At 39.2% G+C, this 72,089-nt stretch overlaps 5 protein-coding genes across 5 annotated transcripts; 3 read left to right on the plus strand and 2 right to left on the minus strand.

Annotated features, from left to right (window-relative positions):
• The first annotated feature begins 10,475 nt into the window (after positions 1-10,475).
• Positions 10,476-10,943, plus strand: LOC111914482 (uncharacterized). Its single transcript, XM_023910221.3, has one exon. The coding sequence runs from the start codon at positions 10,635-10,637 to the stop codon at positions 10,866-10,868; it is 234 nt and encodes a 77-aa protein (XP_023765989.1). The 5' UTR covers positions 10,476-10,634; the 3' UTR covers positions 10,869-10,943.
• A 10-nt stretch (positions 10,944-10,953) lies between these two features.
• LOC111914444 (F-box protein At5g07610) lies at positions 10,954-12,607 on the minus strand. Its single transcript, XM_052769256.1, has 2 exons — positions 12,003-12,607; positions 10,954-11,909 (listed from the first exon to the last, which is right to left on the minus strand). The coding sequence occupies exons 1-2, from the start codon at positions 12,349-12,351 to the stop codon at positions 11,041-11,043; spliced, it is 1,218 nt and encodes a 405-aa protein (XP_052625216.1). The 5' UTR covers positions 12,352-12,607; the 3' UTR covers positions 10,954-11,040.
• An 11,804-nt stretch (positions 12,608-24,411) lies between these two features.
• On the plus strand, positions 24,412-24,937 carry LOC111914484 (uncharacterized). The gene has a single exon (XM_023910223.3). It carries the CDS (start codon positions 24,538-24,540, stop codon positions 24,799-24,801), a length of 264 nt encoding a protein of 87 aa, XP_023765991.1. The 5' UTR covers positions 24,412-24,537; the 3' UTR covers positions 24,802-24,937.
• Positions 24,938-33,489: 8,552 nt separating this feature from the next.
• On the plus strand, positions 33,490-33,972 carry LOC111914483 (uncharacterized). Its single transcript, XM_023910222.3, has one exon. The coding sequence runs from the start codon at positions 33,592-33,594 to the stop codon at positions 33,853-33,855; it is 264 nt and encodes an 87-aa protein (XP_023765990.1). The 5' UTR covers positions 33,490-33,591; the 3' UTR covers positions 33,856-33,972.
• Positions 33,973-37,531: 3,559 nt separating this feature from the next.
• Positions 37,532-42,209, minus strand: LOC128132759 (uncharacterized). Its single transcript, XM_052769694.1, has 3 exons — positions 42,098-42,209; positions 41,698-42,032; positions 37,532-37,585 (listed from the first exon to the last, which is right to left on the minus strand). Exons 1-3 carry the CDS (start codon positions 42,207-42,209, stop codon positions 37,532-37,534), a joined length of 501 nt encoding a protein of 166 aa, XP_052625654.1.
• Positions 42,210-72,089: the final 29,880 nt, after the last annotated feature.

The following is a 72,089-nucleotide window of genomic DNA, read 5'->3' on the forward strand; positions in this document are numbered from 1 at the left end:
TACTTTACTATAATTTGACTAGGTACACTGCCTAAGTGGTATTAGTTAGTTAAATTTTGTTAGGTTTATAACTTAAAAACTAGTAGGTATATAATTAGCACATCATAGTACTAGGAATATCAATCCCACGTAAAATAAGATAATCTATCGTAGAAAGTCAATTTAGTGAGCATTTTAAATTCCAAATCCATTCCATGTAACTTTATAATCCTAATGTGGTTATGTTTAATGTTTATATACCAACTACGCATTTCATCTCATTCAACTATTCCATTCAACCATGCATTGCATATTTAAGGCTAAGCACCACAATAGCATTGTGCTTTAATTTCTCAACATGCCTAGACATTTACATGTGGAATCTATTTGATTTCCCAACTTTGTTTACTTATTAACACTCATTTTTACAAATTAAGATTATTTGAATCCATCAATGTCACTCTTCGCATTTTTAAGATTAAAACCGTTTAACTGCAAATTACATTGTTTCATCTGCACCTCATAACTTATCAAAAAAAAATATTACTAGGTACGTTTCTAAAGATAATAATGTCTCTGGAAGATTTGCTCCTCACTATGGACACTCCATTTGAGGAACATTGATTCAATCAATCTCTACTCAATCTCAACAATACTTATTCACTTCACAAAAACTTGGTCGTCTCCTCTCATCTTTTCTAGAACTCAAGTATTGGAGATTCAGGCACTTATGTTTTATCTTTTCATAGATTGCATGATTTCAGTCTATACAACAAGGAGCTTAATTCATATTTTGTAATTTTTACAAAATTAATGAGCACACACGTCTACCTTTCTATATTTTATTTTGCATAAACTTACACCTTATTTAATAATTTTCATTCAATGTTGTAGACATCATTCATCTAAATTTCATACAACTAATATTGGTCTGTCCTCTCAAATTTAGTTCTGTCATCTTAACAAGATTAAAAGAAAATCATACCTTTGTTAGGACACAATTTCATACAAACATTAGATCCTTCAAATGCAACCTAGGACAAGCGTTTAACAACAATAATTCACATAATTGCCTCCCACTATAGTCTTACCTCCCACTTTTATTCCCAATAAAATGACAAAGCTGGCAAAATGTTCTATCACCTTAAGGAAATTTCCCTCGTCCTTTAATGTCATGCCTCACGACCATCACCTTTTTTACTCAAGGCACTCCATACAGTCGTATTCATTCACAACATCCTTCCTACCAAAATATTACTAATATTGTTCCCCCGTGTATGACATATTTCTCAAAGAACCATTTTATGATCACATACGAAGCATCATATGTTTTCACTACCCTAAACTTTTTGCCCAACAAAAGAATAAACTCGATGCATGGTCTATATAATGTATGTTACTTGAATACTCCACTAAATACCATGGGTTTCAGTCTTTTTAACCATGCCACCGACAAAAAATCAATCTTTCCCATCATGTCACCTTCGACGAGATTTTTTTCCTTATTCAACAACTCTCCCCTACCCTTTGATATAGTCGTCCCACAACCAACCAAACACCCACCCTCCACATACACACACTTCACTCTCTTTGTGTAACGTCCCAAAAATACCGAGTAAAAATTTCATTTTTGGTAAGTCGGAAAACTCATTCATTAACCCAAATGACAATCAGAGTAAAAGTATTCTCAAAACATCATATTAAAATCATAAACAATCAATGTGGATTAAATCTCCAGTGGATGCAGTAAGATCAAGTCAGGTCCTTCCTTTAGAAACCAAAAATACCTGTAAACATTTTAAACATAAACCATAAGCAAAAAAGCTTAGTGAGTTCCCTAAAATACCACATGTCACACTAATCAGTAGGCCTAGCCTTAGGGTATATCCCAACCCATCATATAATCATGGGCCCAATCTTGGGGTTTATTTCAACCCAAACATACAATAATGGGCCCAACCTTGGGGTTTATTTCAACTCAAACATACAATAATGGGCCCATCCCTAGGGTGTATTTCAGCCCAATCATACATACAAGAGTCACAAAGACAACTAGCATTCTACATAACACAATCCATTGGGCCAACATTGGTACCTTCGACCTACAAGTACAATGAGAAGACTCACCAGAATTACTCAATAGAAGCTCAACAACTACCTCAACAGTAGAACAACCATCCCAAGCTTCCTAAAGCAAAACTGAGACCAATCCTTAATCAAATAGTCAGTTCTACCCAGGTTTGACCAAAAGTCAAACTAGTCAAAAAATCAACGGTCAAAGTCCACAAGGTCAATGGTCAACTTAGACACGGAAAACCCTCTCAGCATAAGTCACGACGTGAGCCATTCTTGGTCACGTCGTGAGAATACAGGAAAACCTCAAAAGTGGGATCCTTTCTTAGTCACGTCGTGATACCTCAAGTGTCACGTCATGACTTCAGTCTAAATCATCTCCGTAATGATTTGAGTCCTTAAACCATTAAGTCTCCAAACCCAACTTTTCTAGAAGCTTAAAAGGACTCCAAAGGTCCATAAAAATGTTTACTTTATGAATATGTTGTGTGATAACAAAACAAGTAAAGCACTTCAAACAAATATCAAAACTAACTTCGGTGAACTTGCGAAAATAAAACTTCTGAAAATGTAAATCAAGTGAACACAATATTTAATGTGGTTCGGTCAAGGTGACCTACATCTACGGGCGAATGAGATAGAAAGGATTTTATTAACTTCCAAGAATAATTACAATCACACACAAAGGTTACACCTCACTTGAGCTCTAAAAACAAAAAGAATCTCTCTTGCTTACTAACTGCTCCAAAGGATTGCTCTCAACGTCACACCGATTACTTTCTTGAAATTTCCGTGCACTCATAATGATGGAGATATGAGTATATTTATACTTGAGGGATCAGAACTAAAACCTAATGGGCCAAGCACATTGGCCCATAGGCCCATGAATGGTGACAACCAATCATATCTCGCCACGCAGCATCTTCTGGAACATTCATCCATGTCATACAACTCATGAGCATCAACAACACACATGATGAACCACTTTAACCATAGTGGAGCAACATGATGCACAGGTGGAGAATCATAGTAACTAATGGTCCAACATCCATCATGGTGGCACAACATGGTGTATGTATTGAGCATGATCATCTTCTAAGCATATGTGGATCAACATGACACAACAAAGGAATCAAGATGGAACATCATGTACCAAGATGGTCCATGATGATGCAACATCTCCTTCATGGCGCGACTTCCCTTGTCGATGGAGCAACGGCATCTTTATGACTCAATATTTCCTTGGCCAACATCTTTGCTTGGTTCAACTTCAGACACGATGGCGCAACATGTTATCATTTGGCACAACATCCCTAAGGATGGCGCACCTTCCTTCTACATGGTGCAACATGATGTTTCATGTTGCTCCATCTTACTCGAAGTGCTCCATGTTGCTCCAAGTTGCTCCAAGACGCTCCAATTTGCTCCAAACCTCCTTTTGGATGATCTGCTCCTTTGTCACTTGATATGTTCCTTTGTCTGATAATCCAAAGCCATCGCAGATGATCTGTTCCTTTATTACTTGCTCAACGAACCTCAAGTGCTCCAAATGAACTCAAAACGCTTCATCCAAGTGATCCATGTTGGACAAGACTTCATACCCCAACAATATCCTACTTGAAGACTTGAACAACTTCATCTGTCATTCAAAGTCTTCATCATTTTTCTCAAACTCTCTCCCTCTCTACGCGGACCTTAGTCCTTAAAATCTTGGAAGGGTAGCTAAAGCCATGCCTGACTTTAACTTTTATGTGGTAAACACCTTAGTACATTTATCTGTTGAGTTCTCCTTACTAAGAAATTTCTTCTGCTTAGTAGCCCCTTTGGTTCATTGTCGTGAACTCTCTGGTCATCCGCATCTTAAGCTCATTGATCTTCTGCGTGTTGTTACCAACAATCAACACATCATCAACATCTAATACAAGGATGATGTATGAGGAGCTTAAATTCTTCAATTAATAATCGTGATCAACCTCACTTCTTCTAAACTCACTCATCCTCATGAAGTTATCGAACTTTCCCATCTTCATCCATGGCTCTAATACCAGTTTGTTGGGTGACAACAAAACAAGTTAAGCACTTCAGACAAATATAAAAAACAAACTTCGGTGAACTTGCAAAAATAAAACTTCTGAAAAATAAAATCTAGTGAACAAAATATTTAACGTGGTTCGGTCAAGGTGACCTATGTCCATGGGGGAACGTGTGTGTGCGTGTGCGAGAGAGAGAGAGAGAGAGAGAGAGAGAGAAAGAAAGAAAGAAAGAAAGGGGGATTTTATTAATTTCCAAGAAAAATTACATTCATACACAAAGGTTACACCTCACTTGCGCTCTCAAAATAAAAGTTATCTCTCTTACTTACTAACTGCTCCAAAGGAGTGCTCTCAACCTCACAATGATTACTCTCTTGAATTTTATGTGCACTCACAATGATATAAGACTATTTATACTTGAGGGATCATAACAAAAACCCTAACAGGCCAAGCCCATTGGCCCATGAGTGGTGACAACCAATCAAATCCTACCCTGTAACATCTTTTGGAACATTCATCCATGTCACACAACCCATGATCATCAACAACACATATGATGGACCACCTTGACCATAGTGGAGCAACATCATGTATAGGTGGAGCATCATGATCACTAATGGTCCAACATCCATCATAGTGGCACAACATTGTGTATTTCTTGAGCATGATCATCTTCTAAGCATGCATGGATCAACATGAGACAACAAAGGAATCAAGATGGCGCATCATGTACCAAGATGGTCCATGATGGCGCAACATGTCCTTCATGGTGCGACTCCCCTTCTTGATGGAGCAACAACATCTTCATGGCTCAATATCTCCTTGGCTAAACATCTTCTATTGGCACAACTTCAGACATGATGTTGTATCATGTTATCATTTGGTGCAACATCCTTAAGGATGGCGTGACTTCCTTTTACATGGTGAAACATGATGTTCCATGTTGCTCCATGTTACTCCAAGTGCTCCAAGTTGCTCTAAGTTGCTCCAAGGCATTGCAAGTTGCTCCAAACCACTCCAAGTTGCTCCAAACCTCCTTTTAGAAGATCCATTCCTTTGTCTGATGATCTAAAGCCATCTGAGATGATCCGTTCCTTCGCCACTTACTTCATAAACCTCAGATGCTCCATTGAGTTCCAAGTGCTCCAAATGAACTCAAAATGCTTCTTCAAAGTGCTCCACTTGATTCTAAGTGATCTATGTGTCACAACTGGAAATTTTGTGTCATGTAATCTATACATTCAAGTTAATGTGAATCAAAAACTTAAGAGCATGTGTGATACCTACTATTATGACATCAAAAAATTCAATCAAATACATCATACAAGTGCTACAAATAGTCAACAAGCAATTGGAAACCCTATAAGTTCTTGTTTAAGTCCATTTTAGAATAGGACTTCCTTATTGGACTCAATGGACCAATAAGCTTCCAATTTGACTATCATGGGCTTAGAACCCTTAATTAGGCTCTAATTGGACCCACATTAATTTATTTCAACATTTTGGGCCATATTGGGCCTAGAATGAAATAAATTAAAAGTTTTGGACCATGATTAACCTAAACTAGCCCAACAAAGTGTAAAAATCTTTTCTTCCTTCCCAAATCTCGGCCCAAGGCAAGCCCATGAGAAAGGAGTTGACTTAATTCATGCCACCTCACTTATATCCCACATATCTCCATGCATGGACCAACATGCATCAAGGAATGTCAACTCAACCCTTTCTCTCCTCTTTCTTCTTGCTCTCAGCCAAACACAACACACACACACTCACAAAAATCTATTCTACTCTCTCTAAATCTTGAAGAACATCTCCTTCCCCCTTCTTCAAAAATTTCGAGAATCAAGAGCTTCTCAAGGAGGCTTTTCCCACAAAATCATCATCTAAGGTAAGTTGATGACTAATCCATGATCTAGCTACTTCATTCCATCAAAAATCTCTTCTAAATCTATTCCAACTTGTGATCATGCACCTTAGAAGTCACCAAACTCGAGATCTACCAAGGAAAGGTGCTAGGGCCGAAAATCACTTCATTTTTCTTCCATCTTCTCTCCAAAACCGAAACCACACCCAAGGTGAGCTTCATACTCCCTATTTTTCTGTTTTATAAGTTTTATGGGGGGGAATACAAGTGAAAGTGTAGATCTATATGTATTTTGTATGCCTTGTATGATTTTTATGCTCATATGTGTGTTTTTGTGTGTTTATAATGTTGGATCTAGCCATTAACCCCTAAAAATCGAGATATACTTTATGTTAAATGATATTAGCATCAAATATATTTCTACATACAAAGTGTTCCAAGAAAAATAGCTAAATGGCTTAATAACATTTTATTTGGGCTAAAAACTCAATTTTTGGACATAAAATGTTAAAAATATAAAGTTAAAGGGCCCAAAATGACATATCACGAATTCTGATGGATGAGGAGTGTCAAAACAGTTTCAATAAAATATTTTCTGGAAATATACTCATTTGGAGGATTAAAAATATAAATTTCAAGCTTAATGGGCTAAAAATGACAATTTCGGCCCAATAGGGCCCAATATGCGAAATTTTCTGTTTTGGAGGACCAAAACTGTGTTTTTCTGTAAAACAGTGGACTACTAGTGTTCCAAGTACTTTTCAAAGGTTTAAAATGCTTTTCAAATTTAAAAAGGACCAAAGTTGCAAAAAATTTCCAATTTGGGCCAAAATTGTAAAAACTGCGAAAAAGAGGGGTTATAACCGAGAAAACTGCATTTTCAGGGACTTAACTGTTTTCAATGAAAAATATGCTGAAAAATATTAATTTCAATAATTTTTGGTGTTAAAATGTCAAGAAAAATGATTTAAGGACCAAACCGGAAAGTTATTTAATTAGAGGGTTGAAAAAGTAAATTTTACAAACAATGAGGGGCTGAAAACAGAAAACTTTCAAGGCTAATTCAATACACGCAACTTGATCAAATATTGGCACCGCGACTACCGACGAAATACAATACACAACAATACCAAAAATCGTTGTTAAACGAATTGGTTCGGTCTCGAACCAATAAAAATCCGAAACTACTAACGCGTCGATAACTCGATTCATACAAGTAACATTTGGGAATTCAATACACACGTGAGAGTGCACAGACGTCTACGCACCATCTTTGGGCCCCAAAGTGTAAAATCTTGTTTGTTGGGCCTAGCTAGCCCAATGACCTGATCTTAAGGCCCGAAGACATCAACCTTACGAGTTGTTGGGTCTTACATGATCCAACACAGCGTAAAAGGACTTTCAATGGCTTGTATACTATTGGTCCCCAAGGGTCCTTTGGTATTGCTAGTAAAGTCGGTATTTTATGCGAGGCGGGTCAAGGACCCCTCGTACTCTTTTTTTTATCCCCAACCTGCTAATGGAGTTAGCGAGGTCTTCGTGCCCTCTTTCTCTTCGGATGTGGGATTACCTGAAGTCAGGGCGGTTGGATAACGTGATTAGTACGGACGACGCCTACGGGATCGTTAGTATAGTTATAAACAGGTCGTTTGTGTAACGTGTGTTTATAGCAACTTATCATGCGCAAAAATAATCCGACGTCGCCTGAAATTAATGACTTCACATGCTGCAATGGTTTCATTTTCAACTACATGGAATTCAAAGAATTAGGAAAACATCGGGTTTTCCTAGGGTTTTCAATACACATGGTTTTCAAAATGTACACAATTTTGATGAACATTTTCTTACAACTATAGAAACAAACAAGCATACTTATAGATCTTCACAAATGTTTTCAAAAGCTCTTTTCAGAAAATATCGGATTTTCTGGTGGTTTTCAAAATGATACAAAACATTGCTTTTCAAATACCGCTTATGAACTCACCAACATTTCACATGTTGACGTTTTTCAAAATACTTGTATTCTCAGGTAACCAGTGAATCAAAGGAAAGTGTACTCAGTGATGGCTTGCAGTTTACTTATTAATGAACCGAACAACTTACTTTTGGGAATGTAATGATTAAACAATGTACTTCATGTAAACTTTATCGGTTGTACTATATTAATGCATGGTGACGAATGTTGTTACGTTTCATATATATTCAATGTTATGGTATTCAATTAAGTCACGACAGCCCTCGGACGTTTCCGCCGTCTGGTTTGGGGGTGTGACACTATGTCGGATAAGACTTCATATCCCAACAGGACATGCATGCTTCATGTATGTCCTCAATACATTTTATGTCAAAAGGGGTAAGAAATGGGTCAAAATCCCATGCATGACATCAAAACTACTGGTGAGTCCAGATTTGAAACATACAATGCTCTTGGGACCTTAGAGCGCAATAAAGTTGCGAACTTTATTCCCAACTCTCACTTAAAACTCATTAAAATGGAGCAAAAAACTCATTAAAATGGAGCAAAACACCAAACACACTTAGATCCAAAGATGAAATGCAATAAAGCTTAGAAGTTTATAACTTACAAAGGTCTAGAAGATAGATAAAAGATGAGATCTTCAATTGTCAAGCTTCAAGGATCAATATTGCATGAAAGCATTGGTCTAAAACCATCAAAATAGATGAGAGATGAGAGGGGAGGCTCAAATCTTGAAAACGGAGGCTATGGTTTCTCTCAAGCGGTTCTAGATATGATGAAGGCTAAGAAAATACCCTAAACAACGAATCCTTACCTTTCAATATCTTGAAAAACCTAAAAATTTTGTGGGTTTAGGTTGCACAGTTCCCACCTCATGACAACCTGCTTCTGACCTGGTGAGGGCTCTCATGTCGTGACAAATTCCTGTCACCTCATGAGAACGATTTTTCATCCAATCTCACCCAAACTTCGAGCACACATAACTTCGTTTCAACTCTGTTTTAGGCGATCTTTATATGCACGAAAAAGTATTGACGACCCCCACAACCCTGTCTAATTCCATTTGACTTAAAACATACTAAACTAAAATTATTAATTCATGCAAGAAGTCAGAAGCATCACTTTTCCTATTTTACCCTTGGCTCCAAAATACAAATCAATGGCTTAGATCACTTAACTTGTTAAGATCGCTACTAGTCCAAGCATACTCAACAGAGATTCCATTTTCTAAAACTAATTGCTAATAGAAGGGATTACTCATTGTCTTATATGTTAGCATACAATTTCTTCTTTTACCGATGTGGGATTGGGTTTGCATCCCACCTGCGCCGCCCCTCAATAACAGTTCATCAGATCAAATCATTTTTCATATCGCCGATACTCCCGGGACACGCTCACCTGACATGGGCCATCATGAAGACTTTCAATACAAGGCTTGAAGATCAATTTCGTTGGACAGAGAATTACCACCTGCGTCGACCATATCATCGAGCTACGACCGTAGCTCTGATACTACTTGTTAGCATCGCTACTAGCCCAGCCATGCCAACATAGAAAAAACAACGAGATTTCATTTTCTAAAACCAATTGGTGATAGAAGAAATTATCCATTGCTTTATATGTTAGCATACAACTTCTTCTTTTACCGATGTGGTATTGGGTTTGCATACCAACAGTATCAACATCCGGTAGGGTCTAAATTTTATTTCCTTGAAGCTCAAGGCCTTCACACGAACAAATTATGGTCCAAAATCCCGAAATTAGAAAATTTTTGAAACAAGATTTTACACTTTGATTAGTCCACACTAGCCCCCACCACTCACTCTAAAACTAAGCCTCTTTTTATCACGGTCATCAAATTATAACAGATTGCTTAATTTTACATTTTTTTCTGAAATGGAAAACGATTTTGTGGAAACCCATCAAAATATTTCAATAATGACATTGAGTTCGGGCTCCCCAAGAGGATTTTCCTTACATGAACTATCAAAATTTTGTTTTATTTCAATATATTTTGTATTAAATTCTGGATAAAATCAAAGATGGATAACATTAATATCATCGGTACTATTTGCAACTATAGGCCGAAAAGTTGAAAGAAAAACCAATGTTCACTTTGGTAAAACCAGTGGCGTACACACGCCAACCAATTACATCGTAAATTTGATGTTTTTAAGAAAAAACAATAATCCAAAACAAAAATTTATGTTCATAACAGAAGACAACAAACAAAACATTATCTACTTACATCATACCCGTACCAAGCCTATCACCAACTTGCACACAATGAAAAACCACCAGCTTCTCCCACTGTACCTCGGCCTCCATAGCTCCAGTTTAAACCCATCTTTTAAAATTACCAAAATACCCCTCTCAAACTTAAAGGCAATCAATCAATCAATCATGTGTCCCCCATTCAAAAAGCAAATCATCTTCCGTACTAATGCAATCAACACCCTCCACTTAAATCCTCACGTATGGCCCAGGGGTATTATCGACAATTGACATAGAAAAAAAAGATATAAAACCTTCCAAAACAAAATCAGTTTTCCAATCCACACCCAGTTTTGCAAAAAACATGGTGCTCTTTTTTCCATCTCATGCAGCCTCTATTTATACTACAAACTTGAATTCCCAAATCCCAAATTATATCATCCAATTACATTTGAAACCCATTCGATTTCAAAGTTAACGAGAATCAAGAAACATGAGTTCAACAACCAGAGCATGGGTGGTGGCCGGAACAGTTGGATTGGTGGAGGCGATAAAAGATCAAGGCTTTTCACGGTGGAACTACACCATCAGAACCATCCACCACCAGAACAAACCCAACCTCCGATCATTTTCTCAGCCCAAGAACAAGAAATCATCTGATAAAGCAAGAGAGTCTGAAGAGTCTTTGAGAAAAGTCATGTACTTGAGTTGTTGGGGTCCTAATTAACTAAAATTCTAGTTTATGTTCCTTTAATTAGACTGTGTACATGATATATTATTATAGATTTACAACATTCTTGGAGATTAGTGCATCCATTAATAAAATACCAACAAATTACTTCAATAAATGCTCAAATTTTAACGTTTTTACATATACAGTATATTAAAAGTACAATACCTCAGACACCAGCGAGGGAAGGGATGAAATGAAAACAGCTTCCATTGATGAAACGACGATTCTCACGTGTAAAGTCAGAGAGCTGAAAGATGGTCTTTGGGAAGAAGCCTCCATGAACACACCTACGACTCTCAGTGGTGAAATCACGAAGCTGGGAGATTGTGTTTACCACGAACTTGTATTGTATAAGTTTCCCAGGAAGTTCGAGAACTATAAACGAATCCTCTTCTCTTCCTCCAAGAACAAGCGATTGCACCATAAAATGAAGCCCAAGGCGAGTCAGCATGCTTGGGTAAACCCTAATAACTTCTTCAAGGTCGACATGATACTTGATTGACCACTCGGAATAGTCTTTTTTAATCTCGTAAACATTCAACCTTCTGAACCTACAACAACGCACAACAAGAAGCATACCTTCACGAGATTCTGCTAAAAACTCATCGAGAATTGTGCCATAGACGGTGGTGTCAGGTGTATCTATGTCGATGTAATGAAGTTGCTCTGAATCTAGCTTCAGATATACGAGCCGATTCGGAAAGCTCATCCAGTGAATGGCGTTGTGTCCGTAAACACCTCGATCTAGATCTACCAAATCGTCTGTACTTTCGTTTGAGATCTTCCATTTGCCGGATTCTGATGAGTAAATCTCGATCATCATGACTCTGTACATGTAATTGCATACGACTTTGTAATGAGATGATTTTGATGAATCGAAAGCTAATGTCATACAGCAAATACCATCCGGATTGAAATTGTTTAGTTGTGGAAGCGTGGTAAATCGATTGGTTGTGGGATTGTAAACGTAATACTTTTGAAAATCGTTGGCGCAGAGGAGTAAACCATTGCAGGATTGTAAAATCTTAATAGAACCTGAGTCAAAACGGAGAGTCGTAAATGGAGGTCTGTTGACCAAATTCCCGAAATCCAATGGCACGTAATGATATTTATAGCGAGCGTCCCAACCTTCAAAAAAGAGACCAGAAGGGGGATCGGGGTTAGGGTTTCGGAGGAGACAGAAACTGGAGCTTTTTATGAACAAGTTCCACTGTTTCGATACGGACGTTAATTGTATGAGTGAAATCACCGGTAACCGGAGAAAAATTTCGGTTAAAAGATCTTCGCTACAAGCAATGAGATCAGCAGCAGATGAATTTGAAGATGAAGGACCGGAAGTTGAATTGGCTTTTACATTTCCTGTGTCTGTTGGCCTTATGAATGTTAGGATTCTGTCGTTGGTCTCAGTTTCCAAAGCCGTGGTAACCGTCTCCGGTGACATAGAAGTTTCCGGCGAACCTCCAACGAGGGGTTCCATGAGAATTGAGAAACGCACAAAAACGGAAGGGTGCAGAATTCTTTTGGCGCCTCTTTAATTGTGAAATTTGAACGCCTCATATTTAACTCAAATGGGGGGTTTAATTTCAAATTTACTTTTAAAGTTTTAATGCGTTAGATTGTGTTTCATCACAAAATAGTCCCCCTACTATTGCTTGATTAGCAGTTTCATCCCATGACCCAAGTTCAATAAATAAATGAGAAAACTGCATTTATGGTTTCTTACTTTTCACTTTGTACCAAAAATCTTTTAGCTTGCACTAATAATTTTTTTAGAGGTTTGATTGTAATTTTGGTCCCTAAAATTAACATATTTTAGCCGGTTAACCTAGTTAAAATAAATGAGAAAACGCACTAATTGTAGCCCACAATCAATTATCACTCCATTGGGGCTCAACCAATTCATCTGCACAATGACCTTGTTCTCTTGCATGAGAATATAAACTAAATCGATCGGGTACTGCTCGTTGAATAACTCCAAAGTGCATCCCCGATGAACCATCGTCACTCGTACAGAACGATCGTCGACAATGTCAACATCTAACAGATAATCAAACTCCCTCGGAACATCGACAAACCTCTTGCTAAGCGCGAAAGATACAATGGATCGGGTAGCCCCTGAATTAAACAAAATCAACACATGAATACCATTCACAATGAACAACCCTATACAACAACATAAATATATATACCCATAATTGAATCAGGTGTTGCACGAGCCTCCTCAGCTATCAGTTGAAATGCTTTGCTCCTAACGACTGGCGCCTCCTCCTTGCCCTGGCGACCATCGTTGATTCGCAGAGTCGTTGGTACAGGTGTTGCTACTGGTCCTACTGCTTCTAAACTCGGGCAATTGGCCTTCTTCTGGCATCGCTGATTGTAATGAAAGCAAATCAGATCAGATACCTAAGTGGTGGTGTTGGCAGTGCAATCCCTGCTGAAGTGACCCGTCCTGCTACACTTGAAGTAGCCAGAACCACCTGTCCTACAGACCCCATGCGTCTTTTTTCAAACTTGCCACATCGGCCCCGACCCTGTTGGCTCCTCGATCTCGAATCAAAAAAGTTGAGCCTCTTTCCCAAACTTTATGAAATCTGAACTGGATCCAACTTCCTCTTCTTCTCCATCTCTAGATCGATCTCCCTCTCTCTGGCTCTCGCCACCATATCATCCAGTGTCCTACAACTGGATATGCCCGCAGACTGTCTGATACCGCTCCTCAACATATCGTGATATCTCTCCTTCTTCATATACTCGTCCGCCACATATTAGGAAACCAATAAAGCCCTCTCGTGAAACATGGCGGTGATCTCCGCCACAGTCTCAGTAGTCTGGCGAAGGTCCTGAAACTCCCTCGCCAGCTGCTGGACCTCAATCACATGTGCGAACTCAGCTCGAAACCTTGTCACAAAATCCTCCCAAGTTATCGACTCAACCGCCTCGCTTCCCAAGGCGTCACCAAACTCTTCCCACTAATCACAAGCTTTGTCTTTCAGAAGATGGGATGCAAGTCTAACCTTCGACCCCTTAGAGCAACAGCTAGCACGGAAGGCATTCATGATATCTACTAACTAACACCTGCTCACAATAGGGTCCCTCTTCCTGAAAAAATTTGGCTCCCCACATGCCCAAAACTCTCGGAAAGTCAAAGAGCGACCTCGCACCATCGCCACGATCTCAAAATGAAAAGTGCCCAAGAGTTCATCCAGAATCTCCATGATACCCTCTTTGATCGTATTGAAGATCACATGAGTCTGCTCAAGAATATTGCGTGTAATCTCTAATGAAATGAATTCTCATATTTAATCATCCATGTGTTCGACTCCAAAGCCATAACCCAAACCATCACAGGCCCCCGTACCACCACCAGAACATCCTCAAGTGATCATCATGCTGAAAATAAACCATACTAACCATCAGGACACACTCAAAGAAACCCACATTCTACAAGCTCCTTGATATCATTGTGACTTCCTTGACTCAAGTACGATATCCTCTGCTTCCAGTTTTACGGGCCGAATACTACCTTCCACATCAATCCATACTTTCCTTAATGATCGTCATGAATCCACCAAGTTACTTTCCTATTAATCCAGAAAATCTCTCGCAAAGAAATGCTCATTGCATCAAAACAGCTCCTAGGTTTTCCTAGGGCTACCATCACACCACTCTTCGCCATCAGTTGCAAAAAGAACTCCCTCTAACATCATCTAACTAGCTCACGGACATAATTACATATTACCGACATCAGATAATTATTTAACTGAAAGGTCTCACAATACAACGGTTGGACTCAAACAAGAGATATGCAATAACCGTCTAAAATTATCTCCCAATAATATGTAACTTAACGTAATCACTTATCAATTAGTTGGCATTAATGGGAACTCATAAAAGCACAAAGCAAGTAGCATTATAGCTTTGAGTAATCTGAATCAAAGCATAGCCTAAATGGTCTATCCGATCTGAATCTAGCATGCAAGTCTACACGCTCATACAGTAGGCATATAAAGGCATCTCTCATAGTATTCTATCATGCAATCATGAGTAGATCCAATTCACAAATTCACAATTCAAAAGCATATCACATAAAACGTGCATGGGTATCTTGGGAAAACTTATTTGAGCTCGGTCGATTGCATGCACCACACCCCTTTCTTTATTAGAAATTAATAAAGCATTTTTTTATGGAAAATCTATCAAACCCTTAGTTTGAGTTCATACACACTTGAGTGTATGCCTGAATCCCTCAAACCAAAACTCTGATACTAATTTATAACCAAAAAAATTCACTTTTGTATTAATAAAACTATCAACCAATAATGTTTATAAAAACCATAAAGGAAATTAAAGTATGTAAACAATCATCCAGAAATACATCAAAGTCAAATAAGGCGGAAAATCATGGTGTGTACGATGCGATCATCCCGAGCTCTTCCCCTTCAAACCGGAAGTACATGAAACATAAACTATAAACAGTAAGCACAAAGCTTAGTGAGTTTTTCCCAAATTACCACATGTCATACATACAATGTGCCCTGTCTCACCTCCATCGGGCCCTGCCAGGCACATATCTGTCAGTAACATGCGATGGGCCCCACCTAACACAGTCATCAGGCCCTTCCTAGCATCGGACCCTGCCCAGTATGCATACAAACATATATAATACATGAAAGAGTCATATAAATGACTAGCATTCTAATAAACAAAGGGATGGCATTGGTTCCTTCGACCCGCCTAAACACTATGAAAAGACTCACCTCGATCAGCTGATACAAAAATAACGATTGTGTAACATCCCGACTCTCAAGTATGATATTTAATTATTTTATTTCTTTTTGACAGGGTAACTTGACGAGTTGAAAGCACCAACTCGCCGAGTAGAGGATATTAGGGCCACGAGATTTTAGAGTCTACTCGACGAGTCGGAGGACCCCGACTCGACGAGTAAGAGTTGAGTGAGAAAACCCTAATTTTTAGGGTTTGTGTCCTATTTAAAGGACCTTAAGCCCTCATTTCTACCACCCTTGTCACCCTAATACCCTGTGTGAAACCCTAATCGAGCTATAACCTTGTATGTGAGAAAGAAAGGATAATATTGTGAGTTTTAGTGCATTCTTGGAGGAACGTTGAAGAGCTTTGACGAGAATGAGCTTTTGGATATGGTGTTCATTAATTCCTAGCTTCTATTTGAAGGTAAAAAGTCACCACCTTGCTCGTTGTTTTGTTAGATCTTGTTTTTAGGGAATTTAGAGCCTTTTTCCCATCCTTCTTGGAGTTCTAGAGTGTTATTAGATTGTCATGGAGTTGAGACTCTAGATCTGGACATATTAAGGTCCAATGAGCCCAAAGATCCAAGCTCTATCAAGCTTTGGGCAAGTCTCCATGTATGAAACCCTTTATGGAGCTTGTTTTGGCTTTTTGAGCCATTGATGTCATGCATGAACGTAAAGCTTGCAACTTTACGTGATAAGTGAGCCTTAGAAGGTTAGAACCAGAGTATGAGACATCACTTCTGCCTAAAATCGTCTGAATGAGAAAAATGGAATGAAGGGACTCGACGAGTCGGTGAGCAGACTCGGCGAGTTGATTAGGGTTTCCCCGATGAGTCTGGATGCGTTGTAACTTGGCGAGTTAGTGTATGACATCCCCATTTTCTCAGCCAGAAAAGACTGATTTTGTTTATGCTTTATAAAAATCAGAGTACCTCTTTTAATAAAAATGTTACGGAATTTGTTCCCAGTAAAACATGATAAATACGTTATCATAGCATTGCCGAACAAAAAGTGTTTTTATTAATTTTAAAACATTTGGGATGTCATCATCAATACATAAACATAAACATAAACATAACTTACATTCATTATCACTAGTGATTTATATCTACTTAATCTCTCAGTGTAATGTGACTTAATATCAACACCTATGATATCAATAAGCTGAGTGGGTCGGGTTGGGAAACCTGGTGAGTACATAGGGTTTTCAACCCACAATAATATAATTATTATGTTTAAACAATCAAACAATCAACCCAATTCCCCATCCCCATTATCTTCTTTACTCTTAAGGATCTATCCTAAGAGTCATCTATCTGCATTCGTTTATTCCGAAGTCCCTTGCTTCCAGGGTTATAGGACTGGCACTAAATCCATAGCTGCCAATGCTCGTTCGTAAAACACTAATTCCATAGTTGCTATAGTTTATTCATCAGGTACTAAATCCATAGCTACCAGTGTTTATCTAATAGGTACTAAGTCCATAGCTACCAATTCCTAACATGTACTAAGTCCATAGCTACCAGTGTTTGTCCAATAGGCACTAAGTCCATAGCTGCCGATGTTATTTATTAGGCACTAAGTCTATAGTTGCCAATGTTTACTCACATCATCTTTTATCTGTCATCATTCATATACCCATGTCACACCCAGCATATTTGTATATATAAAATATGAATATAGTTTATAAAAACGTTCATCCAGCATAGACAACAAGTATTCAGATAATATGCACACATAGCACGTAGTTTAGATAAAATACTTCATATCTATATGTAAGATGAAAGTAACTATGCATTCACCTGGAAAAGGTGGTGACTCGACACTCGGACAGCACTTCGTTATCTCAAAATAATTTTCCCTCGACAAAACCTAGTATCAATACCACCAGGATTTAATCTAACGTTAACCGCGACTATTTAATAGTCTAGCTATTATTATTATTATATTAGCGTTAAACAACACTATATATAACTCATAATAATAGCTCAAATAATTATTTTAAGAACCTAATTAAAAATTGCGTAGGCGTAGCTCACTTACAACGGGTTTTAAAGAAAATCAGGTTTCGCTTGGAGCAGCGTTTCAAAACCGAAAGACCTTTTTTCTCAGGACTCCGGGAGCCTCGGGGCTTCCTTCGGGTGCTAGGGGGGTTCCCTAGGGTTTATGAGGGTTTAGGAACCTTAGAGAGAGAAACTAGTGAGAGAAAGAATGAGTTTTGGTGTGAAAATCTCGGCTGCCTTCGCACCTCTATTTATAGGTGCGAGGTGTCGCAGGTACGTGTTGCGTTCCCTTTGTCTACGTGGGGCATAGCTTCGGTCGTACCACACGTGTCGCGGAGCTGCTGGGGTGACGTGGACCTCCTCGGATAGCATGAAGGATACGAAGTACGCGTAGCGTTCCCTTCGGCCGCGTTGCGTTCTTCTTGTACGCGCTACATAGCGAGCCAGCTGTCACCCATCCGAAGCGAGTCCGTGGTCAGGAAGCAACGGCTGAGATGCGGCCACGTCATCACGATCGCATCAGGCTTCGCAAATTCGAGTGCAAATTTTAAAAATTCATAACTTTTGCGTACGAGCTCTGTTTTCGACGTTCTTTAAATCCACGTGAAGGCGGGAACGTACTCTACAACTTTCGTTTAGACTTTGTCGGCTAATTTTGATTCTATTTTAAAATTTCTATTATTAACATGCCGAAACAGGATTGGTCCGTTAAAAATTCATAACTTCTTCATCCGACGTCCGTTTTCGTCTGTCTTTTTATCGTTACGCTACAAATAACGAGATCTTCGATTCTCGTTTAGGTTGTGTCGGCTAAAAACCGCTCAATCTAATATTCGAACTTCGGGTTGTACACTACTAAGCCGAAACTTCGAAAAATCATAACTTCCTCATACGAACTCAGATTTGGGCGTTCTTTTTATGGATGCTCTCGGTTTAACAAATTCTACGACTTTCGTTTAGATCGCTATGGCTGTATAACGCTCCATCGTAAATTCACTATTCACGCTTCCTAGTGTCGTGTCGGTTCCGTCACGAAAACTTGGATGGGTCATCTCAGATTTCGGCGTTCTTTATATGTACAGAACCCTTGAGACATATTATACAACTTGGTTAAGATTATTTATTCTAAATAATCTTTTGCCGAAAAGTCGTTTTCGACCCCTATTATCTCTAAATTGACTAGCCCGGATCTGCGGGCGTTACATGGTGAGACAACTCGACGAGTTGAGTTTGACTTTTATGATAATTTTGAGAAAAAAGAAGGAAATCGACGAGACGCAATGATGCACTTGACGAGTTGGGTCAACATGGACTGTTGACTCGAGTGTTGACTTCTGTTGACTTTTAGGGTCTGATCAAGACTTGGATTATGGAGACAATGGAGGGGTAAAATGGTCTTTTACCCATTCCAAGAGTTAAAGAGAGGGAGAGAGAGAGCTTAACTGAATTTATTTAGAGTTGTGGTTATAAGTGTTAATTAGAGATGATTATGACATGTAGGCGGGGATTAGACTGTTCGAGGGGTACGAGGTTTACTTGCTTGCTTACAAGGTGAGTCTTCTCACTCTACTTACCATGAGTAGTAATTTTGTGTGACCGAAGGGTCTTGTATACTATTATTTAGTATTTGTGATATCTTGCATTATGTGTTTGTGGTTTATGTTGTGTATTATTTTGAGCATTATTGAGTTAGGACCGGAGGGTCCAACCCGAGTTGTGGGATCGGAGGGTCTCCACTGAGACACATTGACCGGAGAGTCTTCATTGAGATATAGCCATGAGAGGCTAATGAGATGTGTGTGGTATTTTGGGGAACTCACTAAGCTTTGTACTTACCGTGTTATGTGTTATGTGTTTCAGGTACTTCTCAGGATCACGGGAAAATGCCGACTTAATTGTACACACGAGATGGAGTTTATGTTTTTGAGGATCCTAGATTTTATCAAACAATTTATGAATTTGTGTTTTTGACTATTTGACCATTGTGGTTTTGGAAATGTGATATTGAGAATTATATGATTTTGAAAATGAAAAATTTGTTTGAAAATTTACGGTGTTACAGCTCGGGCTGTTGAACCCTAAAATCCCCACACTAAATCACAAATAATAAAACCCTAATTAGCAATTAGGCCATTAACCGAAACTGAGAGTCCAATCCTTATATAAAGATTAAAAGACCCTTTTTCCCTTCCTACCATAGGCCTAATAACCTATAGCCCAAGCCCAAGAGTCCTAAAGATCAAGAAATGGCCTAATAAGGGTTCTTGCGAGTACACCCTGTGTACCACTAGTTACGCCCCGCGTACAAGCAGTTACAACGAAGGAAATCGGGGCTCAGACGTGTTACGCTGAGCGTACACCTTGGTATGCCCCATTTACTCCTCCAAAAGCCAAAGCTCATTATTAAGCAGTTAATGATTAAGTCCAAATGCCCAAAACACAGATCTTGCTCAAGGGAAACATATTAAATGATAAAGTCCTCAACTTGATTCCTTTGCATGACTCAAAGAGACTCAAGTCCAAGATTTAACATCCTACTTCCATTAAATGATCATTAACTCATGTATGGTTGATCTCCAATCATCAAGATGCAAACTTTATGAGTTGTGAACCTTAGGAACATCAAAAGGATAACCCAAATCTTATGGAGTAACATTTACTCACAACAACTCACTCATGGGACCAAAATGTGCTCAAAACATAACTAGTCCAAGATCTAAGCATGGAATAGCCAAGGTCAAGACTTTATATCTCTACGAAGCTGAAAAAGATTCATAGACCCTGGATCTACAAGCTCCTACTTGATCAATGCTCCTTCCCAATCTTCTCCAAGATACCCCAAACACACACAATGACCAACTTTCTCTAGAAATGGGTTAAGGTTTCGAGATAGAGCTTAAAGAGGCAATGGAAGCTGGTAATGAGAGAACATTGGCGTATAAGGTTGCTTAAATAGGGCCTAAAACCTAAAAATTAAGGTTTAACCAATGACCACATACGCCCAACGTATGCACCCGACCTCCACATTTTCATTTAAAGCCATAAAGGAACAATTTTGCAAATAATTTTCATTCCAAAGGTCAAAATGTAAAATACTTTCAATCGCGTGTTATATTGTCGACCCAAATCCTTGCGACCAAATCCCAAGAATATATTGTTGGGTTGTCATACCAACAAATTAATATGGGGTAAATGGTTAAAAAGAAATTTTATTGGTCATTTCTATAAATGGTCAATATATTATGTTTTTATAGAAGTAAATATAAGATGTTTAATAAAATATATGTATTATAGAAGTAAATATAAGATGTTTACATAAAATATATGATTATTTTCGGTTATTGAACGAAACCAAATAAATAATACAAAAACTAAAAACTTAAGTTAAATTTTCATTAAAATATTATATATTGTAAAACTAGGTGTGAGACCCATGTATTACATGAGTTTAATTAAAAATAAATAAATATGAATATTAATAATTTGAAATTTTTGAATTTATAAGAAAAATAAGAAAAATTTTGAATTATTAAAATTAATGAGGTTTTAATGTATTGAATACATTACATATATAAACATTTTCTAATAAATACCTTACATATATACTACCTTACATATTAAATGTGGAATTTTAATTTAATAAAATAAAAAATACAATAAAATGACAAGTGGAAAATAGAAAATTTAAAAATTCTACAAAATATCATGTGTCCAAATGAATAAAAAGATGACATGTGCCAAAAAAAAATATTCATTTATTAGAGTAGATGGTAAATATGATGCACTTAATTTTAGTTAGTTTCTTTTTATTTAACTAATGATAATATTTTTTTTAAACAGAGAACATTTTCCTAAGTAAGAAGTTTTGGACACCCATCGAAAATATTTATTTGTTGTTAATTTTATAAAATTCAAATATTTTAAGGTTAAATAAAACAATCAAATGGTTAAACCAAACAAATTATAATTATAACAATTTTATAAATTTAAAGTTTTGTGTAATTATTAAAAACAATAAGAGTCTCATTTATGTGATAAAAAATATTTTTAAACTAAACAAAAATATGAACTATTATTAGTTTAGTCTTTATATAATAGGAAAATGACTTTGTAGCCAATAAATTATTAGTTATGTATATATTTAGTTATTTTATCTTTTTGTTCTTTTTTCTTACATGATTTTATATATTTTGGTTCAAGAAATATAATTGTTTAGTTATAGTTAATTTACATGTTCAATAAACATCATTAAACTTACATTTATCGTTCAAAAATACCATTAAACTCATAGTTTTGTATATGATTTATCATTAAACTAATTGTTGTATATATTTAAACACTTTCATTTTTTTCGACAATCATTGGTATATGATTATCTTCTCTAGACAACACATCTTAATATGAGTACACATAGATATCTATCTATGGAAAATAAAATTCATCATCAGTTGATCCAAGTGAGCCATAATGAAGTTTCACACTCACTCTTACTTATAACATGCTCGGTTGAAAAACAATATAGTTTTTCTTTCTTACTGTCGCTCATGCTTTTGTCAGAATCGCACATACAATGTTTCCAACCTTCACAGATTGAGATCCTTAGGAGAATTAGATTGAGATATCATGACTCTCTAGTTCAATCTCAACTGTGGGCCAACGAACCCAATCAGAACAAACTTGACACCGGAAAACATAACTTAATTGTTCTTTGTCAAATAATAAATGTGATGTTTGTTGCGTGAGGTGGACGATGGTAGTGGGAGTGGATGATGATGATCAAGGAAAATAATTGATATGTAGTTTAATAGTAATTTTTGTATAATATAGTTTAATAATAAATCATGTATAAAAACTTAGATTATATAATTTCCGATAATAATAATAAATGTTAAACAACTTAAATGCGTTTATTACCCTGTTTTATTCTTATAAAAATAACTAAATAGATATAAAATTAATAATTTATTACCCTGTTTTTAGTTATCGTTTTATATTGAAATGATAAATATTTTTGTAAGACAGTGTCATGGCTGACTCCAGAGTCCAATGGGGAATTTTAGCAGTCCAATTGGTCGAAAAAACCAGTAGTTTTTTTTTTCCAAGTGGTAGCCTCCTCCTGTTTTTATCCCTAAAACCAGGAGCTCTTTTACTCCTTGTACTCTTTCCTTCTAAGCTCTATTTAAACGCATCTTTACATATTTAAAATCATCGCAATCAAAAGTCTTTCGTACCACATCTTACAAGAAATAACCCATTTGATTTCAGCATCTACAAGTTTCCGAAAGCATGAGTTCAGGAAGCAAAGTATGGATGGTGGCCGGAACTGTTGGATTGGTGGAGGCGCTCAAAGATCAAGGCTTTGCAAGGTGGAATACCACCATCAGGTCCATCCACCACCACGCCAAGTCCAATCTCCGATCAATCTCCCACACCAAGAACCTGCCACAGCCGGCGGCCATGGCTTCAAGCAGAGCCATGGAAGAGAAAGCAAAGCGATCAGAGGATTCACTCAGAAAAGTCATGTACTTGAGCTGTTGGGGTCCCAACTGATAAAATAAATCTTTTTCACCTGTTTTTAGGTTAGATAGATACGCAAAGTCTGTACATGTAATTATGAATGACGTACAACCTTCAATGGAGAAAAGCAAGAAAAATTTTGATCATGTATTATGAATCCAGTATTCAAGTTTTGTAAATTTACTTGTTGGAAAATTAAGATTTGATTTAGTTGCGCTTATGTTCTCATTTGTGTGATTTTTTCATTTATAAAGGCCATTCGTATAATCATACATGTAATAATTTCATTTTGTATATTTGTTTTATGTACATTCATGGGACCACATCAACACGATCAACATAGATGGTGTTCATTTGCTAAAGATTCTATTAGATTCATTTTTTTTATGCATATGATATAAGATGATTTGGGTGGAGTTGTTATGGAAAAGTGGAGAGACAAATGTGGCCAAAGGAAAGCCTAACTTAAAACTAACCCTTAGAGGAATCGTGAAATTCAATAAACAAATCCCTATTGTATTTAAGTGTAATATGTTATGTATTTTTTATTTCATTTTCGAGATATTTTATATAATTTGGTGGAATCGCTTTATTTTCATATTTTATAGATGTTTTGTAAAGTATTTGATGATTGAATCATGTTTTGTATCATGCTCGATCGAGTCAATCAAATACATATTACCTTGTTTTCGAGCCTATAAATGCCTTGTTATCTTTTTGTATATATTTGTAAATATAGTGGTATATGAAGCCATTAGAAATGTTTAATTTCTAATAGATAATGTTAGGGAAAAAATCACTTTCATAGTGTTTTATGAATATAAATCACTTTAATATAAATTATATATATAAAAAAACGAATGACCAAATATTATATAAAAAATATAATTTGTTTTTATGATAGGGTTATATAAGTTAATAACCAAACAGGCTATTGTCAAAATGATAAGTTTTAAATATCAAGAAAGGATATACATGTAAGAAAAAATATATATACACACAAACATAATTGATCATTATCTTATCAAAGTATTTTGTTTGGTTTTGTATAGTACATCCACTCACTGCTTGCGTCATGCAACACTTGGATATTATCCATTGATAATTAGAAATCATTTGGAAAGAGAAACCGTATTTGTTAGTTGGCGTCGAAGGGCATATTTGACAATTCACTACCATTAAACCATTGGCTCTTCCAAGTCTCTGGCCTCCTGTTTTTACCGCTAAATTTGGGGCTTCTCTAACTCTCTCCATCTCTATTTAAAACCAGTCTTCTCTTTCCCTAACTCATATGAATCCATCTAACAAATCTCTAATACCATTCAAACTAGAAAACCCCTTTCCATTTTAGCATCTTAAGAAGTCGAAAAGATGAGCTCCACAAGCAGAGCATGGATGGTGGCAGCAACTGTCGGATTGGTGGAGGCACTCAAGGATCAAGGCTTTGCACGATGGAACACCACCATCAGGGCAGTCCACCACCACGCCAAGTCCAATCTCCGATCAATTTCTCAGACCAAGAAGTTGTCTTCGCCGGCGGCCATGGCTTCAGGCGGAGGCGTAGAAGCGAGGGCGAAGCAATCAGAGGAGTCGTTGAGAAAAGTCATGTATTTGAGCTGTTGGGGTCCCAATTGATGAAAACCCTTTGCAGATGTTATTAATTTTAGGCACCTAGATACCAGATTAAATGTACATGTAATTATGCATTGTGTATAACATTTATAACGAACTGAAAATCGTTATTATGAAAATACAACCTAATTTTGTGTCATGATTTGATGTTATTCCGAAATATACATTATTTGTTATCGAAAACATTTACACTGAGGCCTAAAACTGCTAAATTTGGAAAACCAAATATTAAATTATACATGTTCTTTCATTGGGTTGACCATATAAAAACAATAGGTTCCTTTTATAGAACCCTACTTTCACTTATTTTATTTATAACATTGTATTGTATTATGACAAATCTATCAAATTAAGTTTTTTCTTTGTATGTGTTACAGTAAATATGTTGTAAGTTCCCTAAAATATCCTCTAGTGAAAATCTTTTAAAACCATTTTTATAAAGTAACGTACATTGCAATCTCTTGCATTTAGCCTATATTTTACAAAATTTAGGTAATGCCCGGCCGAACAAAGAACATGTAAATGGTTATGTTTGTTGGTCGGGTGATTGATGGGAAATTAATAGACAAATTCTATTTTCTTTCATAACATCAAACATAGATAATTTTGTTACTATGATTTGTAAAAAGTTAAGTACATAGCCATTATTGGATAAAAATATAAGTATTTTGCTATTATTTGTTGAAAAGAAAAAGTACGTTGCTATTATTTGTTAAATAGATAGCTATGTTGCTACTATTTGTAAAAATAGATAAGTTCATTTTTATTATTGGATTAAAAGGTAAGTATGTTGCTATTATTGGTCGAAAAGAAAAGCATGTTGTTATTATTTGTTAAAAAGATAAGTATGTTGCTATTATTTGTAAAAAAAGATAAGTTCATTGTTATTATTGGATTAAAAGGTAAGTGTATTGCTATTATTTTTTAAAAAGATAAGTATGATACTATTATTTGTTAAAAATAAGTGGGTTGATATTATTAGTTCAAAAAAGTTAATTATATTGGTATTATTGGTTAAAAAGATAAATACGATGGTTATTAGTTAAAAAGATAAGTACAATGCATTAATAAGAAAAATACAGACGCACATAAAAAGTTATTGAAAGTACAACATGAATAAATAAAAGTACGATCTATGATTAGGCATGAATTACTTTAAAAATACAATGTTATAATTGGGCCATTGTTTTCATTGTATATACAAAGTACAATGCATTAATAAGAAAAATACAAACACACACACACATAAAGAGAACTACATTGCTATTATTGACATAAAGAAGATCGTGAAACTATTTCACTCATCATGTTGACATAAATCCCTGATTACATTATTAAATATTGGGAAGCCTACACATAGGATTATATGAAACGATTTTGATGAAAATGTTGTCAATATGTTTATATAAGTATATGAACGTGCTACCCCTGTACAACAACTATGTCCCTATATTTCAACACCCATACTCCACACCCTGTTTGTTTTTCTCCTTGGAAATATGCAATAATCCTAAAACAACTACCCATGCTACCACATTCGTCCCCTACTAGGAGTGCAAACGAACCAAGCTACTCGTGAGCTACTCGGGATCGAATCGTTAAAAGTTCGACTCAAAACCGATTTTAAATGAGCCTAAGCCAAGCTCAAGCTTAATATTAAGCTTGTTTATTAAGCGAGCCCGAGCTCGAGCCTATGTCACTAAGCTTGATTAGGCTCGTGAGCTTAAACGAGCCTATATATAATATAATTTATTATTATTTTTATATATTAAAATAAAAACATATTTGAAGAATTAGGGATTTAGGGTATTAGTAAATGAGCTTCTTAACGAGCTCGAATAAAGCTTAAGCTTAGTTAGGCATATTAGACAAAAAAATGAGTCGAGCTCAAGCCTGAGTCAAGCTTGCATAATTCTTTACGATTTCGAGTTGAGATCGATACAATAAAGCTTGAATCGAGCCGAGCCTGGATAGGCTCGGGCTCGACTCAGCTTATTTGTACCTCTATCTCCCACATCGCTATCTTTCCCCACATTTCGACTTCCATACTCTAAATATCATTTATTTCTATAGAAAAAGGAAAAAATTGACTATACAAATTAAATATGTTGACATTTCTCTCAAATATATAAAAATGGTATAATTTCTATAAAAAAAACCATAAGTACAGTGTTACTGTAAAAAAAAGCAGGTTTGTTATTTTTGTAAATAAATATAAGTAGGTTGATATTATTGTCAAAAAATTAAGTATGTTGTTATTTTTGTCAAAAAAAAATATTAGTTGGTTATTAACTATGTTAATAGATACAGGTAGTTACAATTGTAGCTAATAAAACCACATAAGCAACTAATGCTTCTTTGCTACCTCTACATTTCCATTTATCTCTCCCACATGAAATGATTTCTTTAATAATGATAAGTGAATGTAAATCGCTACTAAAACTTGTTCTGGTTGATCACTGTTCCCACATTTTATCATTGAACTAGTATGTGATAAAAATTCAGAATCTTTAGCATAAAAACACTTACATCTTTAGATTTTGATCTTAAAATGAAAGTTGTTGCATTTTAAGATATAATTTAAATGAAAGAGCTCTATGAATGTGTAGATATATAGATATTTCACCATTATCAGGTTGTACTTGCATTGAAACAGAGATTGCAAATAAGTAAAAAAAGCAACGAAGAAGGGAGAGATGTAGAAGGCAATATTGTTCTCATACTCGAATTCAAGAAAATTTAACTACATTCACTTGGCATTGAGAAATCCATCACCCAATTACAATTAGTTGATCTAATACAACAAAAGGAATTAAAGATATGTTTTATGTTTGGTATTAAGGAGGTTAATTTGGGAAAAAGCAAACCTCTCTTCCTCGTAGTCTTCGTGCTCTCTTACATCAGTGTTCCATGCAACATGTCAAATTTGACTACATTCACTTGGTACAGAGTTTGATTTTTATAGTCTATTTGATATGAAGTACGTGTTTTATCTGAAAAAACATGCCTTAGTTAGATTTTCGTAGATATTTTACATGAGAAGATTACAAAATAGTCAATATTCTTAATTGCTTTGCAGAAAATAGTCAAAAAGCCCAACATTACAAAAATATCTATAAAAATGCAGATGGATTAAACCCATCTGCAATTACGCCCATTGATTTACGAATGTACAAGTCGGTAAAACACGGACGCACATTATGACTTGTACGTCCGCATATGTTTTTTTAGCTTTCTTTCCAGTATAAATATCCTCACACCTCACTAAAATCTCAGATGAACTAAGTTCATTTGCGATTTCCTCTTAAGTTCATCTGCGATTTTCCACAATATTATTTATTTATTATTTTTTATTTTAACTATGAAATTGATAGAGTTTGACAATGAAACAACCATATTGTATATAAAGACTTACAACGCAAACCAAATATTCATTCATTTTATTAAAGACGTTTCAAACAAATTTTCCAAAGAAGTAACAATAAGTGATAATTTTTTTGCAAGACTATATATAGTATGGTTATTCCGTAGCCAAACCTTATAAATTTCGTAGTTAAAATCAATTTTTTTTAATAAAATTGCGCAAAATCGCAGATGAACTTCAAAGGAAATCACAGATAAACTAAATTCATATGCGATTTTAGTGAGGTGTGAGGGTATTTATACCGGAAAAGAAAAACTATTTGCGAATGTACAACTCATAATGCACATCCTTGTTTTACCGACTTGTACATTTGCACATCAATGGGTGAAATCATAGATGGGTTTAACCCATCTAAGATTTTGATGATTATTTTTCGTAATGTTGATGTTGTTTTGGATTTTTTTTTTCTGTAAAGTAATTAAGGAAATTGGCTATTTTTATAATTTTCTCATGATATATTGTTGAGGTTGACATTGTGAAAAACTTCATTTTACATATAACAAGTTTACAAAAATCTAGAAAAAAAATCTTATAAAATTTTCGTAGTTCTCATAGCTAAAATTGTAATATCTTTATCGTATGCTTTGTATTTTAAAAATTGGTTATTTCCATAAAAGACTCTATATGTTGATTTTTTTTCTTTTTAGACCTAAAACCTTTTTCTTTTCTGAAAACGATCCAATTTTTACATGTTACTTGTTATTTTAGATCCTAACAGGTCACCAAAAAGGAAATTAAATATTTTTATTTAATAAAAGACCCTATATTTTGTACTTTTTTCCAGTTTAGAACTTAAATATTTTTATTTCAAGACTAGTTGTATAAAAACATGATTATATCCTTTTAGTTTAAACATAAACATCGATTTAAACAATTTAAACAATATAACTATTATGCCTACATTTATTTATGATTAAACAATTCTTTGTCCACATATATTTAAAAAAAAAGTAGTTGTCAAAGCTATTTCTTCACTACACCAAGTTCATGTAGCTTAATTTCATCAAGGCATAAAAAACACAATTATATTCTTTTAGTTTAAATAATAGACAATGATTTATGTTCAAATGATTTCATTCACATAATATAGTTTTATGTATTTATATGTGATGTTAACATTTTCTAAGAATGTCTTAAACTTAAATCTGATATATTTAAACAAAACTATTACAAATGTTTTGGATTAATATTTTTATGTATGTATTTGATACAATTATAACATATTATTCAATAATGGGCTAATGCTAGAAGTATGATAGTGAGTGCGTTTGTTAACTCTTCTAAAAAATTGATTAAAAAGTTCGACCAAAAAAATAATATAGAAAATTAAAAGAGAGAAATATGTCCAAACTCATGAAATAAGTATAATAGACAAACTAAAAAAATTTATTTTGTATACATTTTGTTAAATTACATGTTTTTTTTTTTTTTTTTTTTTTTTTTTTTTTTTTTGTTTTACAAATAAAAAAAGTTGTTATTATCTTAAAAGATTCTTCCTAACCATGTATTATTCATGTTATCAAAAAATATCAAATTAACATTAAACTTTTTATTAGTGGTAATAATAACATTTTTATAAACAATATATCAAGTTTAATGATATAATATATATCCAAGATAACGTTTAATTATATCTTTTTCACAAAAATAAAATTTTGCAATTCTTCTAAGTTATATTCGCTCAACAATAATAGATTAGATAACATTTTTTAGTTTGTACATTTATATTTTCTTTTTCGGTGTAGTTAAGAAGTACTTTATATATTTGGTCTTGAAGATTATAACAAATTTTAAAGGTGAGTTTATTTTGAAAAAAAACATTTTAGGTCTAAAATGGAAAAAAAAAAGTATAAAATATAAGGTCTTTTATAAAAAAAAAAAATCTAATTTAACTGTTGATGACGTGCTAGGGTCTGAAATAACAAGTAACATGCAAAAGTTGGGTCTTTTTTAAAAAAAAAAAATTTAGGTCTAAAAAGAAAAGATATCAAAATATAAAGTCTTTTATGAAAATAAAAAAATAGTTTGTGCCTTTTTCTTAATTTATTTATCGCAAAGATAAATATTTTTGTAAGATAGTGATTCTTCGCTGCCATGTCACAAACCAATTGGGTTGAAAACTAGTAGTTTTTTTTTCCAAGTGGTAGCCTCCTGTTTTTATTTTTATCCCTAAAACCAGGAGCTCTTTTACTCCTTGTACTCTTTCCTTCCAAACTCTATTTAAACCCATCTTTACATTTTCAAAATCATCGCAATCAAAAAATCTTTCATACCACATCTTACAAGAAAAAACCCATTTGATTTCAGCATCTACAAGTTTCCGAAAGCATGAGTTCAGGAAGCAAAGTATGGATGGTGGCCGGAACTGTTGGATTGGTGGAGGCGCTCAAAGATCAAGGCTTTGCAAGGTGGAATACCACCATCAGGTCCATCCACCACCACGCCAAGTCCAATCTTCGATCAATCTCCCACACCAAGAACCTGCCACAGCCGGCGGCCATGGCTTCAAGCAGAGCCATGGAAGAGAAAGCAAAGCGATCAGAGGATTCACTCAGAAAAGTCATGTACTTGAGCTGTTGGGGTCCCAACTGATAAAATAAATCTTTTTCACCTGTTTTTAGGTTAGATAGATACGCAAAGTCTGTACATGTAATTATGAATGATGTACAACCTTCAATGGAGAAAGAAAGAAAAAAAATTCGATCATGTATTATGAATCCAGTATTCAAGTTTTGTAAATTTACATGTAACAATTTCATTTTGTATATTTGTTATATGTTGTACATTCATGGGATAATCATGATTTTAAAACAATCATATATCTTTCCTTCGACATTAAGATTGTGTTACATCGTGCATTATAACAAGTAGATTTCTACTAACAAGTATAAAAGATTGTTCAATTAGGACCCCAACAGCTAAAGTACATTAAATTCCTTAATGAATCCTCCTTTCTCCTCCATGGCTATGCTTGAAGCCATGATCGCCGGATTAGACAGGTTCTTGGTGTTGGAGAATGATCGGAGATGTGACTTGACCAATCCAACAGATCCGGCCACCATCTATGCTCTGGTTCTTGAACTCCTTCTATCTTTAATTGAGTACATTAAATCAAATGTTTTTTTTTTATTGTGTATCTTCGTAATGTTTGTGATTGATTTTGAGAACTAAATCGCCCCAAGTTTCATGGATATAAACAGGAGGCTCAACACTTGAATGGCTAATGGTTTTTGGGCATTGAATTGTCCGTAATGCCCTTTGACTTATACAGTGATGTGGATCTTTGTAATCATCTGGTTCCTTGGATCCATCCAACAACTTTCCTGCACATGACCATTTTTAATTTTTCCAAAGTTTAATAATAAATTCACATCACCTACTTCATATACTTCATATATAAGTAAGAGTATATTCATAGTACATTAACTTTATTATAGTTTTGATTGGTTATTATATAAATCTAACTCTCTATTTCTATTAATATTCTTTTACAACATATCAAAATTTACTGACAAATTTTATATATATTTTTATAAAATCTAATTTATAACATATTTAATAATTAAAAAGTTTTTTTTTATTGAAGAGTTCAATTGTCATTTAATTTCTTCTTAAAACATAGAAAAGAACTTTAAGAACACATTGGTAGCATAAAAAAAATCTTAAGTTGTATATTGCCGTTCCTTTATACCTTTAAGACCAAATCGACATGGTTGATGTTTCTTTGCTTAAGATTCTATTAGATGCATTTCTTATGTACATGATATAGATGATTTTGTAAAAGCCTTAAGTGAGAGAAAGACAAACATGACCTTTAGAAGTTCAACTTAAAACCATTGTAACTTTTGATCCGTAAGAAATTTGAAGATGTGTGATACATCAACAAAAAGTTCTTGATGGTCGAAAACTCCTAATAGGTCGCCTACCTATCAGTCGATCCCTAAATTACACTATTTAGACCTCAAAATCATGATTTTCCCAATTTCGGTGCATTTCCATAATTTGCTTGATTAAGTTTTAATGACAAAATCTGTCGTTTTCGGAATTTATCAAATTTTCATGTTTAGTTTAGAGTTTAATTTGATGTTTTCCTTTTTTCAAATTTGGTTGTACTTGCCAAATTTAGCCAACGGGCACCATTCAACCCTTTAGAGGCATTTTGAAATTCAATAAAGAAATCCCTTTTGAATACTTTTGTTAACATTGATTAGGTACTGTTGTTATGTACCATTTAGCATGTTTATTTCATACATTTGCTTTGTATTTAAGTCTTATATGCTATGTATTTTTTTCTTTTTCTAGATATTTTATATAATTTGGTGGAATCACGTTGCTTGCACATTTCATGGATATTTGTAAGGTATTTGAATATTGAATGAATCGTGTTTTTGATCATGTTAGGAGTTGTGGTTCAAATTTTGGTAAGATCAAACCAAAAACAAAGAAGTTTGAATTTTGGAAGATCAACTGCGATCAAAAGATTACATGATCGAGTGGGCCTTCCTTATAGCCTCTACTCGATTAAGCCATCTGAAAAAAACAGAATTACGTGTTTTGAAAACCCAAATAGCTTAGTAGAATCCCGATGCAAAATCGAGTCAATAGAATCGGTTGTTACCTTTGTTTTCGGGCCTATAAATGCATCATTACCTTTTTTATATATATTAGTAGCTAGTAGGTTTGAAGACATTATAAATTTTTTATTTTTATAAAAGATAATGTTAACAAAAAAAATCACATTAGTAATATTTTTTTAAATATAATTCACTTTAATGATAAATTATATATAAAAGAGATTAATGCCCAAGTATTATATAAAAACATAATTTTGTTACCATATGTTAGGGCTATATGAAGTTAGTAACTAAACAGGCTATTGTATAGATTTTAAAGATCAAAGAGTTAAAAAGTATATGTGTGATAAATATATATATATATATATATATATATATATATATATATATATATATATATATATATATATATAGAGAGAGAGAGAGAGAGAGAGAGAGAGAGACCAATATACACGCAAAGAGAAGCCGTATTTGTATCGTACATCCACTCACTGCTTACGTCATGCCGCACCGAACATTATCCTTTAGCATTTAAAAATGATTTCAAAAGAGAAACCGTATTTGTTAATTGGCGTCGAGGGGCATATTTGACAATTCACTTCCATAAAACCATTGGCTTTTTCAAGTCTCTGGCCTCCTGTTTTTACCTCTAAAGTTGGGGACTTTTCTCTATCTATTTAAACCAGTCTCTCCTTCCCTAATTCATATCTATCAAACATATCTCTAATACTATTCAAACAAGAAAACCCCCCTTTCATTTCAGCATCTTAAAACACTCGGAAACTTAAAGAAAAGATGAGTTCCACAAGCAGAGTATGGATGGTGGCAGCAACTGTCGGATTGGTGGAGGCACTCAAGGATCAAGGCTTTGCACGATGGAACACCACCATCAGGGCAGTCCACCACCACGCCAAGTCCAATCTCCGATCAATTTCTCAGACCAAGAAGTTGTCTTCGCCGGCGGCCTTGGCTTCAGGCGGAGGCGTAGAAGAGAGGGCGAAGCAATCAGAGGAGTCGTTGAGAAAAGTCATGTATTTGAGCTGTTGGGGTCCCAATTGATGAAAACCCTTTGCAGATGTTATTAATTTTAGGCACCTAGATACCAGATTAAATGTACATGTAATTATGCATTGTGTACAACTTTTACAAGGAAGTAAAAATCAATTATGATCAAAAGATTGATGTGATTTACAATTTCGCTTGATGAAGTCGAGTTTTATAATTTGAGTGAGAGAATTGTAGTTCAGGGTTAAAACCATATTTTTTTTTTCTACTAGTTATCGTTGAAAAAAAACTTTATTAGCATCATTAAACGTTGATTAACCTAACCACTGAATATGTAGTTGTGGAGCAATGTGGAAAGATTGTTTGAGCTAGTAATATGTAATGGCATCTAAAATAACATCAATTTTATGAAAACACAACCTATGTTTATGTCATGATTTAATGTTCTTCCGAAATATACATTATTAGTTATAAAAAGCATTTATTTGACCAAATATTAATGTTGAAAAAAAACAAGAATTACTTATACATGATACTATCACAAAGAATTCAAGATCCGACACATATGCGTATGAATTGATTTATAATGTCAGGTTTATGTTTCTTGGTTTAGTCATTTCATTGAATTGTTCTATTCGTAGTTGTACTATATACTTCCCATTTCTAATTTCTTCCAATAATTTTATCAGATTAAAACTCGGACAATTTGCATGTAGAATACTTAAAAAGCTAATTATGTTTTTCTTTTAAGTACGGTGCACTTACGCATCTTCTTTAGAGTTTTACTTATGAAAGCAAACCGAAGAAAAATGAAGGAAATATGTTATCAAGTATTATTATTATTATTATTATTATTATTATTATTATTATTATTAAGAAATGATAAAAAGGAAGTGTTATCGAGTGTTTTCAAAGGGTTCTAAGAAAAAGGATGGGAAGAAAAAGATATGCATTTCTCTTGGAAGCTATTTGTATCACACCGACATTGGATTGTGTTGCACTGATGTGTGATAGACTATCACTTCCTCTTAGAGACAAAAACTCGATGAGGTAAGGCAATGTTGTGTTAAGCCACATGGGTGCGGATGCAAACTCTGACACCATATAAGATATATGTAGAGCAAAATATTGTCATAAGAAGCCCAACGTACTCAAGGGCTTCTTATGACATGTTTGAAATACTTCAAGGGCTGCAAGGTCATACCTGAATTGAAGTGTTACAACTCTCCCCCATTTGAACTAGACTTCGTCTTCGAAGTCCGTAGCTGCGAATAGATTGGAATAATGCTCACGCATCCCTCCTCCGGCTCCCAGGTCCATTCGGAGCCCCTTCGGTGCTGCCATTGCACCTTCACCAGCTTCACCTCCTTGTTCCGAAGACCCTTCGTCTTCCTTTCTAAGATGGCAATCGGCATCTCGATGTAGTTCAGGCCCTCATCCACCTGAATGTCGTCCAACGAAACGACTGCGGACTCGTCAGTGACACACTTCCGAAGCTAAGACACGTGGAAGGTGTTGTGAATCTGGCTAAGCTCCTCTGGCAGATCCAAGCGATATGCCACCTTGCCCACCCGGGCCGTGATCCTGAACGAGCCTATATACCGAGGCCCCAACTTGCCCCTCTCCCGAAACCTTGTAATCCCCTTCCAGGGCGACACCTTCAGCAACACGAAATCCCCCACCTGAAACTCAAGATCTGATCGCCGTCGGTCAGCAAAACTTTTCTGACGGCTCTGCGCGACCCGTAACTGGTAACGCACCTTCAGAATCAGCCCAGTTGTTTTGAGCACTACTTTAGTGCTCCCCACAACCCGGTGTCCAATCTCATCCCAACAAATCGAGGTTCTACACCTCCGACCATATAACATCTCGAATGGAACTCGATCGATACTGGCATGATAACTGTTATTGTATGAAAACTCTGCCAGTGGGAGGTACGTGTCCCAACTACCTCCAAAATCCAACACGCATGCTCAGAGCATGTCCTCCAGTGTCTGGATCGTCCTCTCGCTTGGCCATCAGTCTGAGGGTGATATGACGTACTAAAATGCAGTTGAGTACCCAGTTCCTCGTGGAACTTCTTCCAGAACCTGGATGTAAACCGGACATCCCTGTTAGAGATTACCGACACTGGTACCCCGTACATAGCCACCACCTCTCGTACATAAATATCCGCCAACTTCTCCGCGGATATACTCTCGTAAATCGGAATGAAGTGGGCACTCTTTGTCAGTTTGTCTACGATCACCTATATGGCATCCACACCCCTCGCCGTCCTTGGTAACTTCGTGATGAAGTCCATAGTGATCTCTTCCCATTTCCACATGGGAATGGGTAGCGGCTGAACCTTGCCATGAGGCTACTGATGCTCGGCCTTGACCTTCCTGCAGGTCAAGCACCGCTCCACAAATTAGGCGATTTCTCGCTTCATGTAGGGTCATCAATAACTCACTCTCAAGTCTCTATACATTTTTGTAGCCCCTGGATGAATATAGAACTTGGACTTGTGTGCCTCCTCTAATATCCTCTGCCCCACTCCTCCAGTCATCGGTACCCACACTCGGCCACACTGCGTCAAAAGGCCACGACTATCCTTAACGAACAAAGGATACTGACCCCGAATCCGCTTTATCTTCCAGTTCTCCTTCTTCACCCCCTCAACCTGGTCCTCCTTGATCATATCCAACAATGAAGAGATCACGGTCATCCTCAAACAAACGTTCCCAATCAGGGAACCTGCCACCGTGTGGCTCAACGCATCGGCCACCACGTTGGCCTTCCCGGGATGGTATAAAATCTCATAATCATAGTCCTTCAGTACATCCAACCACCTCCTCTGTCGCATGTTGAGGTTCTGCTGATCCATCAAATACTTCAAACTCTTGTGATCAGTATAGATGGTGCACCTCACTCCATACAAGTAATGCCTCCAAATCTTGAGGGCGAACACCACTGCCCCTAATTCCAAGTCATTAGTGGGGTAGTTCACCTCATGAGGCTTCAACTGCCTCGAGGCATAAGCAGTACCGCACCCAAACCTGAAATCGATGCGTCACAGTACACCACTAAATCGTCCAACCTCTTGGGTAGTACTAGGATCGGATCCTCGCATAACCTCCATCTCAAGGTCTCAAAAGGCGTCTGCTGATTCGTGCCCCACCGAAAGGTCACATTCTTCTAGGTCAAGCGAGTCAATGACACAACAATCTTGGAGAAATCATGGATAAATCTCTGATAATAGCCCGCTAAACCTAAGAAGCTACGAATCTCTGATACGTTCTTCGGTACTTCCCACCGCATCATAGCCTCAACCTTGGCTGGATCGAACGAAATTCCCTCCTGATTGATGATATGCCCCAAAAATTGTACCTCACGAAGCCAAAAATCACACTTCAAGAACTTTGCATAAAGCTTCCATGCCCTCAGGGTCTCCAGTACTTCCCTCAAATTCTGCTCATGCTGCTCCTTGGTCTTAGAATAGACCAGGATATCATCTATAAAAATGATCACCGGTCGATCCAGCATTGGCCTACACACCATGTTCATGAGATCCATGAATGTTGCTGGGGCATTGGTGAGCCCAAACAGCATCACCACAAACTCATAATGCCCATACAAAGTTGTGAAATTCGTCTTCGGTATATCCACATCCCGAATCCTCATTTGATGGTACCTTGACCAAAGATCAATCTTGGAAAACCAAGACGCATCCTGCAGCTGATCAAACAAATCATCGATCCTTGGCAACAGATAACCGTTCTTTACCGTTAGTTTGTTCAGCTCCCTATAATCAATACACATCATGTGTGATTCATCCTTCTTTTTCACGAAAAGGATCAGTGCTCCCCACGGGGAACTGCTTGGACGTATGAAGCCTCGGTCTAGCAGCTCCTAAAGCTGCGTAGATAACTCCTGCATCTCCGGTAGTGCCAACTGTAACGCCCGTAGATCAGGGCTAGTCAATTTAGAGACGATAAGCATCAAAAATGACTTTTTGATGGAAGATTATTTAGAAGGATTAATCTTAACTAAGTTATAGTATATGTTACAAGGATTCCGTACATATAAAGAACGCCAAAATCCGAGTTATAACGAAGAAGTTATGACCTATCGAAGTTTCGCGACAGAACCGGCACGACACAACGCGACGTATCTAGTGAATTTACGTTAGAGCGATATTTATCCAAAACAATCTAAATGAGAATTAAATATCTCATCGATAGTAGTGCAACGACGGAAAGACGGACAAAAACGGACGTCAGACGAAGGAGTTATGAGTTTATAATGGAGTTTTCCTGTCCCGACCTACTAAAAATAATATATAAGTAATATAATTATAATATATTAAAAATAAAGTAAAAATTAGCCAATGGAGTCTAAACGAGAGTTGTAGAGCATAATCTCACCTTCGCGTTGATATAAAAAACGTCGAAAATGGAGTTCGTATGCGAAAGTTATGAATTTATGAAGTTCGGGGCGCGAAACCCCAAAACTGTCAGATACCACGATGTGGCAAGCAGTTCCACGACGTGGCCAGTCTTCTGACACCTCCGGGAGTCCCCTAGATGCAACTTGCGATGACGCATGCAGTGACGACCAAGCCCACGACGTGGTAAGGGCCAATTTTGCCCTATAAATAGATTTGAAGGGCCAGCCGAGTTTGGTTGCTCATTCTCTCATCTCTCACCCATATTACCCCGATTTACGTGTAAAGAAGTACCCCTCGAAGCCCCAGTATCAACCCCGAGACCCGAAGCAAGTCCCGAAGCCTGAAGATCCCGAGAAGAAAAAGAGTTTCCGAGCCGAAGCTCTGCCCGCGAGAAACCCGCTGTGTGAAGATCTTCCAGATCTACCGAAGAATACTACTTCTGCAAGTCGTAGTGTTGTCCGATCATCTTCTGATCAAGTGAGTGTGTGGTCACTTTCATCTTACACATAAATATTAAGTATTTGCTATGAAATACGTGCTATGTGTATAATATAAAGTTGTTTATATGTGTGAGTGTATAGTCTCTTTCACAAACACGTTTTTAATACAAGTATTGTTTGAATGTATTAAGTATATATTTTGTGTGAGTGTGTAGTTACTTTCTTCTAACTCATAGATAGGAGTTATTCTCTATGAGATACGTGTTATGTGTATGTGTCTCATCTATTATTTGGAATGTGTATTGGATGAACATGTTATACAGGTTTTAAACTATGTATAAAAGTGTATATTTATATCTACGAAAATGTTGGGTAGAACATGGGTAGATGGGATAGTTGGTGACTATGGAGTTAGCGCCTATTGTATAAACCTTGGTGACTATGGAGTTAGCGCCTACTATTAAGTAAACCTTGGTGACTATGGAGTTAGCGCCTATTGTATAAGCCTTGGTGACTATGGAGTTAGCGCCTATTGTATAAGCCTTGGTGACTATGGAGTTAGCACCTATTGTATAAACCTTGGTGACTATGGAGTTAGCGCCTATTGAGTAAACCCTGACAACGATGTGGCTTCGTGCCTATACCTCAGGTCAATCCTTAATAATGAAGGATAGATGATTCTTAGGGTAGATCCTTAAGATAAATGGAGATAATGGGGATGGGTAATTGGGTTGATTGTTTGATGATTAAATATAATAAATATATTATTATGGGTTAAAAACCCTATATGCTCACCAGGCTCCCAAGCCTGACCCACTCAGTTTTCTTTGCATTACAGATAATGGCACAAGAGTATAAGTTGGTGGACTTGACGTGTAACACCGAAAATTTCAAAACAAATTTTCATTTAAAAATAATCGTTTAATTCTTAAAAGCACTTTGCTTAAAATCTCATTCATAATCGAATTACAAAACATAACTCCATTTTCACTTGCATAATAAACCAGGATCCTCAAAACATGACTGTTTCTCTGGTGTGTACAATCGAGCCGGTGTCGTCCCGTGATCCTGAGAGAAACCTGAAACACATAAAACAAAACACTGTAAGCACAAAGCTTAGTGAGTTCCCCAAAATACCACACATAACACATATTAGCCACTCGAGGCTATAACTCTGTGGGTCCGTGGACCCTACTCTGTGAACCTTCCGGTTCTAACTCTGTAAACATGCACAACATAAATCACATAGAAATAATGCAGTACAACACGTAACATACACAACATACAAATACTCTGTCACATAACTCTGGTTACCTACTCAAGGTAAAGTATAGTGAGAAGACTCACCTGGAAATCAGAAAGCAATTATCTGCACATGCGAACCTCGGACTTGCCACCGCCTAACACATAAGGCAAATATCTCTAATTAGTACTCGAAGTCCCAATTCTAATTAACCGGCGATTACTCTTTCCGTCTCTAGTCAGGTAATGGGTAAAAGACCATTTTAACCCTCCCTGACCTCTATTACCTCTGTTGACCAAAACTCCCAAAGTTAACATAAGACAACTCAAGTCAACGGTCAACACTGACCAGACTCGGCGAGTACACAAGAGTGACTCGGCGAGTCCATTCGGGTTCTCTAAATCCTTTTTAAACCTCTTAGACACGACGAGTTCCCTCTCCACTCGTCGAGTTACTCGGCAACGAAACACGGGGCAACCCCGACTCGACTCGTCGAGTTTGCCTATGGACTCGGCGAGTTGCTCCCATGACAACCCTCATCTGACCTTCTGAGGTCAGATCTACTTCACCAAACCATAGATCTAACTCCCTCAAAGCCAATAACCACGAAAAGGTCGAACCTTGGGCACTCATGCAAGGTTCTACAAGCTCATTTGGGTGAAACCCTCCATTACATAACAACCCTAGCTCAAAACTCCAAATAGAATGCATAAGGCAGGATGGAAGGGACTCTTTGGACCTCTTTGGGTCCAGATCTATGGCTTCACACTCAATGGGACACTATACTCCACAAATCAAGCCATAAAAGAAGCTAGAAAACCCTAAAATCACCAATCTTACCCAAAACAAAAAAGGGAGAACGATTTGATACCTCAATGGTGAAGATGCAAGCTCAGAAGCTCTGAATCGACACCTCCCTTGACCTCCCTTTGCTGGAAATGACTACTCCATTGCACAACCACCTCAAGAATGCTCCAAAATGGCTCTTCTTCACTCTCTCAGCTCTCTGGTTCGATAGGAGTCTCTCAAAGGTGTAGGTGGCCGCCACTGAAGGCCATAAGGGACTTTAAATAGGTCCCAAACCCGGACAATTAGGGTTTTCCTTGCCAGCGCCGACTCGATGAGTCCAAATACCCGACTCGTCGAGTCCCTTCATTAAACTGGTCCCCAAAACACGATCCTACTCGACGAGTTGAGGCGTCAACTCGCCGAGTCTCCTCATTCCCCAATATAAAATACTCAAATTCGCATACCTGGATATCCGGATGTTACATGACGAGAGATTTTGGATTATAGATCAGTAGTTATAAATAATTGTTGTAAGGTCTATTTTGTTATGTTTATGCTTTTGGTCTGTATTGAACATGACATCCTGAGATTTTGTTATATAATGAAAATACATTTCTTTAAGGAAATGCTTTGATAAACTCTTATCATATTTTGTTTTGGGAACAAATTTCGCAACATTTTTATTAAAAGAGGCACTCTGATTTTTATAAACATAACAAAATCGGTCTTTTCTGGCCGTGTAAATGGGGATGTCACACCAACCGATATGGTGCTTATGCTATCGGAGTGGCACCAGGCACTAAGTCGATACGAAAGTCTACCTGCCTCTCCGGAGGCACTCCCGGTAACTCTTCGGGGAAAACATCTGTCGTGGTCTCTACCCTCGTATCCGAGATATAAGTTAGAAATCCCGTACAACTTTGCTGCAGAAACCTCCTAGCCCTCGCAGCCGAACAGAGAGTTGGCCCTTCCGAGGCTCTCTCTCCATAAGTAACCAGTTCTCCCCCACTTGGGGTTCGATCCCTAACCAACTGGCGCTCACAATCAATCATGGCCCCAATGGCCCCCAACCAGTCCACCCCTACAATCACCTTCAACCCACGTAACGGTACCGGGACCAGATCCACACGAAACCTCTCACCCAACACATTTAGGACGCAATCCTGATACACCCTCACAGTGCGGTCATCTGTAATCTCTACCTCAAGTAAGGAATCCAAAGTTCCCAGCGCATCCCGTAACTTCTTGCTAGACGCAAGTGACACGAACAATCGGGTAGCACCCGAATCAAACATGACATGAGCAGACATACCATTGACCAAAAAGGTATCTATACAAGCATAAAGTACACATGAGTCATACAAATAATAAGAACATAGAATAATAGATACGTACCAGCCATGGCGTCCGGAGCTGCCTGAGCCTCCTCGGTAGTCAGCTGAAATACACAGCTATTCACTGTCGGAGCTTCCGCCTTGACAGGGCGGCCATCGGTAATCCTCATCATGGTGGGCGTGGGCGCTGCCGCTACTCCTACCCCTACCTGCAACCTCGGACAATCGGCCCGCTTATGGCCGGTCTGGTTACAGTGAAAACAAATCAAACCCTTCTTGGGGCAGTCCCTGCTCAAGTGGCCCTGCTGGCCACATGCGTAGCATCCCAAGCCTATTACCCCGACAAGCTCCACTGTGCGGCTTATCACACTTGGTGCGCCGGCCCCGGCCCTGCTGGCCTCTACTAGATGAATTTGAGGTCTTAGGCTTTTTAGCCTGACCCACTGCTGGCTGTGCCTGCTCAGGCTTCTGCTTAGTGCGAAAGTCTAACTCCATCTCCTGCTCACGGGCCTTCTCCACCATCTCGTTCAGGGTTTTGCACCTTGTGAAGCTCACAAACTCCTGGATATCATCCCCCAACATGGAATGATACCGTGTCCTCCTCATGTCCTCATCGGTAGCATACTATGGGATCAACAAGGCTCATTCTGGAACTTGGCGGTGATCTTTGCTACAGTCTCGGTGGTCTGCTGATGGTCATGAAACTCCCTCACAAGTCGTTGCACCTTAATCGGCGGTGCAAACTCCAAATCAAACCGCCTAACAAACTCGGCCACATCATCTCAGCCACACTTGCTGCTCCCACCTGGCTAGTAACCTCACCCCACCAATCTCGGGCTCTATCTCTCAGCATACAAGAAGCAAAACCCACCTCTATCGCATCTGGGCAAAAACTCGTACGCTGGGCGTTCTTGATCTCCGCCACCCAACGTCGGCTAACAATAGGGTCCCTGACCCCGAAAAACTCTGGCACTCCGCCCGCCTTGAACTCCCAGAACGAGGGAGTTCAGGTCGCGACTTGGCCCGCAACAATCTCGTCTCGGAATGCCCTGAGCCTCTCCTCCATAATCTCCATCATACCCTCCTTGACGATCCCAAAGATGACTGGGGTAGTGTCAAGGATGCCCCTGGTAACCTCGGGTGCGATAAGCTCGCACAACCTCTCATCAATGACGTTGATAGTGTCGCCCGATCCACCCCCGGATCCAGATCCCGATCCTGATCCCCCTGCTCCAAATCGTGTCACCACCATGCTGAATTGAAATGTCATAAATCACAACGATCAGAATTTCCATATAAAGAATCTTCCCACACCGGTCCTCCTTGAAGTCATCAGATCTAACATTGGTTCGGGTACAGGTCCTGTGCTTTCAATAGTACGGGCCTCTTACTACCTTCCACACCTACCTGTACCTTTCCCCAATGATCTACCTGATAACTCAAATTCGTCCCAAAACTAAACCATATCCCACAAATTACCGCATACATCAAATCTCAGGCTGTCCTAAGATTTGCACTACTCATATCTACCAGACCAATCATAACAGGTTGCCTTTATGCATACAAATTATACACAGATAGGATCAAATAGACTTTCGAATAAAAGATTCTACCCTAAGACCACAACCATAAAAGGAACAAGAAATAAGGCCAAATCAATCATTGCAAGGCTATAAGCTCCTATCTGTTTACAATTTTAAAATCATACACATAGCAAGTTCCATACGATCATCAAGCTCAAATATCAGTATAACATGGCTAACACATTGGGGAACTACTTACTTGGCTTGGCTGATCACACGCATTGCACTCTCATATTTTCCTTTCTTTAAAAACTCTTCCATTTTAATTATTGAAAACAATATTTACCATTTCCTTAGTTTGAATCCCGACACACCCGAGAGTGTGCCCGAATCCCTCAAACCAAGGCTCTGATACCAACTTGTAACAACCCAAATTTTCAAAAGAAATTTTTTGTTTTTAATTAATCAAACACATTTCCAATAACCATGAAATCCCAAAATAGTTGTTTTCAAATCCACATTCATTACAACTTTATTCAAAAACATCAGAGTGTCCCATAAAACATCAGTGAGAGAGTGCACGTCGCGCCATCAAGCCTTGCCCTTTCCCTTGGGCTCAGATGTACCTGAAACAAATCCACAAACTATAAGCTAATGCTTAGTGAGTTCCCCAGAGCATACCCCACACACAATCCGCATAACACATATCATATTAGCTATAAAGCTATCTCTACCACATAACATATCATATTAGCTATAAAGTTATCTCTACCACATAACATTAGCTAAAAAGCTATCTTTACCACATATCCCTGCATAAGGATGTTATGGGCTCCCCCACATGGTCTTACACCTAAGTGTCATGGGCTCCCCCATGGTCTTTCCTTGCCGGGCAGCCATGGGCTCCTCCATGGTCTTTCATGCAAATATCACGACTAGCATACAACTTAGCATAAAGTTAACTATCATACCACATATCTCTACTACAGCTAGTGTACCATATATCATAAAATGGGCCGACCTTGATGCATTAGACCATTGGTATGGTGAGAAGACTCACCTCTGTCCGAAGAATCCGAAACTGCTCTCCTAAGTGTTCGTAACCTCCCATGCTGATCAATAATATTAACCCATGTTAGGACATCACATAATCAAAGGGAAACCCAAACCCCAAGTCCTTCCATGAAGGCCCAAATATCCTTTCTTTGTTAATGGGCCCAAAGTCTATGACCACAAATCATTAATGGGTCTCTTGGCCCAATAAGGCCCTACCATAACATCAATAGCCCAAAACAGATAAAATGGCCCATTATTCCCAAAATGCAACAAGGTTCAATAACCAAATGAGGCCTAACAGCTTAAATGCCCAAACATATCCAAGCCCATCTGTGGTGCGTACGCTTAGCGTACCATCCTGGTACGCGCAGCGTACTGGGCCTTGGGACTTACGCGCGACGTACACTTGGTTATGCCCATCGTACTAACATATTAAGTACTTTTTCCATTAAGTGCTTAATACTTGATTCTTTCACGTCCAAAAGTCAGATCTAAGCTTATTAAGACGACCTAGGGCATAAAGTTGGCAATTTTATCCCTTTGCATGCCTCATATGTTCCCAACACCCCCATTAAGACCTTTCTAAGGTTCTTAACCCATGCATTAGGTCAAAACTCCCATCAAGACTCCATTTTTATGATGCAAAAGGACCAAGGGACCTCAGATCTATCATTTCAGTCCTCTGGAGTTACTTAACTCACAAGAGGAGGTCCAAAATCAACCAAAGGGATAAAACTAGAAAACCCTATCTAAATCAAGTGATTAAGATGGAAATGTCCAAGCTTTATACCTCCAGAAGCTCCTGAAGGTCGACTATATGCATATTCATGAAGCCAAATGACACTCCAAGCTTCCTTGACAACTTCTCCTTCTTGAATGAACATTATAAGGACCACAAATGCACTCTTAAGGTTCAAAACGCACTCACAAATGGTATTAGGGTTTTCAGAGACGTTTGAAGGTGAAGGAGGCTGTTTAGGGTGAGGCTCAAATGAGTTAAGGGTGTTTACATAGGTCTCAAGTCCGGAATTTAGGGTTTGAACATCAGGCACGTACGCCCAACGTACTTCTGGTATGCCCAACGTATGTGCTGCTCCTCCATGATCCTTCTTGCTAAGTATGCTAAGTGTACTCATAAGTACGCCCAACGTACTCAAGGGCTTCTTATGACATGTTTGAAATACTTGTTGAGAGAAAAACTTTGAGACACACTTGAACAAAAGTTTGAACAAGTATTTAGCGGAATAGGTAATCTCAGAGGATCTATAAGCTCAACAATAATATTATGTTAGATTGTTAGAATGTTAGATAGTTAGATGCGGAAAGTAAAGAAAAGTAAATGACAACAATTGTTATATCAAGTATTGTCACAACTGGCATTTTGATAGGAAATTCTATTCTCATATAAACATCATCCATTGTAAGATCCTATACTCTAAGTGAATACGATACTCTATTCTCATTCAAATACATGTCATATGTTCAAATAAGGGTTGGAAACCCTAGAAATCCCGACTCAAGTTCTTTATGGACCAAGATTTCCTTATTGGGCCTAATGGACCAATAAGCTTCTAATTTAACTATCTTGAACATAGAACTCTCAAATGGGTCCTAATTGGACCCATATACTTGAAACTTAATATTATGGGCCTTATTGGGTCCTAACAAATTTATATAGCCCTAATGGGTCATAAAAATCATTCCTTGGTTAATTTGGGCCTCATGATTTCGAGAAAAGACAAGTAATGGCTCAAACTATCTCACTTCCTTTTCTCCTAGCCCATTTTCGGCCCAAGCAACATTTATATAAAAAAAATGGACAAGAGGGTGATTTATGTAGTGCCACCTCATTAATAACCATCAAGTATTTATGTTATTGTTTACCATACATTTAGGCAACTAATCTTGATCCTCCATGCAAAAACCACCTCACTCCCTCCTCCATCTCTCTACTCACGGCCATAAGAGCTAAATCCCCCACCGTCCTCTTTCATTTTTCAACACATTATCATCTAAACTCTCCAAAGAAAACTCCTCCTTTTCCTTTTAAAAATTGTGAATTGGTGTGCTTCAAGAGGTTCATTTTCAAGCTTCTTATCAATTTGGTAAGTTCTTATGGAGCCCTACAACTTTTAATCCAATCTTTCACTAGAAATCTCTCTTTAAAACCACTCTCATTTCATGATCTATGCTCCTAGAACTTCATAGATTTCGAAGATCTCCTCAAGGAAACATCTAGGGCCGAAAATCTCTTCAATTCTTCATCAAAAACCGAAATCTTCAAACAAGGTGAGTTCATACCCCTTGTTTTCTGTTTTTATATGATTTTTGGGGGAGAATACAAGTTGCTTTGTGTAGATCTATGTGTATATGCATGTCTATGTGTGTTTTCCATGAATTATTTGGTGATTATGTGTTGATTTCTACACTAATCTGAAAATATGTTAAGAAACTTGAAGTTTATCACTAGGATCTTCACATGAATCTTGAGAAAAGTATGTTTTATCACAAGTATTACATGTAAACATGTAGATCTGGGATTTGTATACTTGATATAGCAAAAATAAGTGTTGTGTTCAAAGATCTATAAACTAAACTCACAAAACAACCCTTGACAGAAAACTTTTGGTCCAATCTCGGACTGTTTTGACCATCCAAATGGAAGTATTTTTCAAAACTGTTTTACATGGATAAAGTTCAGATTTATACCTTTAAAATTACTACTCTCATGTTTTCATACGATTTTTCTACAATTTTTGGCGAATTTTACAAAACTGCCTATCATATTTGAAATAGTTTCGGACCAACCTGTGAAGATGAGTAATTTCACACTAGTTTGAAGCCATCAAAAATTACGAGAAAAATTGGGAACAAAGTAGACAAAATTTCCAAACTTCCAAAATTTACGGATCTAGATTTCAACTTACGATGAATTTTCTACAAATTTTCTAAAAACTAGTTCGGAAAAGCCAAAAACCAGAAAAATATGTATTTTCACAAAACCAAGCCAAAAATGATATTTTTGACAGAAATGGGTTTAAAATGCTATTTTTATCACAAAGTAGTCATCAACACAAGTTTTTAACAAAATTGGAGATTAAAGTATTATTCTTACACAAGTTGGGCCTTAATTGTAAATTTTTGGCTTATTGGGCCAAGAATGTCATTTTTACAAAAAGTGGGCTTTAGATATCAATTATGTAAATAATCAAGCTAAAATAAACAAAACAATAACAAACGGGTTAAAAACGACATTCATATCCTTATTGGGCCTTGAAATAATATACATGTTTAGTGGGCTTTAGTGTCGTTTTACCTGTATATTGGGCTCGAGATAGGTATTCATATCCTTATTGGGCCTGGAAATAATATACTTGTTTAGTTGGCCTGAGTGTCCTTTTACATGTATATTGGGCTCGAGATAGGTATTCATATCCTTATTGGGCCTGGAAATAATATACTTGTTTAGTGGGCCTTAGTGTCCTTTTACATGTATATTGGGCTTAGGATAGACATTCACATTCCTTTTGAGCCTGGAAATAGTAGACTCGTATAGTGGGCCTTAGTGGTCCACTTACATGTTTATTGGGCCTAGGAATGGGTTTTCTATGCGTTATTTTTTTTATGTTATTTTAGTGGATACTATTTGCATGCTATTTGGGCCTATAAATACCTTACATATGAAATGGGCCTTAGTTGTCCTTTCACATATATTTTGGGTCCATGTTATATAATCTCATTCCCTTTAGGTCTTGAAATGATTTACATGTTTAGTGATGCCTTAGTGGTTCACTTACATGGATCATTGGACCTAGAATGAGTTTATACATTTTTCTTCGCGTAAATTCGATTAAGGATCTAGCGAGTTTTTATCGGTTGGCACCTATTAAGTGTACGATCGTAGCCTGTAGTTATAACCAGAGTCTCTTGAAGGGAGAGTGGGGATTTGTGTATAGATCTATACAGGGATGACACCCCACACCTGAGCTGTTCGCTACAGTTAGACTAGGCCAGTCTAGGGTGACAAAAACCTTATTCTATTTTCCGTCGGCGTCCAACGACGCCAAGACAGGCGAAATTGTCATTATTTAGTATGGTTATGACAGCTCGCTTAGAGGAATTAACGTTATGAAGTTTACGGAAGACCATTCACCATTCACCATTCACCATACACCATTCACCATTCTCTTGGATTACTCAGAAACATTCTCTTACTAGTACTCAACCTCAGGGGTTGGTACGACAACTTTCTCTTGTACAAACAACATCGGGTTGTCTGGGAATATTCTCTTTACATGCTCTTACATTCTCTCTACATTCTCGTTACCCTTTTTAGTCAAATAAACAATAACATACATGCATTAATACAAGATCTAACACAAACACACTAAACAGTTTTCAGAAAATATCGAATTTTCTGGTGGTTTTCAAAGTTATACAAATCATTTTCACAAACATGCTTATGAACTCACCAACATTTTTATGTTGACCGTTTTCAAAATAACTTGTATTCTCAGGATACCGTTGAGGCAGGATGAATGAAACAAACTAATGGATATTGTGTTATATTTTGTTTCATCATACTCTTACTATTTTGGCATGTAATATTCAAATACAATACTCGATGTAAACAATGAATGTTGTAATATTACATGTGTGATGATGATGATGTTATGTTTCAATTATATTCAATGTAATGATATTTCAAGATGAAGTCACACGCGCAAGCCCCCGGACGTTTTCGTCGTCTGGTTCGGGGGTGTGACAAGTATACACATAAGTTGATTCATAACATGGAATGCATTCAAACCAATATTAGTGAGTGAGATCAAACTTAGTGATTAAGTCACAAAGACTTGCTCCGATGAGTGATAGAAAGGATATATCCATAGAAAATGTATTAGAAAGTGAAGATGCGTATCTGATACAAAGAGCATGGTCTCTATTTATAGAGACGCAAGAGTTACAACACAAAAGTTTTCTATGAGTAGCCATGCAAGGTCTACTGGACAATAGAGATAAAAGAGATAAGACAATATAGACTGAGTACAAAATCAAGACTGCTGATCCTTGGACTTCGGTTGCGGATGACTGAAGTAGAAAATCTTGGTTGCGGCTGCGGTGCTGACTGCGGTAGGGAGAAGTTCAAGAGGGTCACTTTTAATGATTCAACAATTTCCCCCTAAGTGACCTCTTTAACTTCTGATCATTTATCAAGACAAATATATTTGATCAAGATCCACCATAACTTCCTTACATTCTCTAACCGAGTGATTCTCCTCAGGATCTCAAACTTGACCTCCGCGGTAGTGAATTTGGATTTCTCTACTGCAATGAGGCAGATGTTAAGCTGCTTCCTGGTGAGCCGATGCATGACACTCATAGGAATAAAGTATTTGACATTGTCGGTCTTCCTTTTGAAAATGATGCCAAGCTCAGGGAAGTTAGTTGCACCTAAAGATCTATCAGCAAATCCTTCGGTGGGCATCGGTGCGGGGTCGAGAGGTGGTAGATCAACCTTCTAGGAAACGATGGGATAGATGTCCGCATCAATTTTGGCAAAGTCGTACACAGTTTCCATCAAGAAGTTGTTGGCCCGATCGAGTGCGGTCTTCATTTTTGGATGTTTCTCAGCCTTGTTCTGAAACACTTTGGCTATGAGAAACACTTCCTCCAGGTTCATGTTGGGAAAGTTTGCTTAGGTGCGAATGTAGTCATGTCCCCTTTGGGTGAGGGTGTACTGGAAGAATTTTGCCTTCATACATCTTCGAACTTTGTAATTTACAACCGCGGATGGCCGGTCATTGGACCATATGTGCTCTATGGGGGAGGCATTCTTAGTAAAGAATTGTGCAAGTCTCTCAAACTCCGTAGGCAGTCTCTTGGCATCGGGAAGGCTTTGGTCAAACTGCTCAAATACCGTGAAGTATCTGGCATTGGGCGAAATGGGAACATCCCAGTAGCCATCCGGAGGAGGTTCTACATATGTGAGGTGGGGAACATAATCTTCATCTTGCAGCCTCCGGTGGGGATTGACCCAAGAATTAATAAGGGTTTCATCCATGACCGTATCGAAGCCACTTAGTCTCCAGATCTCTTCAGCAAGTTTGGCTGACCTCTAGTCTTTGTTCTTTTGAGTTGTGGTAGGAGAATCGGTTGAGCTTAGAGAAGACATGTGTTCTACAAGGAGTTTGAAGTGTGGGGGAGTTTCATGTTTTTCTGGAATATGAGGTGGAGAGTGATGGGATGGTTGCGCTGAAGGAATTTTCTCTGTGATGATGGGAGGACTCTTATGTGGAGTTGGGATTTTCTCAGCAATAGTAGGGAGAGATTGATGTGGTAAGATTGAGTGATGGGAGTGATGAGAGTGATGTGAATGATGGGCTTCTTCTTCATCACTTCCCCCTCTTGAGGAACGCATCCCCGAAGTTTCCTCAAGCCAAGAACGAAAACTTCTTGGAATTGGGATGTCATGGCATCAGCCAGCTGCTGATTATTGGGAATAGAAGGATTGAAAAGAAGTTTGTGGATTTCTTTGACCAGAAGAAGAATCTCAGGACCAAGGAAGTGGGTAGTTTTTGAGCGCTGCAGTCGGTTGATTGTGGATTGAAGAACAGTGATTGCAGACGCATAAGCTGAGTGAGTCTCAGCAATCAACCTTTTAGAATCGGAGGCTTGATCCGAAATGGCTGCCTGAAGATGCTTTTTTACTGCAGTTACTTCAGAAATGAGTCGATCGGTAGTGGCCAAAAATTCCTTGTGGTCAGCTTTGCGATTATTGTCAAGGGAGCGGATCCCCATTTCAACTTTCAAGGAGATACGCTCTACTGCCAATCTTTCACATGTTTCTAGTCGCTCAATCCTTTCAACAAGCGACTACGGTCCTGGAATATCATCTGGTTGCGGTTGAGTTGGCTTGACCGCAACCAAGATTTGATCAACTTTGGCTTGGAGAGATAAGAACTCTTTCCTGGCCACCATATTCTTCTTCTTCTTCTTCTTGGGTTTGGAGGTGGAGTGGTGGGAGCCACTTGATTCTTCACCTTCATCAAACATCATTAATTCATCATCTGAGGGAGAGGGTCTGTTTACCTCCTGAATGTCGTCATCATCCAGACCGAAAGTGGGAGCAGAGCTGATTTCGATCTCGGGTCCTTCATCTTGAGAAGCTTCAAAAATCGGAGTAGGAGGAACTTTGGATGTTTGTTGGGCAGCTGCATCTTCCTGTTGTTGTTGAAGAGATGCAACCATTTGATCCATCCAACTTTGAACTTTGAGGATGGTGGCTACGGTATTGGCATTGCTGATGGCATTTGCCCAATACTTAGCCACGACTTGGAGTTCTTGTTCTTTCTGTTTTTGCTGCTTGATTTGCTGATCTTTACGGGCTTGGAAGGCCCTTCTGAAAGCTTCATACTTCTTGATTTCATCTTCGGTAGTTGGTTGATAACGACTCCAAGAATCACTAGAGTCACTACCGTCAATTCCTTGATTTCGCAACAAGGTGGCAAGTTGTCCCTTGGGTTCACGGATCCTTGCACATTAGTGCTCACTGTGCCTAAACCACCTGAAACAGATGTAAGTAGAGTAGGATTTCATGAGCGTCCTTGGTCTCCTTGACCCGTGGTCAAGTCTGGCCTCAACTCAGTTCTGGCGTGGGCAGAAGAAGCGCCCTACGGTTGGGAATGTGTTTGCAGTGTTTGGGTGACAAATAAAAGGATGGAGTTCAACTCCTCAGCAGAAAAGAAGTGTAGTCGGGAAGCCCTGGAGACCTTAGGGCGAGACCCGGTATCATCCCTTTGGGTTGATATTGGTGGGGTGTCTCCACGATGTGATGAAACATGCTCACTTGATGAGCTTGAGTGGGATTCGATGGTTGCATTGAATGGGTCTGCGGCAACCCCAAGGACTACCGGAGCCTGTTGAGAGGCTGAGGTATCAGTCTGGTCACACATTTGGCTAGTGGTAGTGGTTTTTCTCTTTTTGAGAATGGCGATAGGTTGCGCATCCTCACCGAAATCACTATCAGATACGACGACAGTTTTTGACTTACGCTTCTTTGTGGGTGCAGTTGCCTTGGGAGCATTCTTCTTGGGAGTTGGAGGTATTTTCTTTGATGCTAACTGTTTTCTTCTCCCAGAGACATTGGAAAGAATGGTAGAAGAAGGGATTGCGGTACCTTCAGGAGCAACAACTGCAGATGGAAGAGGCGGGGTAGGTGGGTATGGGTCAATACCCTCCGTAGCCTCTATGTGGTCAGAGACATCAACAGTCTCAAGACCAAGGGTTGTAAGTATGTAGGCTGGGAGTCTGTGAATAGGTCCAAAGGGAGTTTGATCAGATGAGGGAGTATACCTTTTAATATCCTTAGTGATGAAGAAGTTGATGTCGTCTCCCATACTGATACCTGCATCAGAATGAAGATCCAAGATGCACAAGGACCAAAACCTAGCAAAAGTGAGCTCGGTTGGTTTCTCCTTAGGGATTTCCTTGGGAATGTACCGAAGGAAATCATCCCAAAGGATTTGGCTGTAGTTGACATCGTGGCCGGTGAAAATACTCCATACAAGTTCTAGCAGTTTAAGACCCATATTATCGATACCTCCGATTCTGCCGGAGAAATTGCGGATGACATAGTGGCACACGTATTGCCACACGGCGGGCAGTTGGTTCTTCTCGAATTCGCCGATGCCCTTAATCTTCTTTTGGTATCCCATCTGATAGAGAGCAGATGTGATGTCAGCCATTGACAGGGTGAAAAACTTGATGGACGGGTGAATCAAAAGATTGATGGCGTTGAGAAACTTTTCTTTTGACAGTATAACCAGGGAATCATCAAATAGGTTGAGATGAACTTCTTGGAGGTTGTTGAGTGGTCGATATGCAGAAAAAACGCATTTGAAGAGTGTAGATATTGGAACCACGCCTGTGAAAGCATCGAACGGTCCATATATTCTTTAAGAACTTGATCATCAACTTCAGTGGGGCATTGTATGAGGGATGATCATCGAAGATTGCTCTGAAATTACTGGAAGCAATCGTGGGAGAGTCTGTGGGGTTGGAGCTTCGTGATCCAGAGGGCTTAGCTGGTTTCTTTTACACACTTGATTTCACCATTGTAGAAGATTGAGAATGTATGAGGATTAGAGAAGCTGTGATTGTAGTGAATTTTTTTTGAGGGTTTGATGGTTCTAAAATCATAAAGTGTCAATGGAGAAGACGAAAGGTTTATATAGGGGGAGGATGAACTGTAAAAGGAATTTACCCTAGGTAAAAAGATAAGATTAAGGGTTGTTTTGGGGGAAATTCTTGGATTAAGATTTAATCTTAGCCACATAAAAAACGAAACGGTTTCTAAAAGATTTTGAGGATTTTCTAAAAGGGCTAGCATTTAATGAAAAGTCAGACTTGCGACATCACGTCTGGCAAACGTGTGGATAGGGAGTGGAGGATGTAATTGATGGGACGTTCTGGGTAAAGGGAAGGACAGGTTTGGTAGGTGTTTATGGAAACCCAATCTTTTTTGTCATCACACCTAATATAGGTCTGACACAAAAGTTTTTAAGAAAAAGAAGGATGACAGTTTTCTCAAGGAATGTTTTTTTTTAATTTTATTTAATGTTCTGTTTAATGAAGAATCATTAAATAGCACACTATGGTTTTTTTAACTTTTTTTTAAAGGAAAAAAAATGAGGTTGCGGATGGACTCATCGTTACGGATGGACGCTTTTGCCATTGCGAGTGATCACGATAGGAGAATCTGAGAAGAGCACTTGTAAAAGAGATTAGTAATAACAAACAAAATACCAATGAGAGGTAAGTATAATATATGGCTGCGGTATATGACTGCAGTACACATGATATCCCAAAACCATTTATTATAAATATCATTCATTTAGAACCGCAATGGAGACCATGAATGGTCTGCGGTGGCTATCAATTCTGGAAGAATTGAGGGTCCGGGTTCATCATTCCTAACATTTGTAAGAATGCATTGAGTTTGGTAAAGTCAAGTGTTTTTGTAAAAACATCAGCAATCTCTTCGTGTGTAAGGACAAAGATGAGTTCAATGTTACCTTTTAGAATGTGGTCTTTGATGAAGTGATACTGTAGTTCAATATGCTTGGTCTTTGAGTGATGGATAGGATTGTGAGAAATCGCTATGGCACTCTCAGAGTCGTAATAGATTGGTATCCGCAACATTCTGTACCCATAGTCCAGCAGTTGTGTTTTCATCCATAACACTTGTGAGCAACAGCTGGCAGCAGCCACATATTCAGCTTCTGCGGTAGATAAAGACACACAACTTTGTTTTCTCGAGGACCAACTGACTAATCTTCCACCTAAAAATTGACATCCACCAGAGGTGTTTTTCCGATCCAGCTTGCAGCCAGCATGATCAGCATCAGTAAATGCTTGAAGACTAAAGTCATTGCCTGTAGGATACCATAGGCCAAGAGACTTGCTTCCTTTTAGGTATCGAAGAATTTGTTTGGCTGCGGTCATGTGTGACACTTTTGGGTCAGCCTGATACCTTGCACACACACCAGTTGCAAAGACAATGTCAGGTCGGCTTGCGGTGAGATACATTAAAGAGCCAATGATACCTCTATAAGTCTTGTGATCCACATATTCACCAGAGGGATCAGCAGAGATCTTATATCCGAAGGCCATAGGAACCTTAGCCGAAGAACAGTTGTCCATAGAGTATTTCTTCAGAAGTTCAGTGGTGTATTTCTCTTGATAAATGAATATCCCTTGTTGAATTTGTTTGACTTGAAGACCTAGAAAGAAGTTGATCTCTCTATTCATGCTCATTTGAAATTTGTTTGTCATGAGCTTAGCAAATTCATCCACCATTCCTTGATCAGACGATCCGAAGATGATATCATCCACATATATTTGTACAAGCATAAGGTGAGACCCGTTTACTTTTCTAAATAGTATGGGATCAATCACTCCTCTTTTGTAGCCTGAAGAGACTAAGAATTCAGAAAGAGTCTCATACCAAACTCTAAGGGCTTGCTTCAGACCGTAGACTGCTTTCTGAAGCTTGTAGCAGTGATCAGGGAACTTGATACTTTCAAAACCGGGAGGTTGTTAAAGATAAACCTCTTCTTTTAATTCCCCATTGAGAAAAGCACTCTTAAAGTCCATTTGGTGTACTTTGATGTTTTTGTGAGAAGCATATGCTAAGAAGATTCTGATTGCTTCCATTCTAGCCACAGGAGCGTATGTTTCATTGTAGTCAACACCTTCCAGCTGACTATAGCCTTTAGCAACTAGCCTTGCCTTATTTCTGATAACCGCTCCAGATTCATCTAGCTTGTTCTTGAAAACCCATCTTGTACCAACAATAGTATGGGCTTGTGGAATGGGAAAAAGTTGCCACACTTTGTTTCTTTCAAATTCTTCCAGTTCTTCTTGCATTGCAGAAATCCAATCTGGTTCCAATAATGCTTCATTGATAGATCGAGGCTCGACTGCAGACATAAATGTTGCATAGTGACAATGATCAGATAAATCTTTGGCAGATCGAGTTTGGATACCTGCGGATGGGTTGCCAATAATTTGGCCTGGTGGGTGATCCTTCGTCCATACATGTAGACGAGGCATCAGATGATCAATAGTTGCGGTTGAAGGAATGTTTTCAATATCAGAGGTTGCTTCGGATTGGGAAGGAAGTTCCCCCTAGATTTGTGAACAGCCTGCTGAATCATCTTGACTTGTTGGAGGGAGAGAGACATTTTCTTTGGTTTGGAGAGGTTCCCCCTGGATTGTTGAAGGGAGTCCATTTAGAACCTGAGAAGGCTCCCCCTGGACTGCGGATGAGAGAGTGACAATTCTTAAATCGGTTCTAGTGTCAATATTTTCTATGAGTTTATCATTCGAATCCGAAGATACGTTTGATGATAATGTTTCTCTGTGAGCATGAATTTGAACAACATCAAGTACTGGAATCTCGATGGTTGTGGCTAGATCCGGAGTAGAGCTTTCCCCCTTAACCAAAGAGATGGAAGTATTGATAGATACTACTTCGGATAAAGATGGTCCAGAAACATCAGTGTGTTGTTGTTGAGCTACGGAAGACACAAGAACTTTGGATAGTTTCGTTGTTTCAACATGATCGAAAAGATTGTCATAATTGACTTCAACTAGATTTAAGGGACCGGAAGAGGAAGGAATGTCACATTCCATGATTGCGGTGGTTTCAGTGGATGGAGGGGCATCGCGGATGTGAGAATCATCGAATTTCACATCGAAGCTTTAAATGATCAGCCTTGTATGCCTGATGAGCACTCGATAGGCAACCTTGTAAGTGGAATAACCAAGGAAGATGCCTTCATCAGACTTTGGTGCAAACTTGTTGAGTTGGTCTCTGTTGTTGATCACAAGACATCTACACCCAAAAATATGAAAGAAACGAACATTTGGCTTGCGGTTGTTAAGACCCTCATATGGTGTCTTGTTGAGGCGTTTGCACACAATGCTTCGGTTTTGGACAAAGCATGCGGTTGCTACAGCTTCAGCCCAGAAGTAGAGAGGAAGGTAGGCGAAGTTAAGCATGGATCTGGCTGCTTCTACTAGTGTGCGGTTTGTTCTTTCTACGACAACATTTTGTTGCGGTGTGTAGGGTGCTGAGAAGTTGTGAGAAATGCCCTTGGACACCAAGAAACTGTTGAGAAGATGATTAGTGAACTCGGTTCCATTATCACTACGAATACGTCTAACTGGAATCTTGATCTGAAGTTCGATTTCCTTGATGAAGTTGATGAAGATCTGTGGTGTTTCTAATTTGAGTCTAAGAAAGAAGATCCATGTGAAGCGTGTATAGTCATTAACAATAACCAGCATGTACTTGTTGTGGTGGAGACTGGCTACAGTTGAAGGACCGTAGAGATCAATGTGCAATAACTCCAGTGGTTCAGAAATAAAAGAGTCCATTATCAGAGGGTGACTTGCTTTGACATGTTTACCACATTCACAAGCTAGACAAAGAGTATCGTTGCTGAATTTGAGAATAGGGACACCGTAGACTAGTTCTCCGGTGACCAGATTGTTGATGTATCTGACGTTGAGATGAGCTAGCTTGCGGTGCCATAGCCAGCTGACTTTGGATACAACTTTTGACAAGAAACACAACTGCGGTTTACCAATGATGAGAGAGGCATCCAGAGGATACATGGTGCCTTCGGATCGTGACTTGATTAAGCAAGTGCTTCTATCACTTGTCATTATGTAACAGAATTGATCATCAAACTCCACTCGATGGCCGGCTTTACATAGTTGGCCAACACTGATGAGATTATGTTTAAGGCTTTCTACATAAGCAACCTTCTGAATGGAAAAGTTCCTCATAGTGAGAACACCATAGCCTCGTATGATGTCATTCGCATTGTTTCCAAAAGTGACATTTCCACCATTGCATATAGGCCTGAAATCCCAAAGGTATTCTAACCTTCCGGTCATGTGCAAGGAGCAGGCACTGTCGATCAACCATTTTTCTTCTTGATCCTCCTTGAACAAAGCCTAAAGAGATTAAGTGGTTAATTTGGGCATCCAAGCGAGTTTGGAGCCCGGAGTCATATACGATGTGTTAATTGATGCATGATGCGAGGTGGGAGAGACAGGTTTTAAGTCAACTTTCAAGCCTCGTCCTGGGTGTTTGAAGTTCTTTGGAGTTTTGTGAGATTGTGGATAGTTATGTGTTTTTTGGGAGAGATGAGATGTGTCATGAGAGAGAATTTTTTTACATTGACATTGACATGTGAACTTTTTGTCATTTTCCCTGACATTTGACTTAGTCTGAGGTTTTGAAGAAAAAGTATGCTTTTGTCCATTCTGAGGATTGTGAGATTTGACCCTTTTGTTTGTGTGTCTCGAAAAAGTGTTTTGTGCAGGTCTTGCAGGTGTGTAGACACGTGCAAGCCTTTTGTGATGTGATTTCTTAAACACTTGAGATGACCTTTTGAGTGTCGGAGTTGACAAAATTCCTTTCCATTTTTGAGATTTTAAAAGTGACATTGGAAATGTTGGAGTAGGTAGAATACCTTTCCATTTTGGATCATTGAGAGAATAGATTTGAAAACCATTTGATCGAAAAGACTTATCCTTAGAGATGGATGTTTTTTGAGTATTGTCAGAAACAGTGAACTCCTTCCTTTTTGTTTTCTTGGAAACAGTTTTCTTGAAATGATAATTTGAGAAAAATGTTTTTCAGGACTTTTTGACTTTGGACATTTCACAGATTTCTTTTGTTTTGAACAAATTTGACGTTGCTTGCCACGAGAACCAAATTCTTCTTTAAAAGCTCTTTTTGCTTCGGTTTTAGGAGAACCGCAGTCAGTGACATTTAATTGCGGTTTCCTTAAATCTTTTGAGGATTTTGAAAAATAATGGCTCGATTCATCCGAACTTGAGAAGTCAGGACTTTGAGAACATTGACTAAATTCAAAATTTTCAATTGGTAATTCATGGTTAATTGGTTCAATAGTCACAAAACTTTTGACTTCGGTCAGCGGTGTAGTGCTTTGGACTACCGCGGAGTAAGTATTGGTGGACACTTCGATGGGACATTTAATATTGTGCAATGGGACTGATTGTAGTTCATGACTGCGGTTAGAAACTGTAACGCATGTGTTTCTGGGCTTGCCATTTTTAGCAATGTAATAGTCTAGGTTAACCTTTGTAACCTATTTTGAAATAATATAAGTATATTATTTGAGTATTATGTGTTTTGTGCTTAATTGCTTAATTATGTGATTTGATTAATTAAGAATAAAAATAAGCGTCAAAATTTAAGTGTAGAATAAAGTTGATATCATTGGATAATGTTGTAGTGGTTAAAACGAGGTTTCCGAATATATATAGAACGCCCAAATCTGACTTTGTAAGAGGAAGTTATGATTGGTTGAAGTTTCGACTTAGCGGTATGCAGCCTGAAATACTCGATTTGAGATCGAACGGTTTTTAGCCGAAACAATCTAAACGAGAATCGAAGATCTCGTTGTTGGTATCAAAGCGATGAAAAGTTAGGCGAGAACGGACGTCAAACGAAGAAGTTATGAATTTATAACGAAGTTTTTCTGTCCCGGCCTACTAAAAATAAATAATAAAAATAAAGTCAAAATTAGCCGACGAAGTCTAAACGAAAGTTGTAGAGCGTAGTCTCACCTACGCGTGGATATAAAGAACGTCGAAAACGGAGTTCGTATGAAGAAGATATGAATTTCCGAAGTTTACTAAATATTTAATATTTAAATTTAATTCTAAATCTTGGTATTATCCGAAGAGGATTCATCAGACTCATCCGAAGTACGCCCAGCATACTGTTGTACGCCCCGCGTACCGCGAAGCATGACGCACCTCGCACTCAAGTGACTTCGAATACGTAAACAATGACGATTTCGGACCAGTACGCCCCGCGTAACGCCGTACGCCCGCGTACTCCGAGGCTCCAGCCTCCTATAAATAGGATGCGAGGGCAACCGACTCAATTGCTATTTTTCTCTCTTCTCTCTCCTGTTTTGCATCGATTTGCATGCCAAAAGTACACCGAAGCCCCGGTATCATTCCCGAGTCCCGAAGCAAGATCCGAAGCCCTGAGAATCCCGAAGAGCGTGATTCCCGAGCCGAAGCTCTTCCCGCGAGAAATTCGATTTTTGTGAAGATCTTCCAGATCTGCCGAAGAATACTACTTCTACAAGCCGTAGTGTTGTCTGATTGTCTTCTGATCAAGTGAGTGTATACTACCTTTCATAAACACGATAATAATACAAGTATGGTTTGAGTGTATTAAGTATATTGTTGTTTATATGCGTGAGTGTGTAGTTACTTTCTTCTAACGCATAATTATGAAGTATTTTATACAAAATACGTGTTATGTGTATAATTTTGTTGTTATATGTGTGAATGTATATTCATTCTCTTCTATCTCATAGATCTGATTTATTTTCTATGAAATACGTGTTATGTGGGTGTGCCTCGTCTATTATGTGGAATATGTATTGAATGAAAATGATATACAGGTTTTAAACTATGTATGGAAATATATATTTTTATCTACTAATATGTTGGGTAGAACATGGGTAGATAGTTGGTGTGTAATAAACAGATGAGAGGCCTTGATGTTGTTGTTGTTGTTGATCTAGTTATTCAGCGGAGTATGGATAACGATCACAAACTCTTTCTAGACAGTCCTGTGGAACGCTAGCAGGTTCATAACCTGTAGGTGTTGTGAACGATGTGTTCACCGGTGTACTCTATCCCCCTCATGGTTGCCTTTAGGATATCTATTGTTGAGGAAACCCTTTAGCAGTAATGTCCGTCCCGATGAAAATCCTAGATTAGGTCCCTTGATATAGATGTTATTTTAGGGACGTAAAGTGAGAATAACGGGAATGGGTAATCGGGATAGTGATTGGTTGGTGAAATTAAATATAATTTATTTATTGTGGGTTGAAAACCCTATATGCTCACCAGGCTCCCAAGCCTGACCCACTCAGTTTTATTTGTATTACAGGAAGTGGCGCAAGGGCGTAAGATGGATGAATCATCGAGTTGTTTTGTTTACAAGTCTGTATATGTATATATTTGTTGAATGACTTGTAATGTTATCGTTTATGCTTTATGGTCTGTATCGGAACATGACATCCCGAGTTTTGATTATATAATGAAAATGCATCTCTTGATGAAATGCTTTGATAAATATTATTTTATCATGTTTTGTTTTGGGAACAAATTCCGCAACACTTTTAAATCAAAAGGATTTACTCTGAAATTATTTTTAAAAGCATAAATGAAATCGGTCTTTTCTGGCCGTGATTTTGGGGATGTCACAGAAACACCGCGGTCAGACTGCAAGGATGGGAAGTCTAAAGAGACTTCAAAACTTTCAACAACAATTTCCTCATCGGCTACGGATGATGTTTGAGAATTTATGTTATCAACATGAGAAGGAAATTCATGTATAATTTCTTCTATAACACAATTATTACTCAGATCATGAAGTTTACCAAAGTGGGCTTGGATGTCCTCAGGAAATGTTTTGTTATTGACCGGAAATAAGAAGTTGCGGTCTGGTGGGACATAGGGACGTTCCGGTGTAAACCGAGGTGAAGAGTCCGTTGCGGTTGGGTAACCATTGGACCAACCCCAATTAAAAGTGTTATCAACATTCCCATTATTAACAAGATTCTCAATGGCCTCAGTTTCATTAAACAACTTTTCAATTAAAAGATTTAAGCGTACAATTTCATTCTGTGCTAAATCTCTCTGATTCAATGCTATTTCTATTTGTATTTCACTTAACATCCTAGCATCTTTTTCTAGTATTAAGTCCTTCTCTAACATTGCCATTTTGAGTCTCTTATTGTCCAAACGTCCTCTAATATGGAACATCTCCTGCGAAGCGATGTTCTTCTCATCTAGGGCTTTATTGTAGTCTGTAAGGACGGTAACACAAGTGTCATTGAGTGTGTCTATGAAAGGTTGACAATCATGCATGTTGTAATTTAAAGTTTGAATCATAAGTTTTACCTGTTCCACAATGCTGAGAGTTCCATCTTTTGCCATATAGCAATGGTTTTTCTTTAGATTGGTTGAGCCGTCTTCATCAGCAGTTGCTACCATACAGATCTTGCCTTTTCCTTTACTGATATTATCTTCATCTTCATCTCCTAATGACCACACTTGATGATTCCTTTTTACTTGAGCAACGTAGGCCTTTCCCTTTGTAACAACCCGTCATTTCAGGTCATTAAAAACCAAGTCTTGTAACCTCTTGGAAAAAGTGATTGGGATACCATCGAAAAATGAAGTATTCAAAAGCTCTAGTTGGAGTACGCTATGTAGTAGATATCGTCTTAAGATTTCCAAGCATATAAAGAACACTAAAATCCGAGTTATAACGAAGAAGTTATGACCATTCTAAGTTTTCCGACAAAAACTGGCAATACGAAGTTACGTAAAAACGCAAAGTTTCAATAAAATACTTTTTGACCTTAGGTGTCTAAATGAAAGTCATAGATATCGTTAAACTGAAAAACTACATAAAAAGAACGCCCAAGTCCGACTTCGTAAATTGAATTTAGGATTTTTTTTAAGTTCGGCTTAGCAGCAGGCAGCTAAAAACTCGAATCGGAGATCGAGCAACTTTTGGCTGGAATGACCTAAACGAGAATCGAAGGTCTCGACAATGGTAATTCAGCGGTAAAAAGTCTGGCAAAAACCGACGTCAGATAAAGAAGTTGTGAATTTCTAAAGAAATTCCTTAAGCACGGCCTTTTAAAAATAAATAAAAAAAATAATTTCGGAATTTGCCGACGGAATCTAAACGAAAGTTGTAGATCTTAGTCTCACCTACGCGTGGATATAAAGAACGTCGAAAACGGAGTTCGTATGAAGGAGATATGAATTTTTGAAGTTTAATAAATAATTAATATATATATTTAATTTTAGACTCTTGGTAATATCCGAAGAGGAGTCAGCAGATAAAACCGAGGTACGCCCTGAGTACCCTCGTACGCCCCGCATACTCAAATCAAGGGCCTCGGTTCGACCACGTCGCCCCCTATGCAAGCTATGCCCCGTCCCATCCGAGCTCCGGGGCAGTCGAGGACTCGGTCATGCATGACGCACGGGTACGCCCCACGTATGCTCGTACGCCCCGCATACCGAGGCCTCTCAGCCCCTATAAAAGGAATGCGAGGGTTTCGGGAAAACTTGCTCATTTCCTCTCGTTTCTCTTGTGTTTTACCTCGTTTTCCGTGCCCGTGCTAACCCGAAGCCCTGGTCATTTTGCCCAAGTCCCGAAGATCGTTTTTACTCCCGAGATTCCCGAGAAAAATCCGTTTCCCGAGACGAAATTCTGCCCGGTTTCCATCTCGCTTTCTTCAAACCATCAGGTGAGTTCATACCCCTACAAACACATTTTTTTTAAATACATTTTAAATGCTTTTTATACTCTTTTAAGGGGGGGGGGGAATACAAGTAAACATACGGTTATTATCGTGTATTTCATAAAGTTTCACTGTACTCGTTTTTATCAAATGAATCACTTGTGATTCACTACTACTATGTGAAAACTCTTGTCACATTTTGCATGCACTAGATTTATACAAAGTATTTAGCAATTCCAAAGCATCCTTCGTTGCTAAACCGTTTTAATACATTTTAAAAACTTATGATTTATGCATTGTCGAACATTGTGAAAAAGGATAAACTTTGCATACGAAACTACTACTTTAATACAGACTTAGTTGAGAATCCGTGAGACGTGTACATCTTCAAATAATACCTTTTTGCTAAAAGGTTCCGCTTCAAGTCCTGTCTATAACCAGAGTCTCCCGTTCGGAGAACGTGTCAAATGTGTATAGATCTATACGGGAAGTCATGATCCCGCGCCCTGACTGTTAGCTACAGTCCGTCCTTTGGGGTGACAGTTTTTCATAACGCTACGACGCCTGAAGAACATCGCTACAGGCATATTATGTTTAGTATGGTTATAAAACTCATCGGATATACAATTATTATAGTACTTCTGATTGATGAATGAGTAGTTATCAAAACTATTCTTCATCTAACAAACTGAAATCTTCTAATAGGTTTTATTATATAAATCTATGCTCTAACTCCCTAAGGCATGTCTTTTGCTTTCGGTGTAACGCCCCATTCCTGTTATGTTGCTTCCGTGGCTTTTATTTAGAAGTTTTCGAGAGGGACTCGGCGAGTCTATGGCCCGACTCGTCGAGTAGGGACGAGATTTCGAGCACGTGCTAGTCGGCGACTCGGCGAGTCCATATTCGGGACTCGGCGAGTCTGCCTGCCAGGTAGAAACCCTAAAGCCCCGGGTTTGCACCATATTTAAACCACCTTATGAGCCCCAAACTCGTTCCCTTCACCCTCAGAGCATCATTTAGCAAACCCTAATCATTCCCTTGAGTAATTGAGCATTTCTTGTGTGAATCTTGAAGTTTTGAAGAGAAGAAGGAGGCTAGATCCAAAGGATAAGAAGAAGATCCAAGGTCTTGCACCCATTTCAGAGTTTATTGAGGTATCAGCCGATTCCCTTCTGTTTCTATGATTTATTTCTCTTTCACAAGCATATTTAGCCTCTTTTAGCCATTTCCTAGCTTGTTCTTAGTAGAGAGATCACATTAGATTGATTAGCCTTCGGATCTAGCCATGCTTCAGTTCCAAAATCGTAGATCTATCACCTTTATAGAGCCATTTTGCATGATAGCTTTAGATCTACTCTTCTAAGTGCCTTTTTAGCCTTCATATCCCTTTTCATGCGTATGAACACATAAAGTTGGAAACTTTACGTGGTAAATCAGCCTTAGAAACTCAGATCTATAAATTGTATGCGGTGGTTTTGATCAGAATCGAGTTTTTAGGATCTGCATGCATGTGACTCGGCGAGTCGTTCTTCGGAATCGGCGAGTCAGGTCGTGAGTCCCCGATCTTTACCCTTTGAGTGATTCTGAGCGGAGGCCAGTGAGCAGTAGGATGGACTCAGTGAGTTGGAGGTTAGACTCAGTAATGGAGGGACTCGACGAGTTGTTCATACAACTCGACGAGTCCAAGACAATCTTCTTTGATCAAAGAACAACTCGTCGAGTTGTTCATATGACTCGACGAGTCGGATGCAGATTGCCTGAGCTTTTGAATCAAGAGGGTACTCGTTGAGTCGATGCCATGCTCGACCAGTAGCCACGAGTAGGGTTGAGAAGTGAGACTAGGGACTCGGCGAGTTGGCGGCCCAACTCGGCGAGTCAGGTCAACTATAGGTTGACTTTGACCGGGAGAGTTGACTTTGACGAGGGGTAAAAGAGTCATTTACCCAATGCAGTGATTAGCATCTAATTGAGTGTGTTTATGGATTTGTAGCCGGGGAGATACCGGAGTTGCAGCAGTTAGCTTTCAGAGCCATACACACAGCAGCCAGTTCACGAGGTGAGTTTCCTTCCAGTAGGAACGGGTCTAAGGCCACAACGCCGGCCCGTTCAGTCAACAGTAGTTTCTGGACTTCGGTCCAATGCAGTAGTTAGTATGTTTGACGCCTCCGTGGCTCAGACAGGATTTATGTGTTTATGCTAGTTGATATGTTATGTTATGCTGTGTTTAGTTAGTCCGGACTTCGGTCCGATGCAGGGGACGGGGTCCCAGTCAGTTTCGGACTTCGGTCCGATGCAGGGGACGGGGTCCCAGTCAGTTTCGGACTTCGGTCCGATGTAGGGGACGGGGTCCTAGTCAGTTTTGGACTTCGGTCCGATGTAGGGGACGGGGTCCCAGTCAGTTTTCGGACTTCGGTCCGATGCAGGGGACGGGGTCCCAGATAGTTAGTCCGTACTTCGGTCCGATGCAGGGGACGGGGTCCCAGTCAGTGGGCAAGACCCAGTATGTGCTTTATATGTATTGTATGGTATGTGGTAGTTTGGGGGAGCTCACTAAGCTTCGTGCTTACAGTTTCAGTTTTGGTTTCAGGTACTTCCGCAAGCAAAGGGAAGAGCTCGGGATGATGGCATCGCACACACCACAGCTTCAGTTTTTGTCCTGGGAGTTGATTCAGTTTCTTGATATGTTGGATACAGTTGTGATACAGTTCTTCTCATAATATTTTATTATGGTTTTCGAAACACGCAACGTATGGTTTTATTATGCGATACTCAGTTTCATGGTTTTTGTTATAATAAAAATTGAAATTTTTGGGTTGTTTCAAGTTGGTATCAGAGCCTTGGTTTGAGGGATTCGGGCGCACTCCCGAGTGTGTCTGAACTCAAACTAAGGAAGTGGTAAAAAGTTTTTTTTAAAAAAAAAAAAAAGAAAAGGATTTTGAAAAGCACTTAGAAAGAAAATAATTTTTAAACAAGATAAGGGTGTGGTGCATGCGATCAGCCGAGCTCAAGTAAGTACTCCCAAATTACCCATACAAGTTTTATTATGATTAATTGTTCCAGTTTCAGTAGAACAGCATGCTAGTATAGGACTAAGGATCTAGGAGGATGCCTTATGTGCCTGCTATATGTGCTTCAACTTTATGAGAATTGCAAGCTAGTATTGAGTAGACAGCAGTAGGATAGCCTGTTTAGGTTATGCCTGGTAGCGCGAGCTTAGCATTGTATGCTAGTACATATCCTCGTTATGAGAGTAGATTTGTTTGAGTAGTTTCCGGTGTCCGAATGCTGTTTGCTTCGTGCTTTGTAGAACTCTTGGTGATGAGAGTTGGCCATTAGGTGAATACGTCACGTCACATGTGATCGGGGTTGAATAATCTCAGAGTGTTGGATTTGGCCCTATTGCGCAACTCTTGTTTGAGTCCAACCGTTGTAGGGACGAGCCTTTTACTCGAAGGATTATCCGAGCCTCATCTTATGTGATGGTATTCAGGTGATGGCTAATTAGCATTACAAGGAGGCCTTCAGCAGCTGAGGACTGGTTTGAGTGGAGTCAGAGATTTCCCTAGGGCAATCCTAGGATGAGAGTAGTAGAGATCAGTAGTAGTAGAAGTGACTTGGTGGAGTCAAGGCAATTCTTGAGGAAAGTACGGATAGATGTGGAAGGTAGTATAGGCCCGTACTACTGAAAGCAGAGGATCCATACTCGAATCAAGGAAGGCCGAGACAAGACCAGGAAGCTAGTAGTAGTATCAAAGATCCCTTGAGATATTCCAGTTTTCTGATGTTGCTATGATGTGTTTCAGAATGGTGGTTTTGCGTTCGAGGCCAACAGCCGGCAGTGGAGGTGCCGGGGAGGGATCAGGATCAGGCTCGGGGGACGAGCGCATGGATGAGCAGACCAGAGAGTTTCTTTCTTCAGAGATTACTCGTATCATACTGGAGCAGACTCCTGTGATCTTCGGTTCGATCAAGGAGGGTATCCTAGAGTTGATGGATGAGAGGTTGGGCACCTTCCGTGCCGAGGTGGCGGCCATGATGGGGTCACGCACACTTACGTTCAGGAAGTTCAGGGCATGTGGAGCTCCAGATTATCACGGGGCGCGGGACCACATAGCGAGTACTAGATGGTTGGCGGATGTGGCCAACACGTTCCGCACAAGCAGGTGTCCCGAGGGGGACAATGTTAGATTGGCGTCCTGTCTTCTGAAGGACAGGGCACGGGATTGGTGGGAAGAGGTCGGACATACCATTGGAGATGATGCAGCGTTAGATGCCATGACCTGGGCTGATTTCTCTACCAGGTTCAGGGCGGAGTTTGCACCGGTTATTGAGGTGCAGCAGTTAGCCAGAGAGTTTCAGGACCTCACCCAGACTACAGAGACCGTGGCGGAGATCACCGCCAAGTTCAGGGAGAGGGCTCTTCTTGTTCCTCAGTATGCAGCCGATGAGGAGATGAAGAAGGCCCGTTATCATGAGATGTTGCGGAGCGATATCCGCCAGTTTGTGAGCCGGTCCAGCTGTAAAACGCTGGATGACATGATTGCTAGGGCTCGAGAGAGGGAGATTGATCTCGAGATGGAGAAGAAGAGGAAACCGGAGGCGGTTTCGGGTCCAGGAGGTTCGGGCAAAAGCCCAAGGTTTCAGATCACAGATCCAGGATTCAGTCGAGCCACGGTCGATGTGGCAAGTGTGGGAGGATGCACGATGGAGTGTGCAAGGCAGGGAGTTCCGGCTGCTTCAAGTGCGGTTGGACTGGGCATTTGAGCAGGGATTGTACGACCCCTGCTACTGCCATTGCAGCATCATATCTGATTTGCTTTTAGTGCAATCAGAGGGGACATAAAAAGTCCCAGTGCCCGAGTTTAGCCGCAGTAGGGAAGGTGGCTGCACCTGCCCCTGCTACTTTGAGGATTACAGATGGCCGGCAGGGCCGAGCCGAGGCGCCAGTGGCGAAGAGTAGGGCTTTTCAGATGAATGCAGAGGAGGCGCGAGCGACTCCTGATGTGGTGATGGGGTCGTTCTCTGTGAACGGCATTTTTGCTATGGTATTATTTGACTCGGGGGCTACCCGATCGTTTGTATCGCTAGCGCTTAGCAAGAGATTTAGTAAAGCTCCAGGGGAGCTGGATTGTTCACTAGAGGTTGAGATAGCAGATGACAGGACCGTTAGGGTCGCCAGAGTGCATAGAGGGTGTTCTCTTCAGTTGTTTGACGAGCAGTTTCCGGTGGACCTAGTTCCTATTCCCCTGCGAGGGAATAAGGTTATAGTAGGCATGGATTGGCTGAGTCCCAATGGGGCGGTGATTGATTATGAGCTGCAGCTAGTGAGGGTTCGCACTCCCAGTGGGGGAGAGTTAGTGATTCAGGGCGAGAGGCCACAGCGCGGACCAACCTTTTGTTCTGCCGCGAGAGCGAGACGCTATTTTCAGCAGGGTTGCGCTGGTTATGTACCTTATGTCTTGGATGCCCGGGAGAAGGCAAAGACGACAATTGATGATGTTCCGGTTGTGCGAGACTTCCCGGATGTATTTCCCGAGGATGTGCAGAAGACTGCTTTCAGCACCAGGTATGGTCATTATGAGTTTGTGGTGATGCCATTTGGGCTCACCAATGCTCCAGCCGCATTCATGGATCTCATGAATCGCGTGTGTAGACCGATGCTGGATCGGTCAGTGATAGTATTCATAAATGATATCTTGGTGTATTCCAAGACGCAGGAGCAGCACGAGGAGCACCTGAGGGAAGTGCTGGAAGTTTTGAGGAGGGAGATACTTTTCGCAAAGTTCTCCAAGTGCGAGTTCTGGTTGCGCGAGGTGCAGTTCCTTGGTCACCTCGTCAACCAGAAGGGTATTTTGGTGGATCCGGCCAAGATAGAGGCCGTGATGCAGTGGGAGGTCCCAAAGTCTCCATCCGAGATTCGGAGCTTCCTAGGGTTGGCAGGGTATTATCGGAGGTTCATTCAGGATTTCTCCAAGATAGCAGTGCCGCTCACCCGACTGACCAAGAAGTCGGTGGTATTTCGTTGGGGGCCTGAGCAGCAGGCAGCGTTCGAGACCCTCAGGCAGAGATTGTGCGAGGCTCCGATCCTTACCTTGCCAGAGGGGGTAGAGGACTTTGTAGTCTACTGTGATGCCTCAATCACAGGTATGGGAGCAGTGTTGATGCAGCGAGGCCATGTGATAGCTTACGCCTCGAGGCAGTTGAAGCCTCACGAGGCTAACTATCCTACCCATGATTTAGAGCTGGGGGCGGTTGTGTTTGCCCTCAAGATTTGGAGATATTATCTTTATGGGGTCCGTTGTACTATCTACACGGATCACAAGAGTTTGAGGTACCTTATGGATCAGCCGAGTCTGAACATGAGGCAGAGGAGGTGGTTGGATGTGCTGAAAGATTATGATTGTGAGATCCTTTACCATCCAAGGAAGGCCAACGTGGTGGCCGACGCCCTAAGCCGCAAGCTGTCGGCAGCCCTATCAGAGATTTGTGTTTGAGGATGACAGTGATTACTCTGTTGTTGGAATGGATTAGGGAGGCTCAGGTTGAGGGCCTCAAGGAGGAGAGGCAAAAGTGTGAGAGGATAGTGGGCCGAGTAGCTTCGTTTGATTATGACAGTCGGGGATTGCTGACACTTCATGGGAGAGTGTGGGTACCGTACTGCGGTGGGGTACCGCAGGTGTTGATGTACGAGGCTCATAAGTCACGATTTTCTATCCACCCAGGGGCGACGAAGATGTATAGAGATCTTCGACCCGATTATTGGTGGCCCTGCATGAAGCGGGATGTCGCTTGGTATGTTGAGAGATGCCTGACCTGTAGGAAGGTCAAGGCGGAGCACCAGAGGCCTCACGGGAAGATGCAGCCGTTAGACATTCCCGTGTGGAAATAGGAGCACATTACCATGGATTTTATCACCAAGCTTCCCAGGACCGCACGAGGGGTAGATTCGATATGGGTAGTAGTGGATCGGTTGACGAAGAGTGCTCATTTTATCCCGATCCAGGAGAGCATATCGGCAGAAAAGTTAGCCGATATCTATGTGCGTGAGGTAGTGGCACGTCATGGAGTGCCGGTATCGGTGGTGTCAGACCGAGACGTCCGTTTTACATCCAGATTCTGGAAGCGGTTTCACGACGAGATAGGTACTCGTCTCCATTTCAGCACCGCTTTCCACCCTCAGACGGACGGGCAGAGCGAGAGGACGATTTAGACTCTCGAGGACATGCTCAGGGCATGTGTTCTAGACTGCGGTGGCAGTTGGGATACGTATCTTCCATTAGCGGAATTTTCGTATAACAACAGTTATCATGCGAGCATTGATCGACCTCCCTTTGAGATGCTTTATGGGAGGAAGTGTAGGACCCCGATTTGTTAGGGCGAGGTCGGTCAGCGGGTCGTTGGGAGCACAGAGGTGGTGCTCAAGACGACCGAGTTGATTCAGCAGGTCCGTAGTAGACTGCAGATTGCGCAGAGTCGGCAGAAGAGCTACGCCGACAGGAGGCGTTCAGACTTGGAGTTCCGGGTGGGCGATATGGTCCTTCTGAAGGTCTCACCCTGGAAGGGTGTCATCAGGTTTCGGAAGAGGGGCAAGCTGGGCCCCAGATTCATTGGTCCTTTCAGGGTTTTGGCCCGAGTGGGTCGGGTTGCTTATCGGTTGGATCTTCCAGTAGAGCTTAGCCAGATACACAACACTTTCCATGTGTCTCAGTTGAGGAAGTGTTTGGTGGATGAGTCAGCAGTGGTTCCCTTAGAAGATATTCAGGCTGATAACAACCTGAATTATATTGAGCGGCCGGACGTGATTCTAGACCGGAAGACAAAGACCTTGAGGAACAAGGCAATTCAGTTAGTGAAGGTGCAGTGGCAGCACCAGAAGGGGTCTGAGTGGACGTGGGAGGCTGAGGAAGAAATGAGAGAGCACTACCCGGAGTTATTTGCAGATTCAGCCGTAGCAGACTTCGAGGACGAAGTCTGAGACAAGTGGGGGAGAATTGTAACGCCCCATTCCTAGTATGCTGCTTCCGTGGCTTTTATTTAGAAGTTTTCGAGAGGGACTCAGCGAGTCTATGGCCCGAATCGTCGAGTGGGGACGAGATTTCGAGCACGTGTTAGTCGGCGACTCGGCGAGTCCATATTCGGGACTCGGCGAGTCTGCCTGCCAGGTAGAAACCCTAAATCCCCGGGTTTGCACCCTATTTAAACCACCTTATGAGCCCCAAACTCGTTCCCTTCACCCTCAGAGCATCATTTAGCAAACCCTAATCATTCCCTTGAGTAATTGAGCATTTCTTGTGTGAATCTTGAAGTTTTGAAGAGAAGAAGGAGGCTAGATCCAAAGGAGAAGAAGAAGATCCAAGGTCTTGCACCCATTTCAGAGTTTATTGAGGTATCAGCCGATTCCCTTCTGTTTCTATGATTTATTTCTCTTTCACAAGCATATTTAGCCTCTTTTAGCTATTTCTTAGCTTGTTCTTAGTAGATAGATCACATTAGATTGATTAGCCTTTGGATCTAGCCATGCTTCAGTTCCAAAATCGTAGATCTATCACCTTTATAGAGCCATTTTGCATGATAG

This window comes from Lactuca sativa, chromosome 3 (genome assembly GCF_002870075.4).
Source record: "Lactuca sativa cultivar Salinas chromosome 3, Lsat_Salinas_v11, whole genome shotgun sequence".
NCBI classification, from domain to species: Eukaryota; Viridiplantae; Streptophyta; class Magnoliopsida; order Asterales; family Asteraceae; genus Lactuca; species Lactuca sativa.

What these genes read in the sequence shown, in the direction of transcription:
- LOC111914482 (XM_023910221.3), top strand. Translation starts at nt 10,635, where the DNA reads ATGAGTTCAACAACCAGAGCATGGGTGGTGGCCGGAACAGTTGGATTG.
- LOC111914484 (XM_023910223.3), top strand. Translation starts at nt 24,538, where the DNA reads ATGAGCTCCACAAGCAGAGCATGGATGGTGGCAGCAACTGTCGGATTG.
- LOC111914483 (XM_023910222.3), top strand. Translation starts at nt 33,592, where the DNA reads ATGAGTTCCACAAGCAGAGTATGGATGGTGGCAGCAACTGTCGGATTG.
- LOC128132759 (XM_052769694.1), bottom strand. Translation starts at nt 42,209, where the DNA reads ATGATGAGGATTACCGATGGCCGCCCTGTCAAGGCGGAAGCTCCGACA. An exon ending in AGCTCCGGACGCCATGGCTG is followed by an intron (nt 42,033 to 42,097) that starts GTACGTATCTAT and finishes ATGCTTGTATAG; the next exon opens with ATACCTTTTTGGTCAATGGT. An exon ending in CCCCAAGTGGGGGAGAACTG is followed by an intron (nt 37,586 to 41,697) that starts GTTACTTATGGA and finishes TATTGATTATAG; the next exon opens with GGAGCTGAACAAACTAACGG.
- LOC111914444 (XM_052769256.1), bottom strand. Translation starts at nt 12,351, where the DNA reads ATGGAACCCCTCGTTGGAGGTTCGCCGGAAACTTCTATGTCACCGGAG. An exon ending in TTCTGGTCTCTTTTTTGAAG is followed by an intron (nt 11,910 to 12,002) that starts GTTGGGACGCTC and finishes GTTTTGACTCAG; the next exon opens with GTTCTATTAAGATTTTACAA.